Source organism: Ceratosolen solmsi, unplaced genomic scaffold (assembly GCF_000503995.2).
Source record: "Ceratosolen solmsi marchali unplaced genomic scaffold, CerSol_1.0 scaffold75, whole genome shotgun sequence".
NCBI classification, from domain to species: domain Eukaryota; kingdom Metazoa; phylum Arthropoda; class Insecta; order Hymenoptera; family Agaonidae; genus Ceratosolen; species Ceratosolen solmsi.
The window spans coordinates 439,208-508,433 of record NW_011948457.1 but is presented as its reverse complement, the minus strand read 5'-3'; the positions used below and the strand labels follow the sequence as shown (position 1 = coordinate 508,433).

The 69,226-nt window shown below is 27.9% G+C and overlaps 3 protein-coding genes across 7 annotated transcripts in view; all 3 read right to left on the bottom strand.

Moving 5' to 3' along the window:
* Positions 1 to 22,252: 22,252 nt before the first annotated feature.
* Positions 22,253 to 44,079, bottom strand: Mgat1 (alpha-1,3-mannosyl-glycoprotein 2-beta-N-acetylglucosaminyltransferase). 3 transcript variants are annotated; one of them, XR_913025.1, is made up of 11 exons: positions 43,922 to 44,079; positions 40,838 to 40,955; positions 37,239 to 37,344; positions 34,871 to 35,019; positions 29,261 to 29,399; positions 28,509 to 28,737; positions 28,315 to 28,419; positions 27,236 to 27,326; positions 27,002 to 27,172; positions 25,560 to 25,702; positions 22,347 to 22,423 (listed from the first exon to the last, which is right to left on the bottom strand). XR_913025.1 is itself a non-coding variant. In XM_011505393.1 (10 exons), the coding sequence occupies exons 2-10, from the start codon at positions 40,937 to 40,939 to the stop codon at positions 22,310 to 22,312; spliced, it is 1,206 nt and encodes a 401-aa protein (XP_011503695.1). In that variant the 5' UTR covers positions 40,940 to 40,955; positions 43,888 to 44,079; the 3' UTR covers positions 22,253 to 22,309. The 3 variants fall into 3 exon arrangements, 2 of the variants coding, with proteins under 2 accessions (XP_011503695.1, XP_011503694.1); XM_011505393.1 differs by lacking the exon at positions 25,560 to 25,702 and having other exon boundaries at positions 22,253 to 22,423; positions 43,888 to 44,079; XM_011505392.1 differs by lacking the exon at positions 25,560 to 25,702 and having other exon boundaries at positions 22,253 to 22,423.
* A 4,576-nt stretch (positions 44,080 to 48,655) lies between these two features.
* Positions 48,656 to 54,392, bottom strand: LOC105366821 (probable 18S rRNA (guanine-N(7))-methyltransferase). 3 transcript variants are annotated; one of them, XM_011505388.1, is made up of 5 exons: positions 54,270 to 54,392; positions 52,256 to 52,293; positions 49,597 to 49,775; positions 48,916 to 49,336; positions 48,656 to 48,835 (listed from the first exon to the last, which is right to left on the bottom strand). In XM_011505388.1, the coding sequence occupies exons 1-5, from the start codon at positions 54,306 to 54,308 to the stop codon at positions 48,697 to 48,699; spliced, it is 816 nt and encodes a 271-aa protein (XP_011503690.1). In that variant the 5' UTR covers positions 54,309 to 54,392; the 3' UTR covers positions 48,656 to 48,696. The 3 variants fall into 3 exon arrangements, with proteins under 3 accessions (XP_011503690.1, XP_011503693.1, XP_011503691.1); XM_011505391.1 differs by having other exon boundaries at positions 49,597 to 49,761; positions 54,270 to 54,313; XM_011505389.1 differs by lacking the exon at positions 52,256 to 52,293 and having other exon boundaries at positions 54,270 to 54,353.
* Positions 54,393 to 58,352: 3,960 nt separating this feature from the next.
* Positions 58,353 to 69,226, bottom strand: part of Dhc64C (dynein heavy chain, cytoplasmic) — a 65,410-nt gene continuing 54,536 nt past the window's right edge. Inside the window, exons 21-23 of the mRNA XM_011505387.1 lie at positions 63,090 to 63,710; positions 59,444 to 59,641; positions 58,353 to 58,864 (exon numbers count right to left, since the gene is read on the bottom strand). Of these exons, the coding sequence (XP_011503689.1) occupies positions 58,436 to 58,864; positions 59,444 to 59,641; positions 63,090 to 63,710 (1,248 nt within the window). The 3' untranslated portion in view covers positions 58,353 to 58,435. The remainder of the gene's footprint in view (positions 58,865 to 59,443; positions 59,642 to 63,089; positions 63,711 to 69,226) is intronic.

The following is a 69,226-nucleotide window of genomic DNA, read 5'->3' as shown; positions in this document are numbered from 1 at the left end:
TTTAAAGGGTTAGCTTATGGCTCGAACTGCCAATTCAATAGTTCAGTGGATTAGTCTCTCGGCAGGATAATTTTAAAGGAAATCAATAACGGACAAGGCTGAAAAATATAATATATTTATTTTAAATACAAGGTTTAATGAGTGTAAACAATTGTAATAATATTGCACTGTTGTGTAGAGATAAATAATTCTGTTGGATTATTCAAAATATGTGTTCTTGTGATTTTTCTGCTATAAAGGCTTCTTTGGATATTGCTGTGTTGCTTTGAGGTTATGCTGATGTTGTCAATGTCAGCTGATGTCGTCAGTCAATCATGCTTGTGAGGCAGCATGAGAAGATGGTAGTTGAATCAAGTATGCTTGATTGATGAATAGCTATACTTGATGTGGTGTTAGATCTTAAATGGAATTTATTATGTAATCGATTATGTCTTTGATTATCGAAAAGAGACAGCAGTAGAACCTAGTCACAGGTAAAACAATTAGAGGTATTATTTCTAATTCGTGAAGGATTTAATAATCTGTATTTGTAGAGTCTATTAGTCGATCTGTGTTGGTCATGTGTAACCAATGTGTGTGAACCACAGTGACTCTTGCGTCAGCTGTTCAGGGCCTGCACGGCTCCGCAGTGTTCTTCGGACGAGCGCTAGTGTGCCCTGTTTGTGTGCTAGCGGGCCTGTACGATGTCGAGTGGTTAGTTCGAGAGAGCGTAAGTGTGCCCGATCGACAATAGCGAGAGATGTGACTTGTTTATTTATTAATATAAATATGTACCTGGTGAACTGCAGGTTGGATGTATTCGATGCTCTGTATGTAATGTTCCCTTTGATTACAATTCCATTGGCTTCACTGTAATCACTTATTAAAGGATTGCCGATTATCTTTTCTATGCACGTGGGTACTCATTACTACGCTGCAGAAAATATGGCCACGCGGCGTCTTTACAGTATACTATGCACTGACCGGCAGTTACGCTTGATTGAGAGCGAAGTGATTTTTCAAATGAGCCTCGCCTCATGGCGCGTTGCACTTAAATGTGCATGCGGCGTCTTCAGCGCCGGCAACAGTGTCGATGCGCGTCCCTTCCAGAAATTTTCCTTTGGTGTGAGAAAACGAAGCTTCTAGAAGTTTCGAAGGCGTCCCTTTTTTGTGAGTGCTGCCAGTAAATAATATTTCAAATCGTGAACTATTGTCCATTCAGGCGACGATACTGGCTAAAAATAGCCTAAAGTACGAGTGATTTCAATCATAAACTTCAGATAATTTTAAGGTTATGACATAGGGTTTGGGCGACAAGTACTAGCGACCTAATAGCCCGATTCTTCCCAAATTTCTCGTCCATGTAGGCGACAGCACAGGATACGAATAGCCTAAAGTACGAGTGATTTCAATCATAAACTTCAGATAATTTTAAGGTTATGACATAGGGTTTGGGCAACAAATACTGGCGACCTAATAGCCCGATTCTTCCCAAATTTCTCGTCCATGTAGGCGACAGCACAGGATACGAATAGCCTAAAGTACGAGTGATTTCAATCATAAACTTCAGATAATTTTAAGGTTATGACATAGGGTTTGGGCGACAAGTACTAGCGACCTAATAGCCCGATTCTTCCCAAATTTTTTGTCCCTGTAGGCGAAAATACAGGCTGCATATATCCTAGAGTACGTGCGGTTTCAGTCATAAACTTCCCATTATTTTAAGGTTATGGCATGGGGTTTGAGCGCGAAATACTGGCGACCTAATAGCCCGATTCATCCCAAATTTTTTCTACACGTAGGGGAAAGTACAGGCTACAAATAGCCCAAAGTACGAGTGATTTCAGTGATAAGCTTTCGAATACTTTGAGATAATGGCGTCGGGTTTGGGCGACAAATACTTGCGACCTAATTGTCCGATTCTTCCCAAATTCTTTGTCCATGTAGGCGACGGGGAAAGTACAGGCTACAAATAGCCTGAAGCACATGTGATTTCAGTCATAAACTTCCCATTATTTTACGGTAATGGCATGGGGTCTGGGTGACTTATACTGCCGTCGTAATAGCCCGATTCTTCCCAACTTTTTTGTCCATGTAGGCGACAGTACAGGCTACAAATAGCCTAGAGTACGAGTGATTTCAGTCATAAACTTCAGATTATTTTAAGGTAATAGCATAGGTTTTGGGCAACAAATACTGGCGGCCTAATGGCCCGATTATTCCCTAATTTTTTGTCCATAAAGTGGACAGTACAAGCTACAAATAGCCTAATGTACGAGTGAATTCAGTCATAAAATTCCGATAATTTTAAGGTAATGGCTTAGGGTTTGGGCGACAAATACTGGTGACCTAATAGCCTGATTCATCCTAAATTTTTTGTCCATTCAGGCGACGATACTGGCTAAAAATAGCCTAAAGTACGAGTGATTTCAGTCGTAAACTTCCGATTTTTTTAAGGTAATGGGATAGGGTTAAAGCGATAGACACCGGCGACCTAATAGCCCGATTCTTCCCAAAGTTATTGGCCAGGTAGGGGACAGTGCTGACTAAAATACCCTAAACTACGAGTGATTTCAGTCATAAACTTCCCATTATTTTACGGTAATGGCATGGGGTCTGGGTGACTTATACTGCCGTCGTAATAGCCCGATTCTTCCCAACTTTTTTGTCCATGTAGGCGACAGTACAGGCTACGAATAGCCTAAAGTACGAGTGATTTCAGTCATAAACTTCAGATTATTTTTAGGTTATGGCATAGGGTTTGGGCGACAAATCCTGGCGATCTAATAGCCCGATTCTTCCCAAATATTTGTTCATGTACGGAACAGTAGGTGATACAAATCGCCTAAATTACGAGTGATTTGAGTTATAAACTTCCGAAAATTTTAAGGTAATAGCATAGGGTTTGTCGACAAACACTGGCGACCTAATAGCCCGATCTGTCCCAAATTCATTATGCATTTTTGAGGCAATACCCCCTACAAATGGCATAAAGCACGAACAATGTGAGTTATACAATCCGAACACTTTAAGGTAATAGCATAGGGTTTGTGCGAAAAATACTACAAGACCTTTTACAGTATATAAAGTATGATCATTCCTTCTCCCAAGCATACTTGATTCATAAGCATGATTGACTACACAGGCTGATCCTACAACATCAGCATAAAACCGACATGCAATATCCATAGTAATTTCCATAGCATTAACGATATCGCCCTGAAGAAGTAACCTCACCACAGCAATAGAATATTTTCCCTTCTCTCACTTAAAGCAATCAAATTGCAATATTATAACAATTTACAAAAAGAATAAAATATATCTTAACAGAATAATATCACTGTACTTATATTCAGGCCTTGCACCTGTTATTTCCTCATCAGTCATCATGACGATAGTCTAATGCACTGAACTATTAAATTGGCAGTTCGAGCCATGAAAGAAACCCTTAATAATCGAACACCAAACCATTAGACATCTGGAAAACTTACTATTAGAGTTCCAAAAAATCAAGTCGTTAAGCATCTGCCGAAAACATGTCATTCAAACTTGTGAAAAACAAGTCATAAAAATGTAAGGAAAAAACCACATCGCTTGACAGCCGGAAAATGGGCAGTACAGGCAACATTCACATATATGCAGAACGCATACGCTGTTGTCAAACCCAGCTACATGTGGCTCGGTTACTGAAGTGAGAACACGCCAAAAAAAGTCCCCCTCATGATAGGGATGCAAGTATGAAGCGCTCTGATTGGAGCCGCCAATAATGAAAGAGTCAATTCGATTGAAGACGCCAAGAAAGAGGGTTTCTGATTGGAAACGCCAAGAAGGAGGCAATTCGTAAAGACCACACTGTGGTGGAGAATGCCTTTAAGAAAGAACCTTCTTCTCAAAAGGAACGTCAAAGAACAAGGATCTAGACATACATAGTAAAGGGCAAGAATTAAGAGGCAAAAGCTAGTCATATCCAACACATAATAAGAAAGGGAACAAGAAAACAGTGGTGCACAGAATACAAGATAATAATAACCTATAAGGAGCCGTTCGAGGCAAATTTAGCAAGCAATACGAGGTATAGCCTGCAAAACAGGTAACAGAAACTACAAGGTGCCGTACGAGGCAAAGTCTGCAGACATTGCGAGCTGCCATCAGGAGCACAAAATCTGCACAACTAACAAGGTAAAAGTTCCATTCCTTAATAATGGTAATTACACACAATATGCCTGAAAAGGCAAAGAACTGTAGAGCGACCAAGCGCCAACAATCTGAGGACGCATAAAAAGCAAGTTTAGTTTCCATAAGATAGACTTACGAGGCGCCGTACGCGGCAATAACTCCAGACAAAATGAAGTACCACCAACAGCACAACTGCAGAGCCTACAAGGTAAGCAATAAGCCAATAACAAAGCAAACTCAATCTAATGCCACGTGCCACTAAACACGAAAACACGGGGGTCTACGACCTTGTTCTTCTACGTGTACAACTCCATCACCACGTGTATTACATATAGAGGACCAGAAATGTTACGACCTTCTAATGTACATGCAATGCATCTGACGGCTCTATGGCAATAGTAATCCAAAATTTAAAAAACAAAACCATTCAAACTTCAACTAAAAGTCAATATGTTTGAGAATGAGAGACTCTTTTTTAATGCAATAAAACATCTGGCAAGTAATATCGTGAAAATTGTATTTAAGACTTCAAAACTTTCCTGCTCATAATTATGCAGCACTAGTGTCTTAAAACATCTGCAAAAAACTAGCGAAACGTGCTCATGCTTCCAGTACAGTAGAACTTAATAGGTTTATTGCCGGGAGAATCCCAAAGTAGATTCAGAACGAATATCAGATATCCGTATAGCATCAAGTACAAAACATGTACTAAATTCACTGAAACCCAAAAACCCTCACGTACAACAACTTGCAATGACCATACGTGCGCACTCGGCCTTTAAGACAATGCTTACATTGTTCTTGATTATGCCACATCTGGTCGATCGCATTGGAAAATTGACCACGCCCAAGCGGACCCTTCATCTAGCCAAGTCCCAGAGAGGGACGAGGCAACCAAGGAGAGGTGACCAATGGAAAAGGCTCGCCGCCTTCCGACACTTTCCCGATTAGCAAATTCGGGACTGAGCCCGGAAGGAAGTGGAAATGAAGGCGTGCATAATCATTGTGCGGCCCAAGATCAACCTCTGATTGGTTAATTAATAAAAGAAAAAGGGGTCCCAAGTGGAACGAGACTAGTGAACCAACCTCACGGAGGAGGACCGGAGAGACAAGTCGTTTCGCTGAGTTTTAATAAGAAGTTCTTTCTACGATTGTGAATTAATGTAAAGTTGAATTAATCTCATCAATACTAGATTGCATAGGACCTGACCACTTGTAATCTCGCTTGGAAATCAGGAAGAACCTTAGAGTTGCCACATTGCAAGGGAACGTAATAACAAGCCAACGACGAGAGACAAAGAAAATTACGATACGCTGCAAGTAAATCTTTACAGCTAGTATAAATTCTTGTTTTCTCGGCTTAAGCAAAGACGGACGAATTAAAGCCCAACTACGCAAGCTTCCCGGACATACTTTAGAGCAAGACCAGCTACAGACGTCACTGTGGCTATCAATCCCTCCAACAACAAGCTGTTCCCGCCACAGGTGGCGCATTGCTTCGCATAACCTCTATTTAGGAATTCTTACGACCGACATTAGAGGCAACTGCACACGTGTTAAATAGAACCCGACAACAGTGCCGCGTTCAATCAACGCACCACAATAACCATAACCTCAAGTGATAATATTCAATAGATTATAACTTGCTTCATTCATAGTAAATATATTTCAACACCACAAGATTATCAAGAAATATAAAGTTCGTCTGTAATTCACCCTTTTGTAAATTAATTCAAATAAACAGAAATAATAAAGACATGTATTAATTATTAATCAGTGCATTCACTCTTTACTTGCCCGGCAACCCCACACAACATCTAGTGGGTTTTTTGTTCTAAGTTAATTATTGCACGTATGGCTGACGAGTAAAATTGTGGGATTATTTCCGAACAAAACCATTCAAGAAATCGCATCTTTACATTAGATCAAGAAAATTCTACAACACCCATAATAAGTTGTATCATAAATATATAATTAAACAAAACAAAGAGGGAATAATCTGTGAAAGTGTTTAGCTCACTGTAAAGGGTAATCACAATGAAATTAACGATAAACTAACGAATCAAATCAACTTGTGTTCACTGTCGAAAGGAATAATCTGCTGATAACTTGCAATAATCAAGAAGTTGCTAATCACAGATGAAAAGGCATTTATAAGGAAACATCTACTGATAACTTGCAACAATCAAAAGGTTGCTAATCACAACTACAAAGATATTTATAAGGAATCATCTACTGATAAGTTGCAACAATCAAGAAGTCGCTAATCACAGATAAAAAGGCATTTATAAGCAATCAAAGATTGTGTCACCAAAAGTTTAAACAAGGCAGCCATTGTACCATCTGTAAGAGCAAACTAAGTTGCAACAGATGTCACAAACAACAATACAAATTATTGTATAAGAATCGACCGGCAACTGCAGAAGAGATAAGGGAGACTTCGTCCCTAATGACTAAAGGGAGCAACAAGCAATTTATTCAAATAGTCAAAAGTGTAGATAGTATAACGAAAAACAACACTGCCATACCACGCTAGTCTTCAGGTATGTTCAGTCACACCAGCATTCTCAAGGCCACATATTCGACACAGAAGTGTGAGTATCATTCTGATTATTTACTGGCAATATTAGCTGAAGAAGAAAAACTATAGTTCTACGAAAACTAGCATTAGTAGTTTCGATTCTGTGCTTCACGTACCCTTTAGAACAAGACAATCAATCTCGTGGTCAGGCTTTCATAAAGTCTAGGACTTCGCATTATGCTCGCGATACAATTTCAAATGTCATAATTCGCGTTATGCCCGCGATAAAACAAATTCAAATGGCTGATGAGTCAGATTGTGAAAATATTTTCCGAACACAATATAATACAACTAATTCAATTATCGCAATAAACTATAACAAATAACGAAACTATGTATTATTGAATACATGCAATATCTTTAGATATTTGGCCTTCCTCACCCGGTACTCTATTTTTAGACCCATGCACAATAATTTTTTGAGAGATCAGGCTATTAGGTCCCTAGCATTGAGTGCCCAAACGCTGAACAATGCATTCAAAATTTTCAGACGTATATCACTTAAATCGCTTGCACTCAAAGTCAGTTTGAGCTACTCTACTCCCGAACTTGTAGAACAATTATTGTAAAGATCAGGCTATTAGATCGCCAACATTTGTCATCAAAATGCTGAGCTATAAATTCAAAATGTTCGGAAGATTATAAGTTAAATCAATTGCACTCAAGGTCATTTGTAGCCACTGTTGTCCATTACATGGAGACAAATATTTGGAAAGATAGGACATTAGGTCGCCAGTATTGTCACATAAACGCAGAGCATTGAATTTAAAGTATTCGGAAGTTTATGACATAAATAATTTGCACTCAAGATCATTTGTAGCTAGTATTATACCGTACATGCACAATAATTTTTGCAAAAATCTGGCCTTTAAATCACGAGCACTTGTAACGCAACCGCTGAACAATAAATTTAAAATATTCGGAACATTAAGACTTAAATTACTTGAGTCAAGGTAATTTGTACACTATTGTCCCGTCCATGCACAACGAGTTTTGGAAATATCAGGCTATTAGGTTGGTAGAATTTATTCCCAAACGCTGAGCTAATAATTTAAAATATTCGTGAGCTTATGACCCAAATTGCTCGTACTTAAGGTTATTTGCAGCCACTGTTATCTAGTATTAACAATTTTTGGAAAGATTGGGATATTAGTTCGCCAGCATTTGTCACCCAAACGCTGAGAAATGAATTTTAAATGTTCGGAAGTTTATGACTCAAGTCGTTTGTATTCAAAGTCAATCGTGGCAACAATTGGCCCGTACATGAATCTCCATTTTGGAACCGAACGAGCCATTATATAGTCCGAATTTACCGCCGAAATATGAAAGTATTTCATTAAAATGGTGCTAAATATATCAGCCATATCATTCGTATTCAGTTTCAATTGTAGCGACTAATGACCCGTACAGTCGCCATCATTTCGGGTCCTTCGACCCGTAGGTCGTCCGTATTTGCCACCAAAACTTGGAGGTATTTATTGAAGCAGTGGGAAGTTTATCGCGCAAATCGTTCGTAATCAGTGCCAGATGTAGCGATTATTGGCTGGTACATGCACTTTCATTTTGCGACCGATAAGGCCAGAAAGTCGTCCGTCTTTGCCGCTGAAACATGGAGCCATTTCACAAAAATAGTAGTAAATTTATGATCTCAATCCCTCGTAAGAAGTGTCAATTGAAGCAACTATTGGCTCGTACATTCGCCTCCATTTTGGGACCGATCGGGCCAGTAGGTCGTCCGGATTTATCGCAAAAACACGGAGGTTTTCATTAAAATGGCACGAAGTTTATAATCCAAATCGTTCGTAATCTATGTAAATTGTAACAATTATTGATACATAAATTCGTCTTCATTTTGGGACGGATCGGGCCATTCAGTCAGCCGCAATTGTTGTCTCAACACAGAGCCATATCACAAAAAAGGGGGAATTTTATGATCTCAATCACTCGTAATGAGGGTCAATTGTAGCAACAATTGGCCCGTACGTGCGCTTCCATTTTGAGACCGACCGGGCCATTAGGTTGCCCGCATTTGAAACTGAAACCTGGAGCGATTTCACAAAAATGGCGGGATGTTTCTGAAACGAATCACAATTGGGCACTACATTTTCATTAATTTCGAATTGATTACACATCTAGATCGCCCGCACTTACCAGTGAAACATGCAGCGATTTAACACAAATTGCAGAAAGTTTACAAATTAAATTGCTCGTAATTAGCCTCGTTTGTACCCACTGTTAGCAAGTACTTTCACCTCCACTTTCGGATCGATCGGGCAATTAGGTCATTATAGCGTCATTTATAGAAATTGTTGGCCGTTACATTGACAGCAATTTTGGGATGTTTCTGGCCATTATGTCGCTCGTATTAACCACCGAAACACGGAAGGATTTTACAAAAATGGCAGAAAGTATATTACTTAAATCGCTCATTATGAGGGTCACTTCTTAACACTATTTGCGCCTACATACACCCAATTTTAGTATTCTTACAACTATTGGATAAGCCGATTTAGACATCGAAACTCTGCACGATTTCATAATAATAGCAGGAAGTTTATGAATTTAATCGCTCATAATAAGCGTCATTGTTAGCCCCTATGAGCCCATACATTGACCTTCTTTTTTCAATCGATCCAACCATTAAATTGCCCGCAAATTCTGTAAATTACGGAGAGATTTCATAAAAACAGCAGGAAGTTTATGTCTCTGATCGCTCATTATGTAACTTTTTAAAAGTGCGTGTAAATTATGATTCGAAATTCCTGTGCCATAGTAAGATTAAGTTAAGATTAGTAAGATCTTCATTCATCTTTACTTTTGGATCAATCCGTCTGATAGATAGCTCGTAGAAGGCATTGCAACATACAGCGACTTTTTCATTGTCAGGTAAATCTTGAACCAAATTGGCCGTTCGCACAAGCAGTGGTAGACACTTTATTAGACCTAGATTCGTAGATATTTTTGGGTCGATTTATCTCATACATTAGACAGATAAAAATCGAATAAGCAAAAGCAATGATGTTTGAAAAAGTCAGAATAATTATATTCCAAATATCTGTAGGTGGCATCCAAAACGTGCGATTTAAAAAAAAAGAGGATAATTCTAATTCAAAATGCCCGTGCCCATGATCAAAGGCAGCCGTTAGTAAAAGTTACATACGCCGTCATTTTTCGAAGAATCTGATTCATAGATCGCCCGCGGGAAGCATCGAAATGCGAAGCAATAATTTAAATAAGACGAAAAAGTACCAAAAATAAAAAAACCACCATGCACATGCATAGAGATACCGGTTAATAGGACCTTTATTCACCAATATTGATAGAACGATTGGATTGTTAGTTCTCGAGTAGGAGACATTCAATCGTAGTACAGTATTTGAAAAAAAAGAAAAATTATTATGTGATTCGATTGATAGGTTGCCTGTAGCAGCAATCGGAACGTGGATTGATTTTTGAGAAAAAGCTATAAAATTATTATACAAACCACTAATTACAGGAGCAATAATTACTGTACAAAATGCGTCCGATGATCCGGCTTATTTTACCAAATCCGATTCGAAGGACCAAAATTGTTTATGTAGACAATTCAAAGACCACGAAATGTTATGTGGTTGAGATGTGTGGGCAAGTGGAAAGGATAGTGTAGTAAATTCAATATTAATACATCTGTTTGTTATGCTGTTTATTCAGTTAATTTTCAGATACAGGAAAGATTCCTGTTATTGTTATCAATTAATGAACTCTAGGTTTTTGGCACACATTGCTTTAGCAAGCGCACTTTAGCCAGAGGTAGGAGTTGTAATATTTACTTCTCTTGGCGTAGTACACTGGTGCTATTCTCTGGGAAGTGAGAGGTTATAAAGTTCTTACCACTTCTTCCAGTAGAGCCGCGTAATGTTTCTGCTATGAGCACTGATGGCGCAAAGATTGGCCTCGTGAACGTAGGACTCGAGCTAGCAGAAAGCTTAGATCTGCAAGGTGGGTACTGAATGGCGCATTGGCTTGCAGACGTGTGTCCGTGCGCGTGGGTACTACTGAGCTTCTCCTTAAGTACAGATAGTAAAATTAATTAGATAATTAAAAGATAATTTTGCGTGTACCTGTGAGATGGCCTCAATCCTTTAAGTATGCTCGATGGCCTGGCTGCTGGTGAACCTTGAATTTGAGATGATGACTATGATGCCTAAAGTATATGATACTACAAACGAAGACTAATCTTGGACTCAGTTGAGGGACTTTGCAACTTCCTTCTTCGATGAGGACTTCAACTGATACCTGTCTTCCGACTCCGATAAGGGAACTTTCCACTTCCTTTTTTCTTGAGGACTTCAACGAAAGTTTGTCTTCGGACTTCATTGAGGTAGTTGCCACTTCCTTTTTCAATAAGGACTTCACCGTGCATGTTTAAATCTTCTGATTGACTCTCTTAAATACATTCACTGACCATGGTGTTCACTTGGGATCGCATCCCTTTTTTGTATCCAATCAGAGAGTTTGGGACTTATAGAGCGAGGGCACCGCCTCTCGTGGCTTCGTCTTCAATTACGAAGCTTAGTCTTCTCTTGGTCTTCATGCAAAGAAGAGTTCTCGATCTCGTTGTCCTCGACACGCCTCTGGCGGTCGCATGACGGACTTGACAACAAGGGAAGGCCAGTACATACCGTTAGATTTTAGATTTGAGTATAGCGAATCTTTCCAGCTGCCTAATGAGTTAAGGTTTCCCGAGTCCAACGACCTGTTTTGCAAGATGTTTAATGACACTACTGAGAGATGCTTTACGGGCAGGACTTTTCAGAAGTCTAACGACTAATTAATGATGTTGTTTTGGCAGATATGTTATGGCATTACCATTCGTAAGATCCTCATGGTCTGTCATTTTTGCAACAATTCGATTGATAGGTCATTTGTAGGAAACATCTGAACGTACTGTGTTCAAGAATGCGAGAACGTTTTCTTGCCACGACTTCCCACGGTCGCTGGACATTCGAGATGGTCAATACATCTGAAAAACTCCAGTGAATATTTAGCTTATTTATTCTTGCTTATCTAAAAACGTGCTCATGCTTTTCCCGTGTAGTAAAAACTAATATGTTGTTTACTGTTAAGAAGACGTAGATTCTGGTAGAGTATTAGATGTACGTAAAAATACCGAGTACTTACATTTCCTAAATTTCGCTGCAACCCAAAACCCCGCACGTGCGACAACAAGCAATGGGCATTTGTGCGCATACGGCTTTTTAAGATAATGCTTGCTTTGTTCTTAAGTATGCCGCATCTAGTCGATCGCATTGAATATCGAACACGCCCAAGAGAACCCTTCGTCTAGCTAAGTCCAAGAGAAAGGAGAGGCGACCAAGGAGAGGTGACCAATAGTAAAACCTCCCCATTTTCCGACACTTTCCCGATTAGCATATTCGGAACTGAGCCCGGAAGGAAGTGGAAATGAAGACGTGCATAATCTATTGTGCTGCCCAAGGTCAACCTCTGATTGGATAATTAAAAGAAGGGATCCCGAGTGGAACTGGGTCAGTGAACTATTTAAGACGGGCAATGTAATGTATCACCACTTATTCTTTCCAAACACTTCTCACAGTTGAAGGATAATTTTGAGCAAGCGAAGTTTTGAATCCAAATACAAATTTTACGATGTTACTTGCTAGATGTTTTATTGCACTGACAAAAAAGAAAAAAATGCTCTCGCAGTCTCCAATTGTTCGGGATTGAAGCGGTCATGAATTCCAAACAAAAGAAAGGTCATTTACGCAGCCCGGCGTACCGCATGTGCACCTAGACTGACCGCGCGTGCAGCAAGGCTGGCCACCACGTGCGCCTAGGCTGATCCGCACGTGCGGACCGAGGCGGGTACTCAAGCAAAATGTTTACAAACAAAACTCGACAAATCCGAGCAAGTTTACGATCTGAAATATAATTTACTGCCAGCCCTCACAAAAAAGGGACACCTGCGTAACTTCTAGAAGCTTCGTTTTCTCACGCCAAAAGAAATTTTCTGGAAGGGACGCGCATCGACACTGTTGCCGGCACTGAAGACGCCGCATGCACATTTAAACGCAACGCGCCATGAGGTGACGCTCATTCGTAAAATCACTTCGCTCTCACTCAAGCGCAACTGCCGATCAGTGCATAGTATACTGTGAAGACGCCGCGTGGCCATATTTTCGACAGCATAGTTAAGAGTACCCGCGTGCATAGAATAGGTAATCGGCAGTTTTAATTAGTGATTACAGTGAAGCCAATGGAATAGTAATCAAGAAGGACATTAACTACACAGCATCTAATACATCCAGTCTACAGTTCACCAGGTACACCCTTTTATTAATAAAATAAACAAGTCACATCTCGCTCTATAGTCGATCGGGCACACTTACGACCTCTCGAACTGATCCCTCGACATCGTACAGGCCCGCTAGGGGAACCAGGGCACACGTACGCTCTCTCGAACTAACCACTCGACATTGTACAGGCCCTGAACAGCTGACTCAAGAGTCACTGTGGTTCACACACATTGGTCACAAAAGAACAACACAGATCGACTAATAGACTATAAATACAGATTGTTAAATCCTTCACGAATTAGAAATCTTACCATTAATTGTTTTTACCTGTGACTAGATTCTTCTGCTGTCCCCTTACATAATTAAAGACACAATTGATTACATAATAAATTTCATTAAACATTTGACACCAAATCAAGTATAACTATTCATCCATCAAGTATACTTGATTCTACACCATCATCCCATGCTGCCTCACAAAAATGATTGACTGACGACATCAGCTGACATTGACCACATCAGTATAACCTCAAGGCAACACAGTTATATTCATAGAAGCCTTCATAGCATAAGAATCACAAGAACACATCATTTGATAATCCAACAGAATTATTTATCTCTACACAACAGTGCAATATTATTACAATTGTTTTACAAGCATAAACCTTGTTTTAATAAATATATTATATTTTTCAGCCTTGTCTGTTATTGCTTTCCTTTAAAATTATCCTGCCGAGAAACTAATCCACTGAACTATTGAATTGGCAGTTCGAGCCATAAACTAACCCTTTAAAATCAAACACGCCACAATGGCTTTTCAATCTGTTCGAGAATGCGAGAACATTTTTCCTTTTTTGTCAGTGCAATAAAACATCTGGCAAGTAACATCGTAAAATTTGTATTTGGATTTCAAAACTTCGCTTGCTCAAAATTATCAAGCACTAGTGTCATAAAACATCTGGAAAAACAATACCATAAACACGGGAAAACCTATAGATTAGACATCTGTATTTTCGTTCCGTGGTAACTACATCAAGCATTACTGCATGCGTACCTTCCTTCCCTTCCCGCTGTCTAAAAGTTGCAATGTTGTCACCAGATGTGTCAGCGATGCCCCCCCTTTCCGCTGCCGACATGCTGTCACATGCAGCAGCAGCAACGGGAGATCTGCTTATGAAGACCCAGAAACAACTAGGTCCTTAATTAACCCCGAAGCCAAAAAAGGCGCTGATCTCGCACTATAAGGGAGGAGTCTCTGATTGGACAGAAAATAAGGGAAGGGGTTCACGTCAAATTCATGGTCAGCAAATGTATTTAAGGGGCGCAATTTTCAATACTTATTTACTCTTGATATTTAACTGTCTTGATATTTACTCGTGATAGTTTTTCTTTAGTAGTATTTTCGTGATATTACTCTTTTTTGAAGTGTCTCTTCTTTTTTGATATCTCTCTTTTAGTAATACTCTCTCAATATATTAAACCCTTGAGACATTTCATACTCAGATAAGTTTAGTGAAAGTCCATTTAGCGCTATTTCGGGAACGACTTACACTTCTTCGGATTGTCCGTAACACTGTTACTGGAACAGTAATTACTGCCCCGGAAAAAGTACGACATAAACCTGTATGTCCACTAACGCAGTTCAAGAAACCGTAGTTGCTTGTTCCAAGGGAGCTACGACAATCCGCCTAGCAGAGTCCGAAGACGAGTCAACGATTAGCCTTTGTAAGTAGTATCTACTACAATAATTACATATATATTGAGATTCAAAATACTACACCGATAAGTACTAAGAACGAGGAAGCTACTTGTCTGAGATCAGACTAAAACGCTTCCCTGAGATGGTGAAGGGAGGCTTGCTGGCAAGTGGAATGGACAATGCTTCAATTCAATACTGCCTTTATATGAGTTGATTTTCCCTTTATTGAATATAATGATATAATAAATAATCAGTGGTCTATTAAGGTGAGATTGAATGAATGATACAATGAATGGGTGAGACTTTCTTCAGGTAATGTGAGTGATGATAATCTTATAAGTGTATTCTTGTGGTATGGTGCGTGATTGACGCCACCGATTGCCGCTACCGATACGCTTGAGAGGCCTGGGTAGTGGCGTTGGTGTGTAACGTCACTGGTGAGGAGAATTGATGCCGCCGTTGCCGCTACCGATGAGCTGGAGAGGCTTGAGTAGGGCACTAGTGTATGACGTCACTGATGAATGGCAATGATGCCGTGGTTTTGGTATTGCTGCTTACTTAGTTCACGGAGTCGTGTGTTACTGATTCGTAAGAACGTGTGTAATAGCGTAGCTTACGTCTGTGGAATCGATCTCAGTTGTATTGATGGTACGTAAGGACGTGTGTAATAGCGTAGCTTACGTGTGTGGAGGTAGATCGTTGTGTATTGGATGTGACCTCTATATAAGTGGTGTTTGACTTGTAAGACGGCGATTTGTGTGAATCGAAGGCGATCTCTGTGTAAATGGCGTTGACTTGTAGAACAATAATTTGATCTTGATGATTGCTTGATTGAACTAGTAAGAAGACGAGAGCGTCATGTGCAGCTCCTTAAATATTCTCGTATAAACTAGCTGCGCCGATAGTGCATCGGTGACCGTTGCTATGCCGATATTTATCGTGACCTAAACAGGGCATAGCCTCGTAGAGTTCATTTATTATTACTTTTGGTATTATAGTAGTATATTCGAGTTTTTCTGTTATAAGCATTCTTTGAATTCGTTAGTCAGTTTTTACAAAACAAATGCTCACGCGCTCATACCTCTCCCAATTTTTATTTCGCTTAGAAACTACTGCAATCCGTAACACTACTCTTAAAACGACAGCGCGGAATAAATTCCGCGTATATATAAGATAATATTCAATAGATTATAACCTACTTCTTGTTACAGTAAATCATAATCTCACCAGTGACATGCAGAGAATAAGAAATTGATTATCGTCTTATTCTCCAATAAACCGATATATCAACACCACAAGATTATTAAGAAATATAAGATCATTTGTAATTTCACCAAGGTAAATGATTCCCATTGGAAATAAAGTAAAATGAATGAATTAAACAGCAATAATAAAGATATGTTTTAATTATTGAATCGATGCATTAACCCTTTACTTGCCCGGCAACCCCACACAACATCTAGTGGACTTTGTGTTCTAAGTTGATTTTTGCACGTTTGGCTGACGAGTTTGATTGTGGAATTATTTTCTGAACATACTAAAATTTTTTAATAAACTCGGAAAATTAATGATTCAAATCATCCATGGAGAGGTTTAATCTTAGCAATTAATAGGACCACCATTCACCGCAATTTTTGGAACGATTCGACTGTCAGTTAGCATACAGGAGACGTAAAGTGTAAAGAGATATTTGATAAAACGATGGAAAATTCTAATCTAAATAAAGGGTGAATCATTTATCTGATCGATCTGATTCACAGATCGACAACAAAACGTAGAACAATTTTTGTAAAAACGCGGGAATATTATAATATAACTTGACTATTCATATATGCTAAGCTAGCTATTAATTGGAACTACATTCAGCATAATTTTGTAACGATCAGACTGATATATCGCACCCAGGAAAAGTCAAAACGTAGAGCGATTTTTTATAAAACCCTGGAAAATTGTAATCCAAATATGTGTACAGGCGCAGTAGTAGTAGACCTTATGAAGTCATTTGTTAAACGATCCAATCAATATTTCGTCCGCAGGAAATATCAAAGCGTAGACCGAGTCTGACTAGATTTTAGCAAACTATATATGCATGAATGATTTATATTATAATTTCCCCGCATTTTTGCATATATTGTTTTACTTTTGTTGTCGACTAACGGCGAACTATTAGTCAGAGAATTAAAAATTGGATTCCATCTGGGTTTTACCAAGAGCTACCACTACGCACCATACTCAGGCTATATTGTGATGGTAGGTAGTCACAAAAATCAGCTCTATTGTTCAAAAAATTAGAATAATAATAGATCGAAAGTGTACTCGAAAATTTGTCTTCGGTTTACCTGATAATGAACTGCCAGTCTCATAGTTCCTAAAATTGAGTCCAAAGTTATAATACCACGGGCTAGCATAAGGCATGCGCATAAAAGATTTGGATGAAAATTTCACAAAATTTCGACGAAAATCACTATGCATATTGATATCTTCTGAAGATAAACTAACATCAGATCGCGCCTAAAATTTGGATCACTGTATGTCTTTATAGGCTACCACTGCGCATAAGCATGGTATGATAAATAAGCCACTAATTGGATAAATAGATAAACACAAAGTTTCTTATCTATCTGTAAAATGGTGTATATCACCTACCTGTTTATGCATTCATCAATTCATTAGTTTAAAGATTTATCCATTTATCAATTTACTTATTAACCGTTTTTGTCATTTATTTATTCATACCTCCATTTAGGGATCAATCAGAACATTAGGTTGCCCGCATTTGCTGTTGAGAGACGGAGATATTTCATTAAAATGGCTGGATGTTCATCACCCAATCGTTCGTAATCAGCATCAGTTATAGCAACTATATTCCCGCACATTCGCCTCTATTTTGGAACTAATAGAGCTATTAGATTTCCGGATTTGCCGTCGAAACACTGAGCTATTTCACACAAATAGCGGGAAGTTTATAATCTCAATCGCTCGTAATCAAGATCAATTGTAACAACTATTGGCCCGTACATGCGCCTCCATTTTGGGACCAATCGGGCCATTCAGTTAGCCGCAATTTTTGTCTCAACACAGAGCCATATCACAAAAAATTTAGGTCATCCGGATTTGCGCCGAATCATGGAGGTATTTCATTAAAATGACGGGAAGTGTATCACCCAAATCATTCGTAATCACTGTCAATTGTAGTAACTATTGGCCCGCACATTCTCCTTCATTTTGGGACCAATCGCACATTAGGTTTTCTTGATTTACCGACATTTATTCTGTGGCAATTTCCAAGAACTTTAAAATGAAAAAAAAAATTGTAAAACTTTAAAACTTTAAAATTGCAAGCCTTCTGACGTTTATGCTTGTAAACATTGATTCTGCGAATTCTTGTATATACTACGCATTCATATTCAAGTGTCCTAATAACATTTCCGCATAGCAACGTCGATTGAAAATTCTTGAACCTTGCAAAGCAGTTATTAGTTATTACTCTACAGATCAACTAAACTCCGACATATATCAGCCAGTCAGTTTTACTCATTATACGCACATAATTCAGCCAGACTCTGCAGCGATGAATTAGTAAGTCAATACAGTGAAGCCATTATATTTAATAACTGTTCAAGTGCGCTATGACTCAAGTAGTCAAGAACGATAATTGCATTCCAATAACGACCACGATATAAGAAACATAATATCTGCGCGTTCATCACAAGATCCGGTATGATAAATAAATTTCTATAAATACATTATTGGATCGCAAAGCTCCCGCGAACGGCTGGAAGTATCCAAAGGAACACCGGCTAAAGTGTGCGAACGGCACCAGCTGCGAAGGGCATTTAATTAAATATGCTACCATCACGTGGCATTACACGAAGAAGTACCAGAGATCTACAACCTCTTACTTCTGCATTTAGTGCATGCCAAAGCCATGTGGTAACTACCATCGAACTGCAAGATCTCACAGATTCTCAACACCATCTAAGAAGCATATTTATTGTGTAGTCTGTAAAGTAAAGATCAATAAACAGCACAATAAACAAATGTATTAATTATTGAACAAATGCGCTGACCGTTCCACTTGACCACAATCCTCCTAACAAACATCTGAGAATTTTTAGTCTAATTCTAGACACATATACTTACAGATTAATTTAGTTATACATTTATCTATTTAATATTTCATATATTTATTTACGTATTAATATTTATATTATTCCATTTCTTATTTATGTATTATTAATCTATTTATCGATTCCTCGATTTATTCACATATATATATATATATATATTTATATACTTATCCATTCTGCTACAAATCGATTTTATAATTTTTTTATTAATTGTATTATAAGATCCTGAATATGTATGCTTAAAAAGTAGTTATTGAAAAAATAGAATTAAAACGCAGGAGTTGATAAATGATATGAATGTTGTCAAATAAATAAAGTATAGTAGTCCAATAAAGTAAACGTTACCAAATAAAATAAAAATAATAAACCAATTTATTGTAAATCCGTAAAATAATTACTTACTCAAATATGGCTAGTTTAGCAGTTGTTAATTTTCTTGTATATTATTTAATTATTTATTTCATCATAAAATTTAAATAAATATATTATTAATAAAATATGTTTATAAAAAAATATATTTAATTTATAAATATTTTCTAATCATATTGTTATATCTAATTTGTGTTTAGATGATTTTTTTTTTATTTATGTTTATCGAATAATTTACTTATTATCCACATACTTTTTGCTTTATTAATTATTCGATTTCAACTTTTCTTTCATTCACATTACATTCGTTTATTATACCTGCCAACTTTAAATGTACATAATCACTAATTAAACATTATTATTATTTATAATAATAATATATTATTAATAAAGATATTATAAGATAATGCAAATTCTCAATGATTGACACGGTTCCGAATTTTAATTTCTTCCTCGTTGCGCCATCAAATCTGCTCAAAATTTAAGAAACTTTATTCATGTCTCAATTTATTTCGATACAAATTTAAATTGAAAGGAAACCGTATTAAATATCGTGTTAATTGTAAATAAATATTTTAAGTAAGAAAAATAATTCTATGGTTTTAAATTTTTAAATTTTAAATACTGTATGTTGTTATAAGAGCTATTAAATATTTCATTCTTACAAAAATAAATTACTGTAAGGTTACTATAAGATGAGCTGTTAAATAGTTAATTTAACAGTTCCTAATTTAACAATAGCTGTTAAATACCACCAGTTTACTAGCTAAATTTATTGATAGAGATAACGTCGGCAAATTCTATTTTTGACTGAAAAATAGCAAAATGTCTTTTAATGAAATAGCCTTACGCTTATTGCTTAGGATGAGCTCCTATTGTTAGGATATTTTGTGAATACTGATCATCCGAATACAACATAAAACGTTAATGATTGATAATTTTATTATATTCATATTGTACAAAATGTATCCGCTGATTCGGCTCGTTTTACTAAGACCGGTTCGAAGGATACAAAACTGTTTATGCCGACAGCTCAAAGACGACGAGATGTTATGTGGTGGCGATGTTCGGTTAAGCGGAAGGGACAATATAATTAATTCAATATCAATACATCTGTTTGTTATGCTGTTTATTCTATTAATTTTCCGATACAGGGATGATCATTCTTACTATTATTAATTGTTGACCTCTTGGTGGGCAGATCAGGTTTACAGTGGTACGCGTACTTTAACCACAGGTAATTTGATGTAGTATGTTGCTTCTCTTAGCGTAGTACTCTGATGCTATTCCCTGGAAAGTGATTAGTTATAAATTCTTACCACTTCTTCGAATAGAGCCGCGTGTTGTTTCTGCTATGAGCGCTAAATGGCGCGAAGATTGGCTTGTCGACACGTGCTACGTACGTATGGCGCACGTGCTTCTCCTTGAGTACAAACAGTAAAATTAATTATGATAATTTTACGTGTACCTGTGAAATGACCTCAATCCTTTATGTATACTCGATGACCTGGCTTCTTGGACTCCGAATCTTAGATGCTTAAAGTAGTTGATACTATATGCGAAAACTAATGTTGGATTCAGTTGAGGAACTTTACCGACTTGCCAAATGTTTTATGGCATAGGAAAAGGTTCTCGCAATCTCGAACAAACATGTTTTCTAAAATTCTTGTATACTCTAAAACTATAAAACATCTAATTTTACATCATATAGTAATATAAGGACTTAATAATTAAAATGCATTTATTTATCTAATTGTAAAATATTTCATATTTCATATTTTATATCCTCAGATGCGTGTACAAGGCTGTTTTTTCTTTATTATGGTCAAAGGATTTAGTTTTTACTTAACAATTAACACTTTTTCATTACATACAAAATTTGATATAAATTAATTTATATCATTATTTGTCAATAAGTTAAGATTTTAAACTATTTTTATATGGAGACTTTATTAAAATGGAAGTATGTAGTCTTACAATTCAGATATTTTAAAATGAATAAATGAATATATAAATATTAGATTACGTTCAATACTTTCTTTAATAATCATACTTTAACTTTCTAGTACAAATTATTTTATTTAAATGAAGTTCTACATAATGGAGTTATATATAGATAACAAACATTATGTATTCGTTATAACATATATATTATTGTAGTTGTAAACTTTCACACACTAATAAAATATGCGTCAGATACCACACACGAAGGACGTAATAATATGAGACAATTTTTCCAAATAATTCAATTTATTTCACAATTACAAAAACACAAAATATTAAAAAAAAGTGATTTTGCAAACTTTATATAAATAATTTTGTCAATAAATTATTTCTATAAAGATGGCATTACCGTTTATTATCTATCTATTGCCTTTTTATAATGAAATATTGTATACAAATAAAAATTAATATTTTTTCCGTTTCTTGATAAAACTATAATACAGTTAATTTTTAAAAATTTGCCAAAAATCAAATTTTCTAATAATTTTAATCATGTCTGTATAAATCAAGATTTATATAAAATATAAAGATCTAGTAATAAAATTAATTTTTTTAATTATAGAAAATTATAATTTATATAAAAAATAAAATTTTAATTACTAATAAATTAATTTTGTACTGTATTTAGGAGTAAAGAGTTTTTAATACAGATATTAAAATTTGCTTTATAAATTTTATTAATTGTTCATTTCATAAAAAGAATTTTAAAATTAAATTATTCTATTAGAATAGATCCGATATTTTACGAATAAAAATATTACTATTGACATATTCGTTTTACTTGAATAAAACATTATTCATCGCTTGTATTAGTATCGCTTTATTAATTCCATCTAATGCCATATATTTTCCAAGATACTCTACAATTTATCTGATTGCCTATATAACTTCTTTTAATTTCTTTTGAATAAATTTAGTAATTTATTAAATTTAATGTAAATATAATAAAATTAATATAAGTTTTAGTTAAACTGTGCACTGTTTTTAACTTGCTTTGTAAATCTATTTAAAAATATTTACTATTTTTTATAAAAATAATAAATAAAAATACAAATAATTATAATTATCGAATAAATATTTAATTCCATGATTTATCATATCCAGACCAGCTGGAAGTTGGAGTTAAATATGCTCTGCGGCCACCATAAAAAAATGTAACTATTCCTCGATATCCTGTTCTTGGTACACCACTCTGAAAAAATGTCATGAAGATATTTAGAAATAAGTACCTTATTGTAAATGGCTTATACTAGAATGATATAAAACGTATAATTTTAACATTTAATAGTATCGATTAAATTATGATTTAACTTTTTTTAAATAGTAAATAGGATATACTTATATTAAAATGATAAGCTAATAGTATCGGAAAATATAAACATATTTTTTACAAAAAGTATATTTTATTTAATCCAACTTAGTTTATGTTAAATACACTTATTTCAATTATAAAACCCAATTTATAATTTATGTTTCTGTTTAATTTTTAAAGTGTTTTTTCTTTATTAAATTAAAATATTTGTAATGATCAAATATTATATTATAATAAACTATTTCATTATTTATTGAGCATAAAGTTTTCTAATGTTTGATAAAAGCTAATACTTTATTAATAGAATGTTGTTCGAGATTGCGAGACCTTTTTTTCAATGCAATATAACATCTGACAAAATAACGTCAAATTTGTGTTTAGATTTCAAAACTTTCATGCTGGCAACCATCTAGCAATAGTGTCATAAAACATCTGGAAAAACCCACTCAGTTAGGCATATGTACGAATTCGCTCCGCTCCGTAATTACTTCAAGCATTATGTGCGACCCCCCCCCCCTTCCGCTGTCATCAAATTGTCATGCTGTCGCCAGATGCGTCAGCGATAACGAGAGCTCTTCTTGCCATGAAGACCAAGAGACGACTAGACCCTTAATTAACTATGAAGCCACAAGAGGCACTGTCCGCGCCTGTAAAGGAGGAGTCTATGATTGGACGAAAAATAAGGGAAGGGGTTCAAGTGAAGTTTATGGTCAGCAAATGTATTTAAGGGGCGCATTTTTCAATATTCATCACTCCATACATTACTTATTCAATTAAGAAGTGGAAGTCTTCTATTAACGTAGGTCAAGACAACTATAGTTACAAGTCCTATTGACTGGACTCACATTCCCTTATCGGAGTCCGAAGACGCCAAATGCGTCGCCATGTTCGCGCCCGCTAAAGGGCGTCTTGTCGGCAAACCCTCACCTTTGTTCAAAGTCGGACGCTTATGAACTTAAGCAACACATCATTCAACGCTCATAATAGTCGCAACGCGTAGCAGTATCCTTCACAAGGTAACCCCTTCAAACTTACTTCCATCTGAGTGTATTGCAGTGCGCAAACATCAAGACAAGATACGCTTGCTACGATACGAATACATATCACGTAACAACACTACATGTGTCGCGCTCGGTTACAACCATAACCTCAACTACGCACGTGTTCATCCAAACAGCGCGAGTGTCGACGAATCAAACTTCGCGCGATTTTGCAATCAAATTCAACCATCACGCTGCATAGATGAGTGTACATTAATCCACCAGAAGAATTATTTCCATAATTAATAATAGTAATACTAGTCAACCTTTTCATCAAGAAATAACATAATAAACAGCATATACATAAGTGATAATTCTATTGTATTATTATAATATCCCTTACACTTGTGACCTTTCATCGCTACCACACAACACCCGTGATCTCTGAGTTGTCAACGGGATCAATTTGTATCCTTCGTACCGGCCTTAGTAAAACAAGCCGGAACGGCGAATACATTTTGTACAAATGTATATCTCAGTTGTCTACAAGAATTAATTATATCAGTTCAGTTGTAGCATATTCTATGTATTTGACCGTTTCCTACTTCATACCTATCAGGATTTTTTTATTTTACAATTTGTAGTGGTATTCTGGTTTTTTTGGATTAGCTGTCACTACTATTACTCTCTCACTTTATAAAGGTAGTACGATAGTTATTATATAATTATTTAAAAATTGAAAACAATTAGCCTCGACTCTACTCGAGACTATTATGATGTCTATTAATTTCACCCAAAAGAATTAATTTTCTTTTTGTTAAACTGTAGCTTTTAGCCACACAGTAACTAAATTTTGAGAATTTATCAGATAATTGAAGCACTATTGATGATATTGCATGTCATAAAATAACTAAATGGGATTTAGAATAAATAATATTCTAAATAAACAAAAAATATAATTATTTAAATATATTAAAGTTATCTACAGTACTTTTTATATTCAAAAGAAATGGAGTACACAATAATTTAATTCAATGTAGTTTTGAAACTCTGAAACTCTAACTAGTCATTAGATAAAATGTTAGCGTAAAAAAGTAATATAATAATCATTGCCTGTGTCATAATTGATATAAATAATTTTCGTATTGTTAAATAATAAAATTACTAATTTTATTAATCAATCTAATGAAAAATTCCTTAAGTTTGTTCAACTAAATACTTTATTTAAAAGTTTAAATATAATTTAATAAAATAAATATTGCAAAATAATTATTTCGATAATCGGTAATAAAAGCATCTCATTTGGGATTAAAATTATATTATAAAAAGATGCCATAAAATATTTATCAAAATATATGACATTAAACAAGCCTATCAACCCTACGTAGTGAATATAAATTCAAATGATTTGTGGAATAATTCATTCTTCAGTACTCCGTATGATTATACGCAGTATAGTTTATAAATGTTTATCCAACTTTGCATATGATTTCACATTCCCCAGTTTTTAAACTCCAACTTTCGATCATATTTATTTGTATAGATATTTTAGTATTAAAGCCTAAGATTTTACGTCAGATTATTAAACAAATATAAATTCTTTTAGAATATACAAATGCAAATATTGTTTAAATATGCTCACTTCCATTACTATTAAGTGAATAAGTAAACTATGTTTGAAAAAACAAAATTGATATATTTATTTATTGCCACTATTAATCGTTGAGCATGCGTTTGTTGTCGCGATATCATAATGAACAGAAACAAATAGTATGATCACAAATACAAAAATCATTGTGATGCTCTAAAAATGAACATATATTAAGACTGCGTAAGCTAATTACGAAATAAATATCCATTATCAGTTAACTGACTGGCAATGTTCTCGAAAACTTTTTAGATTCAGTGCCAATTATGACAAAAGGAATAACGCCCATGTTCACATCTTGTCAATTGTCTAATGAATAAGGAACTCAGATACAAATAGTTCAACATTCTTGAGATACTCGCATACACATGAAAGAATAAAAACTCACCATTTCTCCACAGCAGCTGTTGTGCAATTGAACTGAACATCAAGCAATAAGCTATGCAGCAACAGCCCCGGAAGAAAATTCTCGCAATTCGAACGCCCAGTGTCTCAAACAATTATGAAATAAACTGAGTACTCACTTCAAACCTTAAATTTAATATAGTTTTAATTAAATTAAAATATTTCAACACATTTTACTACTATGGAATAAGGTGAAATTATATTAAAAAAAAATAAATTCAAATGAATATTTATTTAATCACAAATTTGATTAAAAATAATAAATAATGAATTGTTACAAATATTTTGATTTAGGTATTTACTGTAAAATAAGTAATATTTTCTGTGTACAAAGGAATATTTTAATTAATATTATCTCCCAATGATAATATATATTAAAATTGCCTAATATCAATACATTTTTATTTTTGTATATTTAAATGAAGAAGTTAATTGATTAAATTCTGTTCAAAGTAAAAAAAATATTTTAATTGCCATAGTAAAAGAATTTATACATTTTCAACAAAATGTTAAGAATCTAGTATCACACTGTAGAGTACAAAATAATTACAAAAGTTTACTTTATTTCTCAAAAAATATAAAAAAATTATTTACCATAATATTTATCATAATTTTTTAATATTTTGAATATAAGAGTTATGAAACGATATTGGATTTAAATTGCATTTATTAAGTAATTAATTAAACATTTGTATACTCATATAATTCGACCTTTTAACAGAATGATTATTTAGTAAATTAAAACAAATTCTATTTTAAATATTTTATTCTTATATTCATTGTTCAAATTAGAGCAACACTTGAGTATGTATAATTAATTTTTATACTATATAAAATGTTATATTTAATAATAGAATATTCATTATTATTGAACAATATTCTATAAATTAAAACTGAATATTATTTCATATTAAAGACAATTAAGAGATAATTTGTAATAATAGGATTGGCCCCTGTAGAGAAAAGTTTATGAAATAAATTAAATGCACATAATAATAGTTACGATAAGGAATCTAAAACGAAGAAAAATAAAAAAAATTACGCTTTTATTAATAAACAAAGTTTACGATTTCTCTTTTTTGGAATAAATTATATAAGACTTGGCTTATTATAGGCTATAAGAATTATAATAATTCACAATATCCACTATTGCTGTATAACGTCAATTATGCAATATAATATAATCATTTACATATTATTGATAATAATAAGTACATATATTATTTTCATTTTTTATTATACTTGAAAAGAATTATTTTTAAATAATTTTTAAAAATGGATATCACTTGATTATATTAATTAATGTTTCTCTTTTAAAACGATTTGTTAGGTTCAGTTCTTTTCTATAAATACATTGGTTATAATATAAAGATGTAAATAATAATTAAAAAATTTAAACAATAAATTAAACATAAAAATACGAACTTTGAAATCATCCATAAGTCCAAATATTTTTGCAACAGTTTTATAAGTTTGACGAGTATAATATGGTAATCGAATTGATCCCAAAGGAGTAATTTTATTTGCTTTTAAATCAGTATGTGCTACTACTTCTGATTTATATACTTCATTAACAAAAGCATGATCATAATATTCCTGTAAATAACATTCAAAGCGTCAACAAAAAATAAATAATAAGAATTTTTTATAAATACTCACTTTTAATAAATACGTTAAATTCATTTTAGTGAAAGGCACAAGTTGCTGATTAAGTTTAATAAATTGTAAATGCTTTTCATAGAATAGTCCGCTACAATAGAAAATAGTTTGTATTAATAAATATTTTATGATCAATAGTTTCTTTTATCAAGACATGGCAAATAAAATAAATACAAATATATTTTATCAAAAAAGCTGATTCTAATTTGGAAATTAGGATAAATTCAATTAATTTTTCTATTAAAATAGTTTACTTTAAGAGTTTTAGTCAATGGAGTGTCTTCTATTCTAAAGATTTATATATGGATTTGCGGATTTGATAATTTATAAAAATAATTATCAAAAATTTTATATTATGATATCCATATATTAAAAATACTTCTAAGAAAAACTTAGAATTTATATTGAAAATATTGATGATTACAATTATAAAAAATATAACAGTTAAGCTTTATCAACATATAATTATATTTACTAGTTAAAACATTTTAATTGTTGATGAAATGAAATTTTAATATTAAATTCATTTTCAAAGTTACATCATGAATTTTCTTAAGAAGGTATCACATATTGAAAACTCGAATAACACATAAAAATTTTAGTTTAATTTAAATAAAATTCTAATATATATCACACTATTGTATAAAATAGAACAAAATTGTAACAATATATTTTTATTTTGTTTTATTATTAGTATATAAAAATTCTAAATTTAAATCCACTTAACTCGAATCTAAAATGTATAATTATATAATTTAATTAATCAATTTTCAACGAAAATATAATTTATTTTTATGATTAGTCTGTAACTTTTTTAGTACTTTTATATAATTTTTTTATATTAACAAGTTTTTATTTCTTTAATCACATTTTCGAAACATGTTCAGAGAAATATCCTTGGTTTTTTTGTAATTCTTTTCATTTTAAAATCTCACTCCCTTTTCAACTTCAAAGATACTTTAATAAAATTTTACGTTCTGATTTATTTTTATTCCACGTGTTTAACGTTTATATATTGTATACACGCACGCACACATATTAATATCAAACTAGACATATTATATAAATAATAAAATTACTTGCTAACACCAAACTTTCCAAATGTTCGAGTACGTGATAGTTCTGGTCTTATACATGAACGATTTTTTCTTTGTTCGGGTTCTCGAATCCAGTCATCCCAATAACTACAAAACAATATAATGCATATACATTATATCATAATTAGATTTAATAAAATGTTAATAAATTTTATTTATTAAATTATATTTTATACGATTTGGGCCATTTAGGAGATAATTCTTGCCAAAGATTTCTAGTCAACATCCATCCCAAGCCAGGAAAAAAATCAGTTCTGTATAATAAATGTGGACTTTTTAAATCAACTAAATCAGATTTTCCATTATCATTCCATGCTGATATGCACCATAATGACGGATCTGCTGTTAATAAGAAATGTGTACCCAAGAAATATTCGAAAAAATCTGGAGCTATATCTAAATCATCTAAAAATGCAATTTAATATAAATCATTTTAATTTGTATTTATATATTTATATACAATGTACATAACATATAACAATAATGGAAATTTGTTTAACAAATGATGTCGTATAAATTATATAACATATAATTTAATAAATAATCGTTACATATTCTCTTTTTCCTCGTTAATGTTATAATTAATACATATATTTATTTATTCATTTAACGTTATTTGAAATGTATAACAAACTAATGGGACGATTACGACTATCGTATATGACGAAGCAATTTAATAAAATTTTAATTACATTTCGAGTTTTAATATTTGCATTTTTCATGCGCCGAAATTACTAGTATTACTGAAAGTAAAAAAGTATTACTAGTTCTATGAAATGAAAAATATCATGATGTTTTTTAATTTAATCATATATAGATTTATTTAATTGTACATAGCTATATAATTAAATACTTGAAATTAATTGTACAATTTAAAAATAAAAAAATTATAATTAAAAATTAGTTTAGTAACAATAAGTCAATATACCTTCAATTACAATTGCTGTTTCATACGCAAATTTAAAAAAAATCTCATTTAATGCCCATCCATAATGTCTTGCTATTTTAAAATATCCTTTAAATTTTTTTTCTATAGGTGGTACGTCAATATCGCTTTGATCTGGTTGCTAAAAATTTAGAATTTATTATAAATATTATATATGTATTTGTATAAGCCTTATATTTTTTAAATGTCCATTAACTAATAATTAATTCTTAATTATTATTATTAATTTTAAAATAAAAAATTTTAAAGGTTACTTATTGAATTCGCAAAAAAATTAAATCAGGCCTTTAAAACTAATAAAGATACAAAAGTTAGTCTTTCTAATGTTTTTAATTTGTTAATTGTTGGCTATAAATAGAATACCTAGTAGCAGCTATACCATGATTTATTTCATATTGTATAGATTTATTGTTTATGTTTATAATTATAATAAACATAAATGTACATAGATAATAAAAGATAATAAAATTGAGATATTAGAGAAAATACAATAATATATATAAGGGAATATTGAATTAGTGAACGAAAAGTATCGAATTTTAAAGAGAATAGGGTGAGACAGGATACTATATTAAATTTTTAATTTATTATATTAGATATTAGTTTATTTAATTATTATATTACTAATCTATTTCATTTTCGAAAATCATATTAGTTTAAATTTCATATAAAAATATTAAAGATACTTGTAATAATAAAACACGAAGTAATAATAACACATTAAAAAAACAGATATTCTTTATTATATGATTATTAAATCAAATTATATAAAATAAAAGTAGCATAAAAAATATAAAATATTCTAATTAATGAGTTATATCAAAATTAATTTGATAACACAGATTAGTAAAGATACAATTTTCAATTTACATGAACAAATGTTCATTTTTTACACACAGAATTTAAATTATGCACCATACAAATCTTTTAATTAAGATAGCAATTTAAGACAGCTTTTACAATAAAATAAATATTTGAAATTTCACACATAGATTAATAAATACTAAATATGAAAAACCCTTCCTTGTAAAATTTTAACACCCGTAAAATATAAAATTTTTTTGTTCTCAGATTATTATTATTGTTGATTGATTATTATTGTTGTCATATAAAAATTTATTCAATGCAACTAATAATATTTTTATATTTTCATTTGTACATAAGTTTCAATAAATATCTTTATGATTCTGATCTCAGAAAAAATTACTGTATTCTATTACTATAGATATTTAATATATTATCCATGCTCTTCTTTAGTAGTCTTTTCCAACAAAATTTCAACTAACATGTTATATCTATTCAAAATAGTTTCTTATTATTAGTATTAAAATTTTGATAACTATTGTTATATTTAGTAAAAAGTATAACTGACATGACAATATTTATATATTGATATTTGCTCCTTTGCAAGAAATTAATAAATCTTTTCTACATTTTTTTCTTTGCCGACGATATTAATAAAATCATGTTGATCGTTCTTCAGTATTGAAAACAACTCGCAACGCATTAAATTCTTCTTTATTTAAGTATACAACAGTAAATTTATAAAATACAAAATCTACTAATCAAGTGGTATTAAAAATTAGTATTATTTACTCTAGTATTATTTTATATTAGATTATTTTAAAAACATATTCATATTATTAATATTTACCTATTTCAATTACTAAAAATAAAAACAGTAATATTTATTTTAAGAAATTATTATTAACACGATTAAAAAATGACCATATTAATTAAAACTGTTATTAAAATATCTTCGATCATGAATTATACAAATAGTAATAAATTGCATTATAGATATAGGAAAGAACTTTGTGCTTTTAACGATTATATAATATAGACAATAATAGTAGGGGAGAGAAGAAAACATGTAAATAATAATTAATTTTATGTATTTATATGTCGTTGATACGAATATTGAAAATGTAATGACACTACTAACCGTAATAAGAGAAAAATCTTTTAATGTATGAAATTGATCCATAAAATATTAAAATTATTATTATATTTATTATTATAACTATTAGTACAAAATATGTGAATGTAAAACATGTGAAAAGTTAAACTACATATATAGACGCAAGTTAAATGAAAATAAATATATTGAACACGGAAACCACCGAAATTAGTCGAAATAAAAACTTTTTGATATCCAATAGTTTTTTATTTAATGACATTTTAATGTGCTGTTCTTCAATATATTCAAACAAACAACAATAATAGTGATTCATTATTTTCTGAGGAAAAATCTATTTCTTTTATTACGAAAAGACGATAAATATTATAATATATATAACAAAAATATATGTGTATAAATTATAATACATTTGTTTTTTATCTTTATATATTTAATAAATCTAAATTTTACTAAATTTAAAATCTTTCATCTACATTGTTTCATTTAAATAAAATTATATTATTTGATTATAAATTGAATTCATTATTCATTTCTTCAATTTCAATTTATAATCAAATCATAAAATGAATTTATTTCAATGAATAATTTTTTGCTTATTCAATTAATTGGTATTTACTAAACTCTAATTGTGTGTATGTGTACTTTAAAGTTCACTAAAAAGAATATACTCCTTTAACAAATCATATTACAGAAAGAATAATTAATTAATAATACTATTATTATAAAGTGATGTAAATTTTAAATTTGTAGTTTTATTTAAAATTAATCAATTGGCCAACAAAAATTAACAAATTCACCAATAAAAATGATGTCTAATTACTGTAAATTTTAAAACAAAATGACAACCAAGTTATTGGTACCTTAATATCTGTTTAGTTTGAGACTGTAAAAGATATTCCAAAAAATCCTTAAAGTTTATTTATTAAATAGCAAAAAAATATAGTTTATTACCAATTTAAAAGTGGTAATAAATTAATTTTGCGTTGCCAAAAGTACGGAATGTTTTTGTTAAAATTTAATTAAACTCAATGGTATTCATTTAATTTTATCTAAATAAGCTCAAAATATATTTTAAAAAACAAGAATAAATAAGCTCAAATCTTTATACAAATATAATTTTCTAAATTTTAATTAGTTTTTACTATTTTTATAAAATTTCTATTTCATTGTAAAAAAATATATAATCAAAAATTGAATAATTTTTGTAAAAGTTTATACATACCTGTATGTAAATTATTTTATTACCATAACTTTTTAAAATATTAGCTGTTTCTTGATGACCACAATCTTGAGAAACTATAATTGGAAACCGTTCTACGTTAGGCCTATAATTTATCAATTGATCAAGACATCGACGAACTGTAATTCTATTACAAGCGACAACTAATATAGCAATAATAGGTAATCCATTTGTCAAACTTTTCTTTGAGAATAATTTATTATGCGTTTTCTTGAATATATTATTCTAAAAAATATATATTAAATGAACAACTTTTAAGTTATTTTATAAAATTAGTAACATAATATAGTTTATATAAAATATACAAATTTTTATCTTCGTAGTTAGTCACGATAATAAAAAAAAGATATTTTTGCTATCAATTGTTGTTTATTATTTAATTATCCTAAAGTATATTGGCAATGATATATTTACAATGACAGTTATTAATGTTTACAACATAATAAATATTAAATATCGCTTATTTTATTTAAATCAAATGAAAATTAATAAACAAGAAAAGATTTTATATTTCCCGCGGTGATACTATTTAAATATTATCAAAAATTAAATTAAAAATTGGTATGAATTATAAATAGTCGTTTTTCTTAAAGACCTAACTTCTCATCTATTTTTAACAGAAATTTTCCGTTGTTGGATGTTTCTTACGCGTACATATTTCATTAGGTCGCAAAGTAGACTTATTGCACTTCATATATATATTCACTATATACTTTAACTCAAATACTACTCAAGTAAGACAAATATATCAATTGTAATTCCAAAAACGGCGATATTTGATAGAAAGTTGATGCCATCAAAAGAACAAGGCACTAATTAGGAAAAAATAAATTAATACATTAGTATTATTCATTACAATTGTATTTAATATTTTTCAATTATAGTCATGTTAATAATATAACGATAAATATATTAATTATTAATAAGTCAGTAAACTGACTTATCTCATATTGTGTTTCATAAGGAAATATTTTGTACTTTTTTCTTCAATATCTTTCTTTCCTTATATTGTTTTAGTTCTTTCACGATCATTTTTCATTCTTTATTTTTTAATTTAATTTTACTTCTTTTTTCACATTCTTAAATTCCATTCTATAGATCAGCATCATAATATATATATATAATATATACACTATCTTAATCACACGTAAAATATCATTTTTTGAAGTTCTTTATTTTTTTCTTGGTAACTTTTCCTTTTATGACTTATCTGGTATTGTAACTCGAAACTGTTATAACCTATTATCCTTGCCATTGAAAACGTAAATATTTAAGAGTACTTGTACACCATTTATCTAAGTGTCAAAAATCTACATCCTTTTTATGTAAACTCTAAGGTTAACATTTCGGGTTCTTATAAAAGAATTTCTTGAAAAATATCACAAATACGCTACTTTTTTTATTACTCTGAAAATTTCTATATTTAATATGATGGATAATTTATCTAGCGAATAAATCACATCAACATACTTTTTTATGAATATTCGTTACATAACCTGAGTTATTTTACTCCTTTTAGAGATATATTATAAAATTTTCCGTATCACTTATTCAAATATCAAGGTCGACACACTTTCTCGTTTTTCCTTTAAGAGAAATATTGTAGTGTATACCATTTGTACAATCAGAATTATTTTGTTCTAAATGGTAATTTAAAATTAAGATAAAACAAACATATGCTAATACATAACAATAACTTAAACAAATATATATAAGCATATATTTCATTTACTGTTAATTTAAACATTTTTTAACCATAAATAATCTTTACATCAACAAGCAGAAGATTTATTTAAACAATTACAATGGTTAGCTTGTTGGAATTATCTAAAATCTTATGCTTATCCCAGCTGTACACTTTTTACTCTTTGACAATAATTATTTAATAGTTTTAATATGCTATACTAATTTGATATTATTTTAGTTATATTATGAAATTGAATAAGAAAATATATAACTAAGTTTAAATCTTATAAAAACAGTTAAAAAACAAATTTTTTCATCAGTTCAGAAAATTTAATAAACACTTAATAATATAATATCTTTATTATCATTTTACAACATTTTTATTTTATAAATCAGCTATAACAATTAAGATAACAAAAATAAATTATTATTTTTATTTATGTAGAAACATTGAATACACAATAAATAATATACCAACATATATTTAAATTAAAAGAACATTTAATTTACTTTAGAGTGAATTTATTACCTACTGTGTTGATAATATAAAATATACTAATTTATATTCAACAAAAATAATACAAAGAACTCAAAATTAAATTTATTAACTACAAATATCTACGAAATCTACAAACATATTAATTTTAATTATAAATACTGATCTTTACTTGCTATTTATGTTAATTATTTTAAGGACATTAGTAAAAAAATTTTTTTATAAATTTATTAATTTATTAATACACACCGAAACGTCTGTTGTATTGTGAAAATCACTCCGCACTATAGATTTTCTTTTATTTTCATCATAAACTTTCATAAATTCGCGTGTTTTTAATGAATAATTCTTATTATGAAGTGAATTGACTTTATATGTTGCATTTTCATACTTATTATCTGAAAAATAATATTTTAAATAATTTCATATAAAAAATTATTAATTAAAGTAAATAATTATATGCAGTTTACTAATAAAATCTTATTAAATATTGTTTAATTTGGAAATAAAATACGATTTATCTTCTTATAAAATTAATATTATCTTCCTTAATTTCCATTAAACTAAATACCTGTTAATGCCACCCCATTAATTTGTAATGAAATTTAATAATGAAAAATCATTTTTAAAAATTAAAATTAATTTTTTTTAGTTTCATCAAACACATCTAAATAGTTGATTTCAGTACATTTAACATCAATATAAATATGATCTTGTTTAAACAAAACTAAAAATGAATTATAAATGATAAGGTAATAGTTAATTTAATATAATAAAATATTAGTAAAAATAATAATAATATATAACACTACATAATACGTTCAATTAATATAATATTTTATAAATCTATCTTTAAATAAATATATTCTTGTATTAATAATGAAAATAAAAGCAATTAATACATTATAAATATTATTGAAGCAATCGAAATATTAAAATAATCATCTATATGTTACGTTACCTTGGCATATTCAAGCCGATCATAAAATAGAAATTTGCTTAGTCTGTCAATTATAAATAAATAGCGAAACCATTCAAATCTGCCTACATATATTAATTATAAATTCTTTTACATTGATATGTTATTTCATTTTATCTAATTCTCTTTAATATATAATTTATGATTTACAGGTTCGGCGAAAAACGTTAATAACTAATAACAAAAAATTAATAATAAATTAAGAATTCACATAAATTTTCAAAGACAAAAGGTGAACTAATTCACCTATATTAACCAAAAGAAATATACTTCTTGTAAATAATAATTTTAAATTAATTTAATGTATTCCATAACTTTTTATTAAACATTAATAAAACCGACCAATTGTGACATAAAACTACAATAAATAAATAAATAATATACTGTTTCAATGTAATTAATTAAAATAATAATGACACAAGCACAATATATGAACTTATTCTGATATTAAAGAATAAGAAATTAGTAAATAATAATTGTTACGAATAAAAACAGAATGTATGTAAATAATATATAATGAAAACCAATACTATTAGATATTAAACTAAATTTTTCATCAATGTCGACACGTTCTTGAATTTTTTTATTATGAACATTATTTATTATTATAAAAAAAATAATTAAATTATGTACATTTTGTCGCAGGGTTTATTAAAATTAAAAAATAAAAATTTTTTTCGAAACTAATGGATTTAATTAATTATGTAATTTAATATAGCAATATTATTATTAATTGGAAATGAAATGTTTTTCGAAATTAGTATATCATATTAATTATTTTAGAAATATTAAATTAAGGAATTAGACAAAAATTTTATTCGCCTGTTTAGTAAAAACATGTTTTATTTTTATTGTACAAAGATAGCAAAATCAATTATTGGCTTTTTATTGGAATCGAGTATGAAGAATTGGACGAGATAAAATCTGTCTCAATTTAATAGATAGTTGAATTTTATTTTAGGTAAAAATTATTAAATATATTTAAAGGATGATAAGACCCTATAGAATTTAATAAGTCAAATTATACCATTAATTAATATATTGTTAAGATATATAATTAATTATTTAATTAGGGATGATTTTAAATTTTTTTAAATTTTATATTCAAAAAGAATATTAAATTATTAATAGTAATTAACGAATTATTTGTATTAGTATGAAAATTAATTAATAATGAAATTAAATGAAATTACCTTAGAGATAACAGCATAATTTTTTTGGAGAGGATATTGATAAAAAGGTTTGCGACCTCGATGTTGAATTAAGTTAAATAGTTAATAAAAAGATTAAAGCAATTAAGTCTGTTCAACTTTTGAAAACTCACATGATTTAAGTTTAAAACAGTATGTGCCAGTTTGGATAAGATTTCAAATAATTAACAATGGTTTTAAAAATTTAATAAAAATTCCTCTTTAATAATGTATAGAAATGGTTAAATTAATCAAATAATTGATAAAGAACTTCTTTTTCATAATAAACTATTTAATAATATTGAACATTTGAATACAACTAAAGTATATTGAAAAACATATTTTCATCTAAATTAACAAGAAATCCTAATTAATATTAAATTAGTACATTACATTTTTTATTAGTGAAGAAACATAAATGTTTAAAATTTAATAGTAATATACTTACAGCTTTGTATGTGTTGTATATTAAATTCTTGTAGAAGTTGTGCATTAATTGAGATGAGCTCATTTATTTCGTTTTCTAATTTATTCATTTGCAATCCAAATTTGTACTAAAAAAAATTAATGATAATCAATTTTTAATTGAATTAAACTCAATTGATTCAATAAATTTTTTTTATTGATGTTATTTAGTAAATGTATTTAATATATTTATTAATCAATTAATACTTCATTCGGTACTATACATACTTGAGATAAAATGTTATAAACACTACTATATAGATTTAATTTAATCTAAAAAATGATAATTTATTATAATGTAGATTTTCTGAAAATATGGATCAAATATTCGAAAATTAGCTATATTATTTTATTTGTTTGAATATTTTAGATTTTCAAAGTAAAGTATATAGAAATAAAAACTTGTAATTCAGAAACGTCTGTTGCAAAAAATACGTAGTCTTAAATTCGATTTTCTGATGAGTAAAGTCCCTTGACTTGTTTTTGAGCTTACTCATTTTTTACATAAAGTATTTGATACTATTTTTTAACATTATTTTAGTTATAAGATTTCTCTCAAGTATAACAATATAAAATATACATTGTGTATAGAATAATTGCATTATAAAAAACGATAATTTTTTTATAAAAAGTTTATTTGTGTCATATATATAATACATATAAAAAAAATATAAGTTCAAGAATAGTCAGCAAAAATAGCTCATAATCATTTAGTAACTAGCTGTCAGCAGCAAATACATCCAAATACATAAAAATGTTTTAAAAGTCTGTAATGAATTATAGCATGGTTAATTCGGAAATTGATAAACTTTATTCAAAAGAAAATTTACATTACATTAATTTTTTTTAAATTTGCAAAAAATTGACAATTTTCTACTATATTAGTACACAATTATTTGAAATAATTTAAAAAACTTTTTAGTCTAGTTATTAGATTAAGTAAATAAATTACAATAGAAGAACTATATTTTGTAATCTGTATATTGAAGGAATTAGGAATAATATATATATGTGTCGATTATGTGTCAATGAAGATAAGTATATTATGATTTGTTAAAAACAATAAATTAATCTATAAAAAAAATGAAATTAATACATGCGTTAACATAAATCACAGCAAGTCACAGATGGCACATCTTGTTCAAATATAATTGCTCTCTTGAAACATTTGATGCCTGTCTGTGCAAAACAACCTTTCAATGCATGGAATAGATTTAGTAAAGAGCCTACCCGTATATAATACCTATTTACAAATACAACGAATCAATAGAAATATGAAAAAAAAATTTGTTTAACTGTATAAATAATGTAAATATATAAATATTATATAAAATTTTATACTTAATGTATAGATGTTTTAATGAAAATATATATGGAAATTTAATATTTCTTCTATGGTTTGAGACATTTTTTTTATATTACATTATTTATATGTAACAAGTCATACATCCAAGTCATATTACTTTGGATCGAAAGCAAGTCAAATCCAAGCAAGTCTTAAAAAAGAACTTAAGAACCCAAAAAGAATCAAATAATGCATACAATATTAAAAAAATATAGTTAGATTATTAAGTTTTAAAATTTAGATTATCCTTGAATAATCTAATTAACTACACTTTAAATAAACAGTTCTATCCATCCAATTTTGCAGGGCTTTTCAGTCTTGCTAGAATTTAATCTTATTTCTTAACATTCTCGACAATACTAAATTTAATTATAACTGTACTTCTATTATAGATAACAAAGCTTTACTATATTTTCTACTGGATTCTAACTTATCCATTTTATCTCTAAATATCATTTTGACTCCTAGCACATACATTCAAGCAGAGTATTGTTATGACCTGTAAAATATTTAAAAAAATGAATGAATTATTTATACCATGTTATACTTACCTATTTTTAATTTTATTTAATTTTATCTCCTTAAATCATTGAACTATCACAATAATATCAATTCTTCTTCATTATTTTTATATTAGATAACACTAACTAAATTTGTTAAAAATGAACACAAATAAGATTCCAAATTTAAAAAAATAGAATATGCTAATTATTTTTTAATAATTGTTTCTCTATTTCTCAATTTTACTATTATTCAACTACTTTATTTTTTTCTCCTACATGTGAATTATAACCTTATTAAAATTATTAACTAAAATACAATCATATATACTGTAAGAATATAAAAAAAATATACAAAATAAGAAATACAAAATTTCATTGATTTAATAATTAATGTTATATATTACATTTCTTATGAGGTGAAACTATTATTTTTTCAAGATTATCTATCTCATTTTTAAAGTTCCTATAAAAGATAAGTACCTATAAGTAAATATAACATTGAAAAATTATTTTAATAAACTTCTAATAGCAGTTTCTATTAGATTTAAATAGAATAGCTTAATGTAAATATAAACCACGTTCTTTAATAATTATACTAATGCAAGTTAATCACTATTATATTTAATAACTATCGTATTTATTAATATAACTATTTTTATTTTATCATACATATAATTCAAAATGTATTTAAAAAATCCTATTTAATGTATTGGTAATTTTCACTTAATTGTTTCTCCATCAGCATAATTGTAAAAAATATGTAGACAGGGCAACAAAAATAAAAGAATATAAAATATTTATTGCTCCCACTATAATTTCTTATATATTTTTTTATTTATTTATCATGAAAACCAAAGGATTAAGCGTAAGTAAATTATAGGTATTTTCTTTTTATTAATGTACCAGTATAAATTAGATGCAAGTTTCAATTTTAATGAATTTTGACCTATTCGTGTTAAATTTGATTATTAAATTATTATTAAATTATATAGAAATTAACTAATAAAAAATTAATTTGATTAAAATCTATAAAATATGGAAGTTTTCATTACAATAAAAATAATTTGTATTCTTGTTTACATTTATATAAGTTTAATATAATTATATAAAAATAAATAAATACTATACAGGTAAATCATATTTAGGATTTTCAACCACTTGCTTGTTTGGTACTTAATTGTGAATTATCTGTATATTGTTTAGTAATTTAATAAAGTATTTTTATTTATAAATAATAAAAAAAATTTCTTTTTACTTTTTATATAAATTAATGAATTTTTTATGGTATTAAATGTTTGATAGCAATAATATTGACATAAATAGGATACAAAAAATTAATGGACTTTATATGTTTAAAAAATACAAATTTAGAGAAAACAATAATTAAACTACATTGCTTTAGTTTAAATTAAATTAAATTTATAAAATAATTATTTTGGATATATCAACGATATTTTTAAATCAATATCATTAGCCATTTATTAAAGGTGTAGAAACAAATATTAACTCAATTTTAAATTTAATATGAAAATAAAAGTTTCTTTTTTTTATATTTGTCGCATTGCATATTCTTATAAACAGAACCTCTGATTTGCGAAAAAGTATTTAGTTATAATTAAAATATTGTAAATATTTTGTATATAAAATTAAATATAACTATAGTATATACAATACTATACTATATTATACTAACCAAATAAATTATCATAACAATTTATTGTATATATTACATACCTTCGATTTATTCTTATTTGATTTATAAAAAATTAAAAAATAAGTCACAATGGCCCATAGTATAAGAGTTATAAATACAAGACTGATAGATCGGTTCCGCATTTTAACATCACATTATCTGTAACAATAATATAATTTATAACTTATAAGTATTAATGAAGTATACATTCTAATAATATTCCAAAGATTTTTATAAATAAATTTGAAGAAAAATATAATTATAAATAAATTAATAAAGTAAAGTAGAAACTAAAACTTAATTGAATTTACTTATAATATTTATAATATAATATAGTTATGATTAATTAAAATTAAACAGAAATTAAAAAACGTTAAATTAAAAATACTAATAAAAATCTACAAATTCTGAGTAACTAATACTATTGTAATAGACTCAAGATACAATAAATAATATAATCAAGAATAATTACATGAGAATGATCAAATACAACACTACAATATATTAAATAAATGTTATAATCAAACTATCTGGAATGTATTGGCTCAATTATACTACGCATCAATAATCTCAATTATAATAATCATCTACAGTATTATATATAGTACAGGTTTTATATACAATATTATAACACATTACATTAAATTATTTTCATATAAATTTATAAAATTTGTTTAACTAAATATTTATATAATCACTTATTAATTGAATGCATTAAGATTCACTCTAAAATATATAATATTATACATTATTCAAACAAGTTAAAAGATTAAATATATATTCATAAAGATACAATTATAATTATATATAAATTATATAAATGTTATAATTACACAAAAAATAAAAAATGTAAATTTTCTCAGTAATATGATTTTCAATTTTGACTATTTTTCTTTCTTAATTAATATCACAACTTATTATATTTTGAATGTTGCTATCTTTTTCCAATGATTTTATTTACTTTTTCAGTTTGTTTATCAATTTATTCACTTACTTTAACAAATTAAAAATTTTTAAAAAGTTTCGAACCAACGTTATATTCCCTAAATATTTTATATTGACAAAATTAGTCACAAAATCAAATAAGTATACAATGTTTAATGTTAAATTTGTGAATGAACCAACGGTCGAAAGAAGTCTTCAGTAAATACTAGTATATATCGTCTCATGAATGATCTTAATATAAACCATAAAATTTATCTATTGCAACACAGAATTGAATAAGTAATAAATAAATTAATAACTAATATATATTTAAAAATTTTATACTTATTAACACAGTAAGTAATACATAAAGATTAATAAAGAGCAATAGCTTGATAGGAAAGAAAGAACTAATATCATACCATAATTCTTTAATATCATTCAGCTATATAACACATAAAGAATATACCAAAAAATAGGGTTGCAATAACTCACACACAGGCATTTGCTTTTGCCTTCTCGTATTCCTCTTTTCTTTCTTTCTTTTTAATTTTTTATTATCCTTCCTTTATACTTCTACTATATTTCTGTATTGTTTCTTTTTTATTTTTTTTTAGATCCTTCGTCTTACTGAAGAGCCCTTTCGCTATGGATCCTCTTTAATAAATACATCATCCATCAATCCATCATACATTGTTTCAATATTTAATATTATTTTAAATTGTTATATGATTATTGTAAACTCAGAATATCTAAATTCTGGTAATTGAAAGTTCATATCAAATTAATTTTAATAAATGTACAAAAGTCAACAATTACATTTAACCATCTTATTACCTATAAGTTGTTGACAGTTGTATCGACTAATTAATTAAATATACAGATAATTTACCTGTAACTATATAAATCTTAAATATATCATATAATTATACCTTATAATTATATAGCATCAGCATATCTCATGCATATATATTATTGCTAATATAGGTATTACTTTTACCTAATAATTACGATCATCAAATAGAAGAATTGAAAAAATAAATTAAGTCCTTTCATTTAAATACAATAAAACCTTTAACAATAATATTCATTAATGTTGTACATTTATTAAAATTTTAAATGCAAAGTAAAACTTACTACTTAATACATAAATGTGTTTTCATTAATAATAAAAATTATTTTTGAAATACAATGCTGAAAAATAAAACTAAAATTTTCATTCTAAAAATGTTAAATGTACTTCCAAATGTTTGTATAGTTTTAATTACTGTATAAGTTTTTTATCAAGGTACTACAATTAATATTACATTTTTCAATCCTTAAAATCTACTTTTGTTATTACAGTATGAAACCGTTTATATATAATAGCAAAACATCTATAATAAATTTAATTTATTTAATATTAAAAAATTCTTAATCTCATACAAATTTGGAATTTCAATTTTTACTATTTAAACAAATAAATTGTATTTATTAATAATAGTTAATATTAAAATAATAATGTTAGAATATGCTTTAATTGGTAAAACATCAGATTCTTTATTACAATGTGGATTTGATATAAATAAATAAAAAAAATCTTTTCTACAAAAAATATATTTATTTAGCTTTAATTACAACTTCTTTTATTACTTTTAAATTGTAAACTTCATATTCTACCTCTAATAAAAAATTGTGTATAAATATAAATTAGTGAATAAAAAATAAACATATTTAATATTTACAATAAAGACAATAAATAAATCTTATATTTTATTGTAAAATTTTAATATTTCCATATAATCGTACAATAATAAAATATATTTTAAATTATACAAAATTAAACTCCTCTACTTTACAATTCTATAGTAAAATAAAATTGCCATTTAAAAAATAAAATTAAAGCATTATTTGATCAAATATATAACAATAATATATTATTTCAGATTATTGCTGAGATCATTATTCATGTAATAACAATATTTAATCAATTTAATAACCTAATTATTATTATAAAATGATATTGCTAAATAAAATAATAATGTAATATAAAGTTTAATATTAATTTTATAATATAATTAAAAGTCATCGTTTTAAATATATTTGCTTTCTTTATATATAAATTATATATTCTATTATTCTAAACATAATATATATAAAGAATAAATTAAAGATTTTTGTATCTAACCTATATATAAATTGTAACAATATTTTATTCATACCAAATTTCCGATTTGCAACTATAAAGTTTTTACTTTCTCTTCTAGAAACCACACACAATTATTATTACAATGAATAATCACTAAATACAACTATTTTAAAACTAAACACAAACACGTATCCAATAAAACAAGCATTCTTTTGTTCTTTGAAAATTTAATACAAAATGTCGAATTATCAATATGGTTAATTTAGGTTATACCGAACGCGCATTAATTAACTTTCAAAATAAAGTATAATGTGTTAATGCTAAAATATCATATGAAAATATTTTAATTATTGTAAGATATAAATTTAAAAAATCCTATATTAAATGGGAAAATAGTATTTAATATGCTTTTAATTATGTATTTAAACAAATATTATTTGTCTAATTTAAATACTAATTTATATATAAAGAATTGAAAAGTACAAAAAATAAAGGGAATAAGATAAATTTGAAGACCCGTTGATACAGTACATTAGGTTTTTATTTTATATATTGTAATGATTTAAAACGCGTACCGCTCATTTCCATTTTGAACTCGAAATCAAATAAATCACTACCAATACCTTGAGACAACAATGAGAATAACTCATATTCGTTCCATATGAAATGAAACAAAATTAAATTTACATTTTTACTAACATGAGTCTAAAATAAATATGGTTTACAGTATATTACAATTTTCATAAATTGTTTTAATATAAATCTATATTTTTTAAATACTTCAATTATCAACAAAAAATCTTATGAAAATATATCAATGAAAAATTATATAATATTAAATATAAAACATTATTAATATAATCCAACTGTTCGATATAAACATTATTTTTACATATCTTTGAGAAATTAAATTAACATTAAATATATATGAATATAGTATCAAATACAAAAATACTATTAGATATTACAATTCATTTATATAACAAATCATTGCCAAACAATGTCTGTAATAACTGCCACATCAATAGAAAGATATTTATTTAAAGATATTTAACAAAATAATCATAAAAACTTTATCCGCATCCCTGATAAGATGCACTTATCTTTGATAGCATTTTTGTAAAGGAATTATTCCAAATATTTCACACTTACAAATTAACTTATAAGCCTTAACTAGAGAATGTATACAAATCAACTACGATAGAATAATTTTTCAATACTATTAAATTATTGGTGTTTTCAGTATTTGTAAAGTGTTTCAGTGTTTGGTATTTCAGTATTTATAAAAACATTCATAATGTTAATAGCAAAAATTTGTCAACTTGAAGAATATTTATCAATTATTGACAATAAGTACACACTGAAATAAGTTAATTCTCGGTTTTATTAAACAATAATAACTTGCTAGGATATCAGCGATTATAAAATTATAACTATACATGAAGAATTATAATTTCAAGACCATTACATATTGCGCAACTTACAATTAGTACAACTATTAAAAATATATAGCAGGATGTGCCTTTAAATTTTTAGTCGATATTAACAAAAATGAGTAAGTACTGATAACAATACATAAATGATTTGTGTGCATTCAAAAAGCAAAAAGTAATGCAATTGTTTGGAATAAATTTGTATAAATTATGTATTAGCTAATTAGCAGCGTAAATATTTTACAAATATTGCAGATTTTTTTATACATTAATATAGAAATTATAGTTCATTGTATTGTTTAAATTTACATAAAAATGATTTTTTCTTTTCCTTATATTCTACAGAAACAATGTATAAAACAAAAATTAAAAATTAGTACATTTTCTAAACTATTTGATTCCCTGGCTCGAACTGCCAATATTTCGATAGCTTTATAATTATTTGCCGCCTGCCCTAGCGGATGCTTAGGAAGGAGTTAAGTAGAAGGGCTGTAGAAATATACAGTGAGTGCAGACTTCGTTAACATATAGTTTATTTAACAATTATATTATTGATCTCTTTGGAGAGTGTGAATTCTGTTCCTTCGCAATGATGCAGGTGTTCCTTGGTGATGATGACGATATTGTTGCTGATCTTGTAAGGATCAACAATGAATTGTGCATGCTCTTTAGAGCTTAGCTTTGGAGAATTAGTGCGATAATATTTAAGGGCTGCGCTTCACGCGCAGCAGTTCAGTTTGCCTCAGTCTATTAACCATTACACATTCATTATAAAACTCACTATATATATTTTCGACCGCATCTACAGGAACAACAGTTTAATAATATATAATTAATAATCAATTAAGTAATAATCTACGAAAGAAATAGTGACATTTATTCTAAAATTATTAATAATATATTAGTGACCATAAAACAATAGTGAAAACATAAAATATATTGAAGCAACTCATACATAAGACAATGCCGATGTAATAAAAGCTCGGCATTAATCATATCACTATTAAAACATATTATAGATAAGACCGACGTATCATAGGCGCGGCACCAAAGTATAACACAAACATCAAAAAATTAATGTATGCTAAGATAGCATATATTCATTATACAACAAAGGAAGAATACATTCATAATACATAACAATAAAGGAAACTTTATATTTAATCTATTATATTATTTATACTTCATAATTAATTATTTATTATTATTATATTTAATAAAGAAACAAAGATGAACATTAAAGGTAGTTATGAATCATTGCACTGTCCCTTCACTTGCCATCAACACCTCCACCCACCATCAAAGGAGATTTTTAGTCTGATACCAGACAGGCCCGCAGTTTAAGCTATAATTAAATATCTCTACGAGTATTGTAAAATAAGTATTCCCAGTTGGAAAGAATAAAAAATTCCCAAACTTCTAACGAAAGAAATTTATAACTGGAAAATTGGTGAAAGTAATAAATATAAAAAGATTGATAACTTTATATGTTACAAAAAATAAATAATCTGCATTGTGAAATTTATATTCAATGAATTTAAATAAAAATATATAATACAATGATTTATATGTATAACATTTAGATATACTAAATTATGTTTGAGTAAATAAAAATATTATATATCGGTAAATTTAATATGCTTATAATAGTTATAATTTATTTAAAACTGTTTATTATATCACACACAGAAAATAGTAAAAAATATCCTAATCAAACCATTTTTATTTATATCAATTAATTAACAATAACTTTACAAAATACCTCATTCACGACATAATCCATATTAATTATTCTTATATAACTTAATAGAATTAGCTACAAAATTGAATAAAAAACTCAAAAAAAAATTTATTAATATTTTTATCCATATTTGTACATGTATTATATTTTGCTTATAATATATATAAATACATATACATATGTTTGTTATAAAAAATTACATAGAAGAAAAACTGTAAAATTTAAATTAGAATAAAAATTGTGGATAAATATAGTACAATTAAATATATACTTTCTAATAATTTTATTTAATCATAAAGACATCAATTTGAACTCATTGAATTGCCATACATCAACAAATTATTTTATAAATATATATTAAATTAAATATTTATTCATTTTTCATGGATATTAAGATTCATACAATAATTATTTTCTAAATATTTTATAGTTAAGATATTATGCATATATCTCTAAAGAGAATATATTACTGTTTAAAATAATATAATTTCCCTTCAAAATAAAAACCCCAGATTTAAACCATAGGAGTAACATATTATTTACTTCAAATAAAATAACACTGTGATTCTTAATGATAATACTATCTTAGTGATGAATGATTAAGGAAAATAATCAATGTACAAATTCTTCATTCGATATAACGATAAAGGTGAATAATTCAATTTTAACAAAATATTGCGACTTGGAAATGCAATACATACTTTGAATTGCATCTGTGTGTATCATTCTAAGTTTTCGTCAATTTTAAGGAATAAAGAGCCACTCATAATCTAAATTTTAAAACTATGCAAATAAATGTAAAGAAAAATGAAAATTAACTCAGATGCTGCATTATACATTTTTAATATTTATGAATTAATACATAAGTATTAGATGATTATTCCAGAATTTCATGTGAAATTAGAGCTTAAATTATTGAAAACTTTTCAACTATAGTGACTTGCAACAAGATAAATTTTTTTTTTAATATTCTATTTTCAAAACCTTACGATATATTGTATGTTTTCTAAATATTATAAATTTTTAAGAATGACTAAACATTTAATTGATATTCTATTTTATATTTTTTATTATCAAATTAATTTAACGTATCTACTTCAGTGGAATGATACTTCCATTAATTTAAGAACTTGATCAAATAAGTGAGTTACTTAATATTTATTTAATAATTCAATTAGAAATTCAATATTTATAAGCAAAATATTTTTTAATGAGATTTAATTATTTTAAAATAATATAAAATGTATTAATTTTACAGATAAATTTTTATGTCGATACAACATATACTAATACCTACGTAAATTATTTATATTACGGTTCATTAATTGTTTTTTAAATTATATTAGTTATATCTTATTAAAAATTGTCAAAAGCTTCTACTTTTTTGCAGAATACATACATATTATGATTGTTTAAAAAAAATTGCTTAAAAATGAAAATCTTAATTGAATATAATATAAAATAATTTTATAAAAATAACAAACAAATAGTTTAGTATTGTCATTATATCATTCATTAAAATTTAATATCACCTCTTCCTTATTTCGTAGTTCTCACCTTTATATAAAATACGTATAAGATTAAACTTTAGAAATTTAAATGATTTTATAAATTGATTCATAATTTTGTTATTTTTAGTTTATTACAATATAATTTCAATTCTTTATAATAAATTTAAAATTGGTTTTTTCTTTTACGCCCACTGTATTTTGAATCAGTTTTAACAAATTTTCCTTTTCTTCGATTTCTTTCTTTCTTTTCTAAAATACGATTTTTTCTTAATTTAGTAATCATTGTTTTATTCGTTCGCTTTCTAAAAAGAATTATATGTATTAAAATAAGTTTGTGTTTTAATTACATATACATATATACAGATAATTAATTTTATTGTACCTTGTAGTCAGTGTTTTTGTAATAACATGATCTTTCCGTGAATATTCTGGTGAAATCATAGAAGTACTAGTCATTATGACAAGAAATACTTTTTTAGCACTTTTACTATTTGGAAAATCAATCATTATCCCACCAAAAAATCCTGCTCTTGTAGCAGCTGTCGTGATTATATTAATTTGATCATCATTTTCAGGATAAAATTGAAAAACTGCTCGAGCAGATCTTGATAAAGTAGCAAAAAGTGTACTAAAAAATATATCTAATCGCTTACGTAAGACATATTTATTATTGTCAATATTACAAAGCCACTGCAAAGCAGAAATACTAATAGCTCCATCAAAACTAGCTGTTTTGAATGGCATGCCTTGTCCCATATCCACTAGCATTGTATCACCAATAATTTTACGATGAACACCTATATCTGAAAAGATGCAAATTCTTGTATTCATATATATTATTTGTTTGCATTAATATGTCATTAACATTAGATTCATTGTTTTGAAAGTACACTTTCTAATCTATAATAATAATATATTTTTTTTATATTTTAAATAAAGTGGTAAAGTACATCTATTATGTTGTAAACTTTTGTAAATTTAAAATTAAAACTCTTGTACTACGATTTCTATTATAATAATTAATATAAAAACAGATATATTAACATCAACATATTTATCATACTTAACATTGCAGATGAAATATCTATTCCAAGCCAATAGTGTCCTTTATTCTCTAATACACTTCCGCTTAGACCAGATCCACATCCAATATCTAATAATAAGCACACTTTATCTTTAGGTAGTAATAATAATTCGAAAGCTCGTTCACTCATTCTCATTTGAATATCTATAATTCGAGAGCTAAAATAATTAAAATAAATTTGGAAAATTTTTAAAATATTAATACAATTTTAAATATATAATTTTTTTCACGTTTTTCATTATAAATTTAATTTAAACCAAATATTAAGTAGATATTTTTGTAAATTATTAATTTTTATTCTTATCAATAATTTCTTTTCATATTACATCAAAATATTATAAAGAATGATTTACATTATTTAATTTTAGATTATAGAAAAATCACCAAACTTTACAATCCAACCACATACGGATTATCATAAATTACTCGCTATACTATAAAACTGTCTAATAAAAATTTATAAGTTTGTTGGAAATAAAGAATTTTTTATTTTACTTTCATCATTTTTCCTGTAATATGCTATATTTCAAGAGGATTAAGCTGCTTTTCTCAATATAATAAAAATTAATCTACTTTTTAATGAACTTTTCAATTAAGAAATTTAATTTCTTTATATTTATGTATTTTTATGTTTTGTTCATAATTTTGAATGTAAAAATATTTTTTCGAATTTGATGTGCTCCATAGTCTGCTATGTTATATAGCTTTGAATTATTTTCATAATTAAAAAAGTTTAATTGTAAGTTATTGTCTATTTATCCCAATTCTCACAATAATTTCTTCTATTACTATATTGCTCATTAATTATTATTATATACACAATTACAATCATCTTTTCTGGTTTACAAATCGTGTCCAACCAAACTTATAAAAATAAAATTATTCATAAATAGTTATTTGATTAAACAAATACGTATTTCGCGAAATCAAATACAAATTCCGATTATCATTAAATTGCAATGATCTTTGAAAAAAAAGCATTCTAAACATAGGTTAAATATGGATTTTCATTTCTTCCATAAAATTATTAACTTATACAAAAGTTTACTTATTGGCTATCTTTTATTTGAAATATAAAACCAAGCTTTTTATATAATTATGCATATTAATGCTTTTTTTTGTAACACACTGGAATATTAAATTTAGAATTTAAAGTTTTATTACTCTTCTACTATCAACATCAATATATTTGTCTTTAATATCATATACATTTATAGACCTTCAAATAATTATTGAAATAAGCAGTTATCTTTTTTTTATTCTTTCCAATTATTCATGAAATATATTGCTATATTATTGAACAATCAATTTTTCTAAATTGGACCATTTTTATTTTACTTTAACCTTTAAAATAATGAAATTATTATAAAATAATACGTCATAAACAAAAATATCCTTGTGTCTGATAAATATTTCCAATAATTATTAAATGGATCCATAATATTACTATCAATTTTCACTTAAAAAATAATTAATAAAACAAAATAGTTTAAAACAACATAACATTAAATAAAAAGATTAAATTTTAATTCTAATACTTATCACTTACTGGCTATAAAAAAAAAAAATAATAACGATTGAAGATAACCAACATACGAAATTAATAATTAATCAAGAATTAATGGTAGAACTTATGAAGCAATGTTTCTTAAATTTATAAATCAATCTTAGCAATAAGACTAATCCAGGTTTTAAAAACTGAATATTCTAATACTCTAACAAATGAAGTGCTAATTAGTTTTAATATTATTAGTAAATTAAAAACAATATTATTTTTAACAAGTTAAAAGTGTTGTAGAAATAGCAACTTTATAATAAGCCTTCCCAAACCATGTTATAAAAGGTATTCTATATCTACCTGAAACTCTTTTTTTCCAATATTAAATTGTGAATTGATTATTGACATTTACATTTTTTACAACAAAATCATAGCTTGCTCCAAACTATGGCTTATGATAATTTTAAATGAAAAATCTCTACTGTTACTAGTAAATCTAGCATATTAAATAATATGAAAATATTTATATAGAAATTTAATATCATTACAATAATGGATAAATTAAAACTATTTGATAATTTCATTACTTAATTTATTCATAATAGTTCTATTTAAATTTATACCTACAAATAATTGTATTTCTTTTAAGCTATTGATGACATCAAAACCTCAGTTACCTGTGCGTAATTAAGTAGTTATACTTTTAAATGTCGATTAAATTGAAATACTTCTATATTCTTCACATTTTTCTTATGCAATTAACATGTACATTTTTAATATATAACAATCATATTCTGATTCTCAGATTTCTATATTTATTTTATTTTTGATATATTCTATCGGAATAGCTTAAAATTTACTTATTTTTCATGTTTGATTGACATTGAAATAAATTCATAAATTAATTAATGTATTCTTCAATTATAATGCCTATATAGATATAAAGTTGTTAAAATATTTAATTATAATATATTTCTATACAATATATTACAATGAATAAAGAAGATTTAAATTAAAGATAGAAATTTAATTTAATTTTACTGATAGAATTATGCAAATTGTTGGTACTTTCCAATGTAATATACTTGAAATAAAAAATTATAATTTTAAATTATGGTTGATATTTTCTTTTTTTCTTACTTATTGGTATATTTGACTGCTTCTACATCATTGTAAAACTGAAAAAAATATTTTAATTCAGTTATAATTTTAAATATTTATAATATAATAAAATAATTTAATTAAAAAATTTCTTAAAAGTTTTGTATTTAAATTCATATAATATTAGTTAAGTTATTATAAGATTCATATTTTATAAAATTTATATTATTCTACACAAGTTTTATATTCATTTACTACTGTAAATCTTTATTGTTAATAAAAATACATGTAAAGCTAACACTTAATTTCTACTATATTTATGAGAGAACAAATTTTTTAAATTCCATCTTATTGCTTATATTATTTGTAAGCTATTACAAATTATGAGATCTGTTATCGTTCTTGTAATTAAATCTTCACGTATGTATTTCATATTTGGTTAGGATGTATTTTTTTTAAACTATCAGAAATAATAATAAAAACATAAAAGAAAGTAAATATATAAACAAAGAGTACAAAGTTACAATTTTAGACTACTATATCATGTAATTATATATTTATATATAAAAACAATTACAACTATAAAATTATATATATGTTACTTATAAATAACAAATATTTTATAATTCTTTTTAGAAATACTTTTAGCAATGCATATATGTATGCAATAAAATGCTTATATTTAGTTGTTAAACTAACAAAAAAACTTAAAAAATAGCAATACTTTTAAAAATGTTGCAATTATAAGAATAATCTTTAAAACAATTAACAAAATTATAATATTTAAAACAAATAACAAAAGAATAATCATAATACTAAGATTTAATAATTATCATTGTTAAGAATTATTTATATAAATTTATCCAAGCTATAATTAAATATATATATGTTTATTTTCTATTATTACAAATTTCACATATAATTAAAAGTGTAGTTTATTATGTAAATTCTTAGCTACAAACAAAATAAATATATATAACTATATAATTATACATTTATATATCATTCTAATCTAATTTTTTTCTTAAAGTCAAAAGTCTACTATATAATTATTAAAACTCCAGAAAAAACTATGTATTTTATAAATATATAAAATTTTCTTACATCATTGATACAGTAAAAACTTTTAAAAATATGTTAATAAACTAAATTCTTTATTTAAAAATAAATACCTTGAAAACAATATTGTATAAAAATAAAATATTAAATACAATACAAAAAACACAAAAATATAAGCAATGATAAATTAGAAAAACTAATTTTAAAATAACAATATAAAAATATGATTTATTTTAATAGTGCAATCAATTTTATATATTTTGCCAAATAATTTTTATTTATAAATTTTATATTAAATAAAAATAACATTCATCTTTATATATTGTTAAAGTTAAATTAAATAGTAAATTTATATGATTTTTATTATTACAAAGGGTAATTAAGTTTATTAATTTAATTAATAATCATGAGGAATTCTAAATAAGTAGACTAGATAAGAACATTATACAAATTTATAAAAATCTTATTTAATAAAATTTAAATATATTAAAAATTTGATTATAAAGTAATATAAAATATTGTGTCAAGTAATGATAGATTAAAAGGATATTTAAAAAAAAAAAATTTATAAAATTTAGTACTGAATGATTATATAAAAGTATTTTTATTATATATTACTATAAGTAAAATATTCTTTGGTAAGTTATATCCAATTATTTATTGATTTAATGTATTAACTGTCATAAGAATATTGTTAAATATTTTAAACATTATACATATTATAATTATAAAGATTTATAATATAAATATAAATATAATATAAATATTTAACATATTATAAAATTTCATTATTATAAAAAATACAAAATTTAAAGGATATATAAATAATAAATGTATATTTAAATTATGTTTAAATGTGTATATAAATTTATATTTAAATTTTAACAATACATAATTAAATGTTTGTTTAAAATATACATGATCACTTGATTAAAATAAAATTTCAATATTTGATACAAATATTGCTATCCTCCATATACAGAAATTCACATACTAATTCAGGAGGTCCCAAATGTTCAGGTCGATTTGGCATTCTAAATTATTTTTCTATAAAATTAAAATGTAACTAACGAAAATTATAAATTCTCAGTATCCCAAACTACAATAATACATGAAATCAAAGTCGAAAAACGAGACATGCGCAATAGAGATCAAAACTTATTGGCTTTTACAAATTCCTAAAAATTTAATATAAAATTTTATTTAGTTTAAAATAAATCCTGTGATTTTAGACAAAGTAAAAATGATTTTCATTATTTTAAATGTATTAAAATAAAATCTTCATTTAATGATAAAAATAAATAAGATAATTTTATGAATTTTAAAGTATATTAAATATTTTAAACATTATTTGTTACATATTTATTAATTCTAATATTCTAATCAATATTATTTGTATTTAAATGCCAATAGTTTTTCAGTACAGTACTTTAGATTATATATGTCCGACAAATAGAACAACTAAAATTCGTAAATAAAATTCGTTATATTATTGCATTCCTTTAAAAGCCATATGAAATAATTACATATGGGCTAAAGCCTGTGCGGTTTTATACTAACCAATCACTATGGGTATTGCACCAATCAAATTGAGAAATATGTAAAATATACATAATTAAAAATTTAAAATAAAAATATAATAAAATATAAAAAATAATAATTTAAGATTATTTTCATCAAAATAGTATTTGAAATTTAAATACAAATATTTATATTAACATTTATATTTATTTTGTTTCATATACTGAAAATATATTTCTTATTTTCAACATAATTAACAGATAAATTTGGCATGTATGAAATGTGATTAATTCTTATCAGTATATTGGAACAGTAGACATGTATTAATTTAAAGATGAGTTATTATTTATTTTAATTTTTGTTCATTTTAATACGAGCATTAAAAAATGTAAATGCTCGAAAATGGAAATAAAAAACTAAATCGAAACCAAAATTATTTTGAAAGAAAACGACTTTACATATTTTAATATTAAATATTAATATAAATATTTGTTCAAAATTCCAGTATGACCACCAGTTTACTAGTGGGAGAAAGGAGGGATAAGTATAAGCGCTTTATTCAGTAATTAACAGGTCTATTTTTCGTGCTGTTTGTTGCGTTTATTTACAATTACACTGTAATAATGATTCTCAGTTGATAATGAGTGTTGTTGTGATCCTTGTAGTTCCTTGGTGATTTCCACTTAGTGGTAACACGCACTACATGTAGAGGTAGGAGGTTGTAAATCTCCGGATCCTCTTGACGTAGTGCGATTGGTGGTGGGTTACTACACTTAGAAATGAGAGGTCCTAAATCTTTCTATTTCTTGGTATAGTGGTACTTGTAGTGTCTTATGAAGTATAAGAGTATGTGGGTGCAACGCAACACTATTGCGTATGGTGCAGAAATTGTATTTGCATCGCAAATGCGTAATGGTGCTGCGAGGGTTGCACCGCAAAGCAGGGTTGCGTAGGGTGCGGAAATTGTGCGTATTGATCATGTTAGTGATTACTTGTGAATGCCTTATATGTTCTTTGGACTTACTGGTGTAAGTTGGAGACGGAGAGTGTCATCGATCAAGATGCGTGAGATTCGCTTAATTTATAGTGGAGGGTGCTGCGATGCTCCTTGCAGGTGTTGTCAAGTGTTTGTACAATTGATAGCGTGTACTCTCCCTGACGATTCAGATGATAATAGTCGGTTAAATACGCACACGAAGCGGAAGGCGTATACACTCCGTGATAGCTGGGCTTATAGAGAGCTCCTGTTCCTGGCGATGATTCTGCTAAGACAGATAGTGTTCCGTGTAGTGGCGTCTTTGCTATGAGAGAACAACACTAGTCGCGTGATTGTCTTATATATCCACGCGAATGTTTAGGTAGATGGCAACTGTTCGAGAATGCGAGAACATTTTTTCCTTTTTGTCAGTGCAATAAAACATCTGGCAAGTAGCATCGTAAAATTTGTATTTGGATTTCAAAACTTCGCTTGCTCAAAATTATCAAGCACTAGTGTCATAAAACATCTGGAAAAACAATACCATAAACACGGGAAAACCTATAGTTTAGACATCTGCATTTTCGTTCCGCTCTGTAACTACCTCAAGCATTACTGCAAGCGGACCTTTCTTCCCCTTCCCGCTGTCAACAAGTTGCAATGTTCTCACCAGATGTGTCAGCGATGCCCCCCCCCCTTTTCTTCTTCTTGTAATGAAGACCAAGAGACGACTAGGCCCTTAATTAGCTCTGAAGCTACAAGAGGCGCTGTCCTCGCACTGAAAGGGAGGAGTCTCTGATTGGACGAAAAATAAGGGAAGGGATTCAAGTCAAATTCATGGTCAGCAAATATATTTAAGGGGCGCAATTTTCAATACTCACTTACTCTTGATACTTAACTCTCTTAATCGATATCATTCGTGATATTTAACTGTCTTGATATTTACTCTTGATAGTGTTCTTTAGTAATATTTTCGTGATATTACTCTTTCTTGAAGTGTCTCTCTTTTTTTTTATATCTCTCGTTTAGTAATACTCTCTCAATATATTAAACCCTTGAGACATTTCATACTCAGTTAAATTTAGTGAAAGTCGATTTAACTCTATTGCGGGAAACAACTTACACTTCTTCGGATTGTCCATTAACACTGATACTGGATCAGTAGTTACAAGTCCCGGAAGAATGACGACATAAGCCCGTATGTCCACTAACGCAGTTCAAGAAACCGTCGTTACATGTTCCAAGGGAGCGACAACAATCCGCGTATCAGAGTCCGAAGACGAGTCAACGATTAGTCTTTGTAAGTAGTATCTACTACAATAATTATATATATTGAGATTCAGAGTATTACAGCAACAAGTACTAAGGACGAGGAAGCTACTCCTAATACGACAGTGCGGAATAAATTTCAGTACGCGTCGTCCAGTTTTTGCGCTCGCCAGGGGCGTCTCACTTTAGTTACCCTCACCTTAGTTCAAGTTCGGAAGCTTACGAAAGTAAGCAAAACCCAGCGCAAGTGTCGATAAATCCAGTTTCGCGCCACTTTGCATTATCTTTCAATCATAAAGCTGCAATCATAACCTCAACCACACACGTGCTCATTCAAAAGGCGCTAGTGTCGACGAACGAAACTGCGCGCCATTCGCCATTCGTATTCAACAATCAAGCTGCATAGATTATTGTACAGTTATCTCCGCAACACATCACCTCAATCCAAGAATTTAGTTCTACAAGTTATAATAGTAATACTAGTCAACCTTGTCATCAATAAATAACAGAATAAACAGCATATACATCAGCCATATTTATATTGTATTATTATAATATCCCTTCCACTTGTGACCTGTCATCGCTACCACACAACATCCGTGGTCTCTGAGTTATCAACGGCATCAAATTGTATCCGTCGAATCGGCCTTGATAAAACAAGTCGGAACGACGAGTTGCATTTTGTACAGCAACAATGGATAGATGTTGCTATGCAAAACTGTAGAAGGTAGAATTCCAATCGACGTTGCTATGCGGAAGACAAATAAACATTGTACGGACGTTTGATAACAAAACATTATAAAATTCGAGATTTCTTATACCCAAATGTTTACAGAAATTCGAGAACTAGAAGGATTAACAAAACCGAGAGCCAACGGTCTTGGAAATTTTTTCAATCCTGAACAATATTAACATAAATATTTAACAAATTTTCCAAATATGTAATAACTAAATATATGAAAATTCAAATACACATAGTATAATTTAAGGGTAATCATAATTTTTTAATTTATTTGATTAAGTGAAATATTGTTTCATCTTTTATTATAGAATTCTTATTTTTCAAATATGAATACATGGCTAATCTTATTAAATAATTTTACAACATATATGATATAATTATATTCTATAATAAATATTTATAATAAATAGAAAACATCAATCATCATAATACAATAAGAAATATACTAAGCAAAAATAGCAGACATCTTATAAATAAAAAAATAATAAATAATAATAAAGATACAAATGTAATAAAAGAAATAATAAATATTTAATATATATTTTAATATTTTATTTTTTAAAAGCACGTTTTCGTAAAGTGTGATATAGTTATTTTTACATTTAATTTTAATATCACTATGAATAAGAACAGTAGATACGATTTTGAAACATCAGTTTAGAGCAGTTGAAGTTAAAATTGCTACTCCTCTTTCATAAAAACTATGTGGATCTTGACTAGGTGCTATATTTAAGTCAATTGTAAAAAGTAGCTCTGTTCTAGTACTATTTAAATAAACTGGCAAAGCAAGTTTATTTTTCGACTCCGTAGAAGAAAAACGCACCCATCGTAACATAGTAACATGCAAATCTGTCATTATAGTTGATGCTAAATACAATTGGTTATTTTTACATTGGGCTCCTTGTAGTTTTAAACCAGTTACTGCAAACGAGCAGTCATCACACATATTATTTTCATTAGATATCGAAACATCTAATTGTAGTTCTTCTAAGGACCAACTATTCGCTTGTGCAATACATTGTCTCGTTGCTGTAATATAAGCCTCTGGATTAAATAATCCACCAAGCCACACAGGAAAGCTCTGTAAAAATTAATAAATTATTACGTATTAATATATTTAGTTAAGCTAACGTTAATTAACACATGCAAAATTATATGCTTGTATTAAATATTCGATATATAAATAGTTGTAAAACATTTTAACTTTAAAAAATAATAAATTCATGAAGTTGATTATATAGGTTTATATAAAAAATAAAATATACATACTAAAGATAAGACAAAATAATAATGAAAAGAATCATGTAGAAAGGTATACCCTAATTTCAACAAAATGAAGCCAGTAATGAAACAAAATAAATCATCACTATATAATAAATATGTATTATGTTGAGTCTTAGTACAAATAAGTTAATACAAATTTTGCTTGACAAGAATAAAATATAATTAAAAACAGACAAGACATTACTTAATTTAGTTAAATAACAAATTTTTTATTGAGAACGACGACAGATTTATTATGTTATATAATTATGTAGCTTTTTAAACAGTGTACTTTTTAAAATAGTTTTTTAAATAAGTTTTTTTAAGTAAGGACAACATAATAAATGTAATACAAAATTCAATGCAAACAACAGTATCACTGATATTTTATTTTTACCTTTATTTCTTTAGCGCCATTTTGTGAAACTAATCTTGACACTTCTTGTAATTGTGAAACTCTGTGACTAAAATCTGTTATCCATTGAATTACAGTACATCCTCGTGGAACTGTGTAGCGCCTCCATCCGACAGGTAAAATACCTTTTATTAATTCAGATAGTATTGTTCTATGATAATTTGTTTGCTTTTTTTCTCCCTAAAAATATTATAAAAATGCAATATAAATATATTACTTTTTAGGATTACATGTTATTTTATTCTTTATTTCGTATCTCAAGTACAAAGTTTTCTAAATATGAAAATGTAATGTTTAAGTTAAATATTAGTAATAAAACATTAATTTATAAGAGTAATTATTAAACGTTGCGTAGAAAACGTTTAGTTGTATCTTAATATAATATAGTTACAAAAATGTAGGTTAATCTACATTGTGTCTACTTATATATAATATCGAAATAATTATGAGCAACATAAGGAAATAAAACACAAATGAAAAAATATACTGAAACTAATTTTTGATACAATTGATAAAATATCACATGTTAATGCTAGTAAATGTAGACAACAAATAAACAAATTAAAAATATGTTAAAGAATAAATGGATATCTATATTCTATTTACAGGAAGAAAGTAGTGATATAATATGTATATTATTAGAAGGAATCTAAATTAAAGAATATTGAGATGATATACTATATAATATATTATAAATAATTGAAAGACTAAAACTATATCTTTTTTGTAATTCTGCAAAATAACTTGTATTTAAATGTCAAATTTTGAAAAATACGTTTATGAACAAAATAGGATATCCTATTTATTTATGCGCAGTAAAATTAAATATTCCAAAGATAAAATTGTACTATATAATTCTTTCCAATTAGTATGCGAGCCTCGCAAATGACTACATCTCTATATCAGTGATATAAATTCAACAGATAAACTAAATAAGACTTATAACGCATAATAATTTAATCGCTAAACAACAAATCATTATTAATTTTGCTATATTTTTACGAGCGTTACGAGTAGGTGATAGATAAAATAAAACTTAGCACGATCACATTTATTATGTATATATTTCTTATTTATTTCAAATTTAAAAACCAAAATTCATTTTATTTACATTGGTTAAAGCGTTGAGTTTTATTATTTGCTACAATAAATTATACATACTAAATACTACAAAAGTAATTATTCAATAAATAATATTGAATTATTGATTAGACAAATGATCAATTTTTTTTTAAATTAATAAGCGGATAATTGCAGAAAGTGCATTCTATTCAGGGGTTATAATTTTTAATAATAATAATAAAAATAATACGTTAAGTTCTTTATTGTCCTTCTTTAAATCACTTTTTTTTATAAACTCAATTCCAGTTTAGAAGATTAAAAGATATTTTATTATAATTCATTGGTATATACAAAATAAAATGTTCAAACAATTTCAGGTACACCGAGAGAAATTTTAATATTTTAAAATTTTTCACTTTATATTAAGTAATGTTTTATATTAACAAAGATTAAAACATTAACATATTAATTAAAAATAAATTGTAAAATAATCTTTAAAATTTTCTCTTGTGAACTTTAGTATAACTTACATTAAATTGAAAAATTTTTATCCACCTTTTCCAATAGCTTATAATTCCAAGAAATCAGTTTCATACAAATTCTAAATTTTATTAAAATATTTCGGTATAATAGGTTTCAGAAATTTATAATTATTTTACTTAATTTACAGATGTTATTGATATTAATTTCAATATACTAGGTAAAATATTTGGTATGTTTCTAAACATATTTTCTAGAATCTCTATTAAATGTTCTCCACTTCAGCTTCAATTTTGCAATTTGAACATTTTTGGAAACAAAAATAGAAAATAAATTCTATAATTTCTTATAGAATATTTGAAAATTAATAATATAAACTCTCATTCCTTTAAAGATGGAGGATAATGTTTAGAAGAAATCTTATAATAGTTAAACTTTAATTGAAATTTCGTCCAACTTTGAAAAAGCTTAAAAAATAATTTGTTTTGTAACTTGTCATCACTATCATTCAACATCTAAGTTTTATTGTTCATTTTTCACAATTGATAAACTTTAGCTCTTTACTTTTATTTTATTATTGAATTAATTATTGTATCATGATATATTGGTACATCGCATATACAAATGAAGTGTTACATCTTGCTTAACATCTCTAATGGTATCTTCAATCGAAGAAGAATAATTTATCTGTATTCATCTTATAAACTTACTACTGTTACAAGTATACTAATTACAACTGAAAATGATGACATTGTATTATCTTGATACGTTTTGCTTTAGTGGTAGCTTTCACACATTTTTGCAAATATATTCATAAAAGTTCAAAAAATTTTATATTTAACAGTAAATTCAATCTATTACAATTTTATTTTTGTATTTATATTTGTGCCGTATTTTTGAAATTTAATACTTACGAAAAATATCCTTTCATGGTTCAGTTCAATACTTCTGATATAACTCTTACTTTATAATTAATATAATCTTAATTTACATAAATAAATTTAATTTTTATATAAATTTTGAACTAATTAAACTATTTATAAGTATTTTTTTTAAACTGATGATATTTCCATAAAATAAATATTTGATTTGCATGGATTAGATAGATAAGAAATTGAAATATCTATGGAATGTCCATTTTCAAAATTGGTGTAATAATATATGTTCAGTCAATATGAATAATCTTTTCAGTATTTATATTTGATCATGAGATATCATATAGCTTTAATTTAGAATAAAAAGTAGAAATTATTAAATATAATAAATATACATAATTATAATTTCTAGAATTAAATGCTAGCACTAAAATCACGTTTTATGTATATTAAAATCAATAAAAACTTTTCAATAAATCGATTTGTAATTTATTTGGTTTTGGATTGTAATTTAGATATCAGCTTTAGACTGGTGACTAAAAAATAAATTGATCGTTTTTCACATTTTATAAATAGAATTAATAATTTGAGTAAATAATATTAACGCCCTTCATTCTAGTCAAAATATATTTTAATTTCTCTAAATGAACTACATGTAAATTACAACATTGTTTTATTTTTAAATATCGAAATAAAGTATAAATTAATTGAAATAGTATGAGCCGAAAATCCATTAAAAGTAATTAATATTACAATTACCACCAACCGACATTAAAGTAAATTGTTTGAATATCTTATATTCAATATTTATTATAAAAAAATTAAGTTTGAGAAACATGTTAAAAAATGTAAATATTAAAACATCATTTTGAATAACATAGTTTATTTCTTCTCTAATGGGCAACAATATTTTCTATTCCATTCTGAAAAGCGTCCAAATAAAGTAAATTGAATCGAAAACAAAAAGAAACTAATTCCTCATTTTTAAAATCATTTTTATATTTATTACAATATAAAATGTTACGTATGCATCAAATATTAGCCATTATTTTAAAATTATTATATAAGTTTTTATATAAATTACAACTAATGAGTTAACAAGAACTTGATTCTTACTTCAAATTAGAATTAAATTTATGAGAGATATCATTCATTTTTCCATAAAAAACTGATGGTATAAAAATTATATTAATACTGCGACAAAAAATTACCTGACAAATTGAAACTACATCTTCCAAATCATGTATTACATCTTGCAACAACTTAGATCCACTATTTACTTCTCTTTCAAAATATCTATATAAGGGATCTTTAATATTATCTACAGTCCTTTTTAAAATAGTTAAACATTTAGGTAATAATTGTAACCACGTTGAAGCTGAATTATATAAAGTTTTCATCCAAGAAGGGCGTCCATCGGGTTCTGCTTCTGGATGAGTATCCAAAGATTCATCATTACTATAAGCTAATTCGTCTTCATCTTCTAATTGTTGCATTTTTAATAATTTTGAAACTAAGTCTGTGCCTCTCGTTGTTAATAAGACCTTTTCAGCATTATTTGGTAATCCAAGCCAAGATGGTGTTTGTTTATCAGATAAAGATTCAATCCAGTTTAAAAAATGGTCTCTTCTTGTTCCATCTGGCATAGTAATATGTCGTTGATTTCCTAATGTTCCATCAACATTTGCTACAAGTGCAAAATCAGCTTCAAAGGATCTTGAAGTAAATAATTTTCGAAGAAAAGACATTAATAATCTTTGATCAAAATCATTATCAATTTTTCCTCCATAAATACATTGCGACATTAATGTAATTAATGCATCCCAAGGTACCTAAAATATAAGAAATTATACATTTAATATGTTGTTTCATATATTATGTTATTATTTATGCTAAAACGTAAAATATTAATATTAAAAAATAGAACATAAATATAAGTAAATTCACATAAGTTATCAACAAAATATATAAAAATGTATTTTCTGGTTAAACAACAACAAATATTACACATAAACAATAACAAATATATATACATATATATAAACAATTTCAACTACATGTAATACAAGATTTTTAAAACTAAATAAAACTATTTATCTTTATTTAAAACTAATTTAAATAGAGTAGACTTTGCAATCGATTTATAAATAATAAATACTTATCATTAGACTGTATATAGAGAAACATTCTTAAATTAAAAGCTCTGATCTTATAAATCAAATTGGCAGATATTTCAGTAATTCAATATTCCATTCTAAATTTATAAAAAAGTATTAACTTTAGATACCATCACAATAGCTCCTAAAAAATGGTGAAAAATGATTGTACTCCTTTCAATAATGTTCAAAAAATAATTCCACAAATCTGACTCGTCAGCCAAACGTGCTAAATCAACTCAGAACAGAAAACCACTAGATGTTGTGTGGGAAATGCTGGGCAAGTAAAGGGTTAATGCACTGATTCAATAATTAACACATATCTTTATTATTGCTGTTTATTCCATTTATTTCACTTTATTTCCAAGTTGGAATCATTAACCATGGTGAAATTACAAATGACCTTAATATTTCTTAATACTCTTGTGGCGATGAGATATATCTTTTAGTACAGGATAATCAATTTCTTATTCTCTGCATATACTGATGAGATTGTGATTTACTGTAAAAAGAAATAGGTTATAATCTATTGAATATTGTCACTTTGGAGGTTATGATCGTTGTAGTGCTTTGATCGAACACGACAATCTTGTCGTGATTCAACACAACACGTGTGCAGTTGCTTCTAAATAATGGGTCATGTAAGAGCCTAAAATAGAGGTTATGCTGAGCTGTGCGCCACCTGTGGCGTCAACAATTGATCGTTGCTGCGATGTGCTCTTACAGTGTGGCGCAAATTGCTGTTCGTTGGAGGAAATGAAAAGCCACTGTGGCGTCTATAGCTGGTCTTGTTTTGTAGAGTATGTCTGGGAAGCTTCACTAATCAGACTTCAGCCGTCCGTTTTCAGAGTAACCCCGAGAGATATAGAATCAGTACTAGCGGTAAGAACTTACTTGCAGTGTAACGTGATTCTTCCACAGTACCAGCGGTAAGGACTTACTTGCAGTGTATCGTGATTCTTCCTCAGTACTAGCAGTAATGACTTACTTGCAGTGTATCTTTAATTTTCCAGTCTCTCTTCGTTGGCTTGATGTGAAGTTCCCTTTCGATAATTGCAGCTCTTAAGTTCTTTCTTGTTTCCAGATGAGATTACAAGAATCTCAGAACCTATGCTATCTAAAGCTTGATAAGATCAATATTGACTGTATATTGAATCACAGTAATAAAAAGAACTTTTACTAGACTCAGCTGAACGACCTTGTCTCTGGTCCTCCTCCGTGAGAGTAAGTCGTGACTTATCTTTTCAATTAGGAAAAGACTAAGAGTAGGAATATCCAGTGGTACATTACATTGCCCGTCTTAAATAGTTCATTGACCCAGTTCCATTTGGGATCCCTTTTTCTTTTAATTATCCAATAAGAGGTTGACCTTGGGCAGCACAATGGATTATGCACGGCTTCATTTCCACTTCCTTCCGGGCTCAGTCCCGAATATGCTAATCGGGAAAGTGTCGGAAAGTGGGGAGGTTTTACTATTGGTCACCACTCCCTTCTCTGGGACTTGGCTAGACGAAGATCACTATGGCTCGACTAGATGCGGCGTAGTTAAGAACAAGGCAGGCATTGTATGAAAAAGCCGTGTGCGCACGTACACCTATTGCTTGTTGTCGCACGTGCGGGGTTTTGGGTTGCAGCGAAATTTAGGAAATGTAAGTACTCGATATTTTACGTATATCTGATACTCTATCAGAATCTACGTCTTCTTAATAGTAAACAACATATTAGTTTTTACTGCACCGGAAAAGCATGAGCACGTTTTTACATAAGCAAGAATAAATAAGCTTAATATTCACTGGAGTTTTCCAGATCTCCACCAGACATCTCGAATGTCCAGCGACCATGGGAAGTTGTGGTAAGAAAATGTTCTCGCATTCTCGAGCAAATAAATATGTAAGTTTTCCTTAATACATTACAGAAAAACTATTAATATACAAAACTCTCTAAGATGCACTCACATAGACTACACAAGAAATTGAAAGAAACTGTGATAAACTCATACAGTGATGTATAGAACGGTTTTTAGTATAACTTCGAAAGCCCTCTCCTACCAAAAGTAAAACTCGTTTAATTAATAAATGAAATTTAAATAAATCAAACCACAAACTAAACACAAAATAAAAATATAACATGATAAGGCTTTAATGTGTACATTCAAATTAAATTTAAAAATAAAAAATGAAAAATAAAAAATGACAGAAGGAAATTAAAAAAACACTGAAAGACTTAAAATCTGAAAAAATAATGTATAATCAAAAATCATTATGAACAAAAATAAAATAAAGGAATTTACGGTCTGTTAGTTACCTTTACTTTGAAGATAAGCACAAATATTTAGAACCACAACCGTAGAAATAAGTAGTGAATAAGGTACTAACACCTAAGGGTTGAAAAGTGTATGTAATATAAAATATGTTGCAAACTGTTCAAAATGTATTCGCCGTTCCGGCTTGTTTTACCAAAGTCGGTTCGAGGGATACAAATTGATACCGTTGACAAATCAGAGACCACGGGTGTTGTGTGGTAGCGATGAAAGGTCACAAGTGGAAGGGATATTAAAATAATACAATAAAAATATGACTGATGTATATGCTGTTTATTTGTTTATTTTGAGGATACTGCTACGTGTTGCGGCTGTTATGAACGTTGAATGATGCGCTGCGTACATTCATAATACAAGATGTGCTTCAGCTGGTGCGAACTTGGCGAAGCGTTTGGAATTTATTCCGCACTATTGTTCTGGGGAGAGTCTTCGTCCTTAGTTGCTTGTCGATGACGTAATCTCTGGTTCTCAAAGTATGGTGAGTATTTTAGTAATGATACTACGTACGAAGACTGCTGGTATACTTGATTTTGGGACCTTCTTGTTCTTTCTTCAAGGGCTCTGTCACTGGACACTTATCGTCGGACTTCGATAAGGGAATGTGTCTCCCGCCAATAGGACTTGTAACTATAGTTGTCTAGAACTACATTAATAGGAGGCTTCCACTTCTTATTTGAATAAGAACTGTATCGAGAGTGTTTGAATCTTGAAAAATCCGCCTCTTAAATACATTTGCTGACCATGAACTTTACTGAATTCCTTCCCTTATTTTTCGTCCAATCAGAGAATCCTCCTTTACAGAGCGAGGGCAGCGCCTCTTATGGCTTCATAGTTAATTAAGGGCCTAGTCGTCTCTTGGTCTTCATGGCAAGAAGAGCTCTCGTTATCGCTGACGCATCTGGCGACAGCATGACAACTTGATGACAGCGGGAGGGGGGGGCGAGATCCGCTAGTACATACTGCTTGAAGTAGTTACTGAGCTGAGCGAATTCGTACATATGCATAACTGAGTGACTTTTCTCGTGTTTATTGTATTGTTTTTCCAGATGTTTTATGACACTATTGCTAGATGGTGGCGAGCAAGAAAGTTTTGAATATAAACACAAATTTTACGATGTTTTGCCAGATGTTATGCACTGAAAAAAGGTCTCGCAATCTCGAACACAAGCATTAAGTATATTTTTAATTAATATTAATTATATATTTCATTCTAAGAATGAACATATTTTGTCTATATAATATACTACAAATTTTATTAATTTTTCTTTTGGTCGTTAAATTAAAAAAATTTCTAAGTATATAATGCTTTTAAAAATGTTTAGAGTGAATGTATTATAAGAATTTAGTATTTATAATTTTACATTAGTCACAATTACTCTTAAAAATGCAAGGAAGAATAGAAAAAGAACAGCAAAATTATAGAATATAATCCTTTATTCAAAAATAACAATACATAGCCAGAAAAATTCTAGAATCAAACTGATTAGCAGAATTTATCCTACGATTTGCCAACCTTGACTGAAAAATAGATTAAAATCAATGTAATCTAAATTTCACATGTACATTTCTCCTGATCATACACTGATTTAAATGACAATCAAAGATTTACGACGATAATCACAGTACTTAAAAAATTATTGAAAAGAATAAATAACAAAATGATTAGACGTTCTTTTTATTTTTTTCTTGTTCAATATCTACTATTATTACTAACAATTTAAGCGGATGAAAAATACTTATACTAAACATATTATGCGAGTATAATATAAATACTTAAATATATGGCATATTGTTACGGATTGAAACAGTTGAAAGCGGAATACAAAAGTGGGAGAGGTATAAGCGCACGAACATTTGTTTTGTAAACACTGGCCAACGAACTCAAAAATGCTTCTATACCGAAACTCGAATATACGACTATAATTCCGAAAAGTAATAACAATGAACACTACAAGGCTATGCTCTATTGACGTCACGACAAATATCGGCATAGCAACAGACACCGGATCGCTACCGGCGCCTAAAACTATCACGAGAATACTTAAGGGCAGCGCGTGCCGAACAGCCCTTAGTCTTTGTCTCACTCTAGCGTAATAACGATTACGCAGTCAACACGACGAGCTCACTATTCAGTCTTCAAGCTACAGTCACCACTCACTGTAGATATACACGTACGTAATACTCAAACAGTAAACAATCTAACAATACAATAGTGAAGCCACATTATCAGAATCCGTTAATTAAACTAAAACGAATAACGCGCTAGTGCTAACATAATCGAGAGTGAAATCATCGAAATACTACATATATTAACGGATCACACCGACGCTAAGGCAAGAGCAAAACGGTCCCCCTATAGAAAGCTTCTGTACTACAGCGACAGCTCTCACGCATACTACTACTGCGCCACTTCTCGGAAAGGAAGGAGTTACTTCTCACATCACGGAGAGTATACACACTCTCCTCAGCACGTAAACCAATTGAAGAAACTTCCCCAAATTATTCATACCATTCATCATCATTCATACATTTTATGATCATGAACTATTTATTATATTATTATATTTAATAAAGGAAAGACAAGAAACACTGCATGTATTATTGAATAACTGCATTGCCCCTTCCACATCAAACGAGGTTTTTTTGTCTGATCCCAGACAAACATGCCTATAATTTCATAATTAATACTGCTATATTGCACCAAAGACAATTTATAAGAAACTATATCGAAATTATTGTTTACGTTGACATAGAACTATGCGTATAATATTAATTGAATATTACATAACTAAAATTTTTACTAAATAAGAAAAATATTAGTGCGATGTTGAAATTGTATTACTTGAGTTACAAATTAAATGAAATATATTTA

Coding starts and splice junctions, on each gene's coding strand:
- Mgat1 (XM_011505393.1), bottom strand. CDS start 40,939: ATGCGGAACCGATCTATCAGTCTTGTATTTATAACTCTTATACTATGG. Junction 35,020..37,238: donor TATACAACACATACAAAGCT/GTAAGTATATTA, acceptor ATTATTTTTCAG/ATAATAAGTATGAAAATGCA. Junction 29,400..34,870: donor ACAATACAACAGACGTTTCG/GTGTGTATTAAT, acceptor CTAAATTTTTAG/CAACCAGATCAAAGCGATAT.
- LOC105366821 (XM_011505388.1), bottom strand. CDS start 54,308: ATGCCAAATCGACCTGAACATTTGGGACCTCCTGAATTA. Junction 52,294..54,269: donor ATTTGGGACCTCCTGAATTA/GTATGTGAATTT, acceptor TATTTTTTTCAG/TTTTACAATGATGTAGAAGC. Junction 48,836..48,915: donor ACAAAAACACTGACTACAAG/GTACAATAAAAT, acceptor AATTCTTTTTAG/AAAGCGAACGAATAAAACAA.